General features: G+C 35.7%; 6 protein-coding genes across 9 annotated transcripts in view; 3 read left to right on the top strand and 3 right to left on the bottom strand.

The window, feature by feature from the left end:
- The window catches only part of LOC18773486, a 7579-nt gene extending 63 nt beyond the window's left edge, over nt 1-7516 (top strand). The window contains exons 1-8 of one of the 4 annotated variants that reach the window (XM_020565576.1): nt 174-330; nt 447-490; nt 603-750; nt 1525-2691; nt 2988-3062; nt 3869-4083; nt 5012-5235; nt 6384-7516. In XM_020565576.1, coding sequence (XP_020421165.1) covers nt 1581-2691; nt 2988-3062; nt 3869-4083; nt 5012-5235; nt 6384-7080 — 2322 coding nt within the window. In that variant the 5' untranslated portion in view covers nt 174-330; nt 447-490; nt 603-750; nt 1525-1580 and the 3' untranslated portion in view covers nt 7081-7516. The other 3 variants (XM_020565574.1, XM_007208007.2, XM_020565575.1) reach the window with 3 other exon arrangements.
- Nucleotides 20685-22988, bottom strand: LOC18774813 (NDR1/HIN1-like protein 13). The gene has a single exon (XM_020566715.1). The coding sequence runs from the start codon at nt 21698-21700 to the stop codon at nt 20900-20902; it is 801 nt and encodes a 266-aa protein (XP_020422304.1). The 5' UTR covers nt 21701-22988; the 3' UTR covers nt 20685-20899.
- Nucleotides 24808-27927, top strand: LOC18773356. Its single transcript, XM_007207862.2, has 7 exons — nt 24808-24987; nt 25110-25235; nt 25341-25558; nt 26066-26209; nt 26430-26647; nt 26811-27069; nt 27185-27927. Exons 1-7 carry the CDS (start codon nt 24912-24914, stop codon nt 27311-27313), a joined length of 1170 nt encoding a protein of 389 aa, XP_007207924.1. The 5' UTR covers nt 24808-24911; the 3' UTR covers nt 27314-27927.
- On the bottom strand, nt 32783-39622 carry LOC18774505 (probable inactive receptor kinase At5g10020). The gene is made up of 3 exons (XM_007206379.2): nt 37922-39622; nt 35597-37147; nt 32783-33665 (listed from the first exon to the last, which is right to left on the bottom strand). The coding sequence occupies exons 1-3, from the start codon at nt 38823-38825 to the stop codon at nt 33076-33078; spliced, it is 3045 nt and encodes a 1014-aa protein (XP_007206441.1). The 5' UTR covers nt 38826-39622; the 3' UTR covers nt 32783-33075.
- Nucleotides 47710-49915, top strand: LOC18773364 (probable polygalacturonase At3g15720). Its single transcript, XM_007207554.2, has 9 exons — nt 47710-47874; nt 47996-48085; nt 48181-48411; nt 48513-48683; nt 48792-48999; nt 49090-49171; nt 49263-49371; nt 49466-49591; nt 49694-49915. The coding sequence occupies exons 1-9, from the start codon at nt 47710-47712 to the stop codon at nt 49913-49915; spliced, it is 1404 nt and encodes a 467-aa protein (XP_007207616.2).
- LOC18772834 (L-ascorbate oxidase) lies at nt 61347-66721 on the bottom strand. Its single transcript, XM_007206387.2, has 5 exons — nt 66225-66721; nt 65958-66050; nt 65629-65841; nt 63925-64119; nt 61347-62499 (listed from the first exon to the last, which is right to left on the bottom strand). Exons 1-5 carry the CDS (start codon nt 66492-66494, stop codon nt 61537-61539), a joined length of 1734 nt encoding a protein of 577 aa, XP_007206449.1. The 5' UTR covers nt 66495-66721; the 3' UTR covers nt 61347-61536.

The raw sequence follows: 71356 nt of genomic DNA, 5'->3' as shown, positions 1-71356 counted from the left end.
TTAAGAATGGTAAGTGGGGTCCACAATCCACTCTGATCTCTTGTCTTTGTGTAGGGCCTTTTGCATGGAGGCGGCAGCAGATTCGTTTTTCTGGACTTCTCTTTCTCAAAAACACTTTTTATTATCTTTCTATCTTTTTCTTCTCTCTCTCTTTCACTCGCTCTCCCTCTTATTAATTACTAAAAGAAAGAAAAAAAAGGAATTTTCTGAATTTATTTTATTTTATTTATTTTCTCTGAAACTCATACACACTGCCGCTCTCATACGTCTCTGTTGTGCTCTGAAATCCAAGCTATCATTCGACGCCCTCTGCGTCACTTCAATTCTCTGGTACAGTAAAAATTCCCCTCTGCTCTTTTGTTTTTTTCTCTATGCTTGGTTTTGGTTTTCACTGCTCTTGTACAATTCTGCTTCTTCTTTCTCGTGGGTACTGAATTTGGATTCAGTTCTTCGTTTCTGATTTCTTTGATTGTTGGTTTGTGAGACTGAGGTGGGTTTTTTTTCTTTCTGTGTGTCTTATAGTTCTGAATCTTGCTTCGTTTGTTTGATTTTGGCTGTTTGGTTTTAATAGTCTAATTGTTTGTGAGTGTGTTCAACTGCAGAGGCTGTGATTGCGTTTTACAAACTCCAGGACCAAGGCCTTGAATTTGATCTACTTTGTTGCAAAAATTGAATCTCTCAATTGGGGTTTCTTCTAAGCTCTCTGTTCTGGTGGGTTTTCCTCTTGAATTCAGATAAAGAAAAATCAAGGTTAGTAGTGACTTAGAACTAATTGAGTTGATCTTTGGGATTGGTTTTATGATGTGAGAAGTTTTTACATGGGAATTTCAAACCTCCATATCTTTTATTGGACCAATTCACTTGCTTTGCTTGGCTTTTGTTAAGTGTTTTCTAATATTCAGAGATTCCGTCCCTTTTGGATACTCTGGTTAACGAGGGAAAGAGAAATTGTTTTAGAACTTCTGCCGTCTCCTCATCCATTGTCTCGATTAACTTGACCTTGAACCAATATTTACTTCTCTTGCTGTTGTTATAGCTGGTGTTGGTGATGTTGCCCATTTCTTTAGCTTATCTCTTACATGTGTTTCTATTCATTGAGGTTGGAATGTGGAATTTTCTTGTATACTTCATATACTTACAATCTATAATGTTACCAGAGTTTTTTTTTTTCGGATAAGGGTTGTAATTTTGACTATGTGATCGTTTCCTGAGTTGGATATGTAGAAGCTGATTTCTCTGATGTTGTACTCTGTCCCTCAGTTTTCTTTTGTTAGTTTTTCCTGGTGGCTAGGAATTCAGTAATAAATTTGCATTTCTTTCACAAAAAGAAGGCGGGGGTGGGCATACTTTTGTTTATCTATCTTTAAATTTCTTTTATTCTCTTTGATTTAAGGGGTGCTACTAAAATGAACATAATTTACATCTTGTGCTAGTACGTGTTTCAAATGATTTTGTTTTCTTGAAGAATTCTCAGCATTGCATGTATTTCCCATTTTTTGATACCTCTATTAAATTGAGTTTCAGGAGGAATCTTATGTCCTGTTGATGTAATTAGACGATTTTAGGCCAGATCTGCTGATATGGGGGCTGCAAACTCTAAAGTAGAGGAAGATAAGGCCCTGCAGCTATGTCGAGAAAGGAAGAAATATGTTAAGCAGGCACTTGATGGAAGGTGCTCACTAGCAGCAGCTCATCTTATGTATATTCAATCACTAAAGAATACGGGAACCGCTCTTAGGAAATTTGTCGATCTTGGCGCTCCCATTGAGTCTTCCTTGTACACTTCCACTAATGCAACGCCAGAGCCTCTTGTTCAAACTGAGAAGTCCCTTTCTCACTTCTCTTTTTCTTCTCCATCCATGTCACAACACATTGATGCAGCTGAAACTTTTTCTCCATCTCCATCTCCTCCAAATTCTACCCGATTTCACTTAAATCATATGAAATTCAGGGGTAGCTTTTCCAAAAAGGTAGAAGAAAAACCTCCTACGCCTGTTACTGCAACAGTAACCTCCTCGAGCACCCCACAGAATACCACGCCTCGCTCCGCTGAAAAACCTGAAGTATCACCATTTGAAGCTTCTTCTCACCCACCTCAAACTCCACCATGGGATTACTTCGATTTCTTTCACCCAATTGACCATCAGTTTTCTTTTCAAGAAGGGAAGGGAGTGAACCAGGTGTTTGAAAATAATGATGATATGAGAAGACTTAGGGAAGAGGAGGGAATTCCTGAGCTGGAAGATGAAGAAGAGAAGGTTTCTTTTCTAGGGAGGGAAGAATCTGAAGATTCTGAAGATGAGTTTGATGAGCCTGCTACAGATACTCTAGTTAGAAGTTTTGAAAACCTTAATAGAGTACATGATCATGTTGAAGCTAGCGCTTCACCCACAATGCCTTCTGCAGAAAGTGTAACTTCAGAAACTGAGTTACTGAATGGGGAGAAAAGTAACTCTCCTGATTTGTCGCCATTAAGAGCCACATCCTCAGTATTTGCAGTTGAAACTGACTCAAATAGAACACCAGTTAAAGAAGATTGTATTGAAAGTAAGGTTGCCCCAAAAGATTTTTTTTCAAGCATGAAAGATATTGAAGTTCTCTTTATAAAAGCTTTTGAGTCCGGTAAAGAAATTCCCAGAATGCTTGAAGCAAATAAGTTTCATTTCCGTCCGCTATTTCCGGCAAAAGAAAGTAAGATCTCTCTCTCTCTCTCTAGTATTTTAGTGGAACTATTTAAGCTTGTTTTAGTTATCCAAGGATCATTTATTCTGTGAATAAAGTACAATCAAGAGTGTTTGGAATGTTATGAACACTCCAGTAAACATCTCCTGCTTTAGTGGAGCTCATAGATTTAAATCACGGCACGTATAAGATTGAAAAAAGAGTGGATATTCTAAAATATTTTGAAATAATTTCCTATTACTATAGACCATTGGAAGTTTGTTTTCTTTTGGTGAAAGTTATGAACACTAGGATTTCTACTGTAGCAGGTGGATCAATTTCATCTACATTCCTGAAGGCTTGTTTCTCCTGTGGTGACGACCCAAGTCAAGTTCAGGAAGGTAGGTCTTGGTCTTTAAGCTTCTCATTTTATTTTTCATGTCACAGATGCATGACACAGACATTAGTTTTTAATGTCTCTTTTCATGGGTCTAGTGGGAGAATGGTTCTGTTATGTCTCTTTTCAAAAAAATAAAAATTTAAAAAAAAAACTATGGATGTTGCATAATTCTGTTATTTATATCCATAAGTCTATGCTACATGGTATTCTCGATAACTGTTTTGGCAAATTGTAATTTTCAGTGCAAAGATGTAATTATGTAGTTGAATAGATATAAAGAACAATGTGATTGATGTCTGTCCAGTTTTTTTTTTTTTTTTTTTTTTTTGGGTTAAATTATTGCAATTTGTAGAACCTCGTGCTATGTGTTTGGAAGGGTTTTTAACTAACTGTTTCACTTCTATTTGAGTGGTATGAAAATTCTATGTTAAGTAAGTACAAAACTAGTTTGTCCAGTTCATACTTGTTCATGTTTATCAAGTCTAGCAACTAGGCAGAGTGCCATGCACAAGTTGGCCATGCTTTTCAGGAAAACTAGTCTTGTACAACTAAAAACTGGCGTGTTTAGATTAGAGAAGAGTAAACCACCAAAAGTTTTATTTAAGAAGCAAATTGTGGCGAACTTAGAAGTTTCTCTTATTGAAATGTTTGAGCGCCTGCACGCGTGTGTATGAGAACATTTTTGGTAAAAGATGTATCTAGGAGAACAAAACTGTATTCATACTAATATCTTGTGAAATCATTTAAGGTAACTCTTGATATTGGTATCTTGATTTCGGTACTGATTCTTTCCTTAATTCCACTTAGAGCCTCCTCAAACTGCTGTGAAGTACTTAACTTGGCACAGGACGACATCATCTCGGTCCTCTTCATCGAGGAATCCTTTAGGGGCAAACTCAAGAGATGATATTGAGGATCTTACTGGTAACCTCTTTGATAACTTCTGCATGAATTCAGGCAGTCATGCCTCAACCTTGGATAGATTATATGCATGGGAGAGGAAGCTTTATGACGAGGTCAAGGTACTGTCGATTAATAACAGTAGTTATGGAATTTGTAATCATCATTATCGTCATCGTATTTACTGTTCTGTGGTTGATGGTATTGTTATGGTTTTTTTCACTAAAATTGTTATCTATTAAAATGATCACGAAATAGATGCATAACTGTGCTTTATAGCAATTTCATTATTGAGATTAGTTTAACCATCTTATTATTTAGAATTTCATGGAGTCTTCATTTCATTTATGTTCCTGCTTCTCTTCATGTTCAAACTCGTCATAGGGATCAAATTTAGTGGAACGAGGTAATCTATAACTGGATATGCTATTGAACCATGAAGTCATTCATTGTTACAAAAATGAAAGTTCAGCCCTTTATTTAGTGTACTTCCACATGCTGAGTGTGGAGATGTACTCACCCATTTTACAACTACACATTTCTGGCATTAGGCACTTCTAACTTACCCTGCAACTTGGGAGGGGGGGGGAGTGAATAAAGACAAAAAAGGAAATTTGATAGCTTAGAAGCAAAACATCGATGAGATATAGTCAATGGGAATGTTACTGAAAAATCATGTTATAACTAGAATTACTTGTAGAAACTAAGCTATTTGGGCTTCACCTTTGTGTTTGTTGTTTTGATGCCCTTATAGATTGATGTCTACTCATAATGCGCGTAGTGCCAAGATGTCAGTCTCTGCCTTCTGTACTTTTACTGCCAACTGTTGAAAAAAAAAATCAGAAATTTCAGATATGCAGAAGAATGTGGAACTTGTTTTTATGGTGTTGGCATTTCTGATCTGAAACTAAAAAACATATCCGCATCACTTTTTGTAAACCCTCAGATTTCTCACCTTAAAATCTTAGGTTGTAAGTTGATCTAGCATTATGTAAAGAGTATATGGGTACTTCTGTTAATTTATATGAACGTGTACAACTGTTTTTTCAGGCTAGTGAGATGGTTAGAAGGGATTACGACATAAAGTGTAAGATTTTAAGGGAACTAGAATCAAAAGGAGAAACTTCTCAAAAAATTGATAAAACTCGTGCTGTTGTCAAGGATCTGCATTCTAGGATCAGAGTTGCTATTCACAGAATTCACTCTATATCAAAGAGGATTGAGGACTTACGAGACAAAGAGCTCCAGCCACAACTTGAAGAGTTGATTGAGGGGTATGTATTTTGTATGTTCCTATTTGCTAGTGCTTTATTATACGTCCTAGAAACTCAATTTTGGAAGCCAATGAAACTTGGAATTGGGTATATTTATGTAAAACTAGAAGCAAAAAAGAAGATAATTTTTATGTCTTTTTTTTTTTCCTTTTCTCATGGCTGTTCTTAAGAACCCATACAAATTAAGTTGAACGTGACATAGGATGGGAAAACTATTTGGAATTGCTTTAGGTTTCTGTTTTCAGTTTTCATATAGGCACTATTGTTCTGTGTACATTTTCCCCTCATCCATCCCTTCCCTCCCCCTTCCTCCTTCCTTCTTTCTCATCCTTTTGTCCCATGCATTTCTTCTCTATCTTTTACTGAAAAATAAAAACTAAAAACAATAGTGTTACCAAGCTGGTCCTTTAACTATTTGATCCAGATTAGATGTTTGGTGAAATACTGTGGGAACATTAAACAACGGGATATTTCAACTGGAGTGCGAAAAAATGAGATTCACATGACTTTGGTGGGATAATCATGTCTGTGTGTAAGATTGAGACCCTTAGTGTGTTTCATTTTCCACATGCACATATTACGGCACATTTACGTTAGTCTAAATTGTTGATTCAATTTTACATAATATTATTATACAATCATAACTCATAAGAAAATCCGTAAGTACGTTTGTGGTGAAACTTTAGGAAGTGCTAAATCAATCCATAATGCAGCAATTAAATATGTATACATCGTAAAATAATGTATTTATGACGAACATATAACAGGTCAGGCAAAACACTTTGCATTGAGTTATAATTACTGCTTATAGTTAGTCTCTATAATAAAAGACGTTTTAGTTAAATGTAGACATATATCTTGAGTAATTGAACTAGTGAGTTGAGAATTTCGACCACAAAAAAAAAAACAAAACAAAAGAATTGGTGAGTTGAGAATTTCAACAACAAAAAAAGAATTGGTGAGTTGAGAAGAGTATATGTAATTGTAAGTGATTGATTGAAAAAGAATTAGTGATAATTATGTGTAGTACTCTGATGGAAGAATTTAATACTTTTTAAGTTAAATGTGGGACATATATCCTCGATGTGATTATTTTGAGTGCTTTACTTTTGGGCTTCAATTGCTCTGTTCTTTGTACAAAATTGTAGGTTAAGTCGGATGTGGGAGGTGATGCTTGAATGTCACAAGCTTCAGTTTCACATAATCTCGATAGCTTACAACAATGGCAACACCAAATTCTCTGTACAGTCAGAATCACGTCGTCAGATTACCATCCATCTTGAAGATGAACTCAGCTCTCTATCATCAAGTTTTATGAAGTGGTTTGGTGCTCAAAAGTCTTATCTGAAGTCTATAGATGGCTGGCTTTTAAAATGTGTCTCTTTTCCACAGAAGGCTTCCAAAAAGAAAAGGAGGCCACAAGAAATCCCCTTTCGGTACTATGGCCCTCCAATATATGTCACCTGTGGTATCTGGTTAGAGAAGCTTGAGAAGCTTGAGAAGCCGCCTGCCAAGGAACTGGTAGATTCTATAAAGAGTTTAGCAGCTGAAACTTCCAGGTTTTTACCACGACAAGAAAAGAAAGAAGGGAAGGATGCTAACCAATCAGATTTAACATCCTGGAAACATGATAATGGTAGTGATTCTGCAGTTAATATGTTGAGAGATGAAGTTTCTCAAGACGGGGATTCAGGTTTTGACAATTTCCAAATAAGCTTGGCAGGGTTTTGTTGTAAGTTGAACAACTTTGCAGAGTCATCTGTGAAGATGTATTTAGATCTTCAGGAGGCCATTCAACGTGCTAAGAGCAACTATGAGCAGTTTAAGGCTCAATCTTCAGTTTGAAGGATTGACGCTCAAGAAGAGCAAAGAATGCATCCCATATTAAGTTCCATGGAGGGGCGCTCGATAAATCTTGGAAAGAAAATAATAAAGCATTTGGATACGAGTTCAATTGGGCATGGGATTTGTATATGAAGAGAAAAATAAGAAAAATTTGGTCAGAAGTTAAATAAAGTTTTGAAGTTGTATCTATTATAATGGGGTCTCTTGTAGGTTAAAGCTGTAATTACAAGGCTGGTAGCGGTCAAGAGAGTTGTATATAGTGATTTTCTTGTAGGAACTTTGCCCTCCTTTCTACCAGGATTATTATTCAGTTCAAAATGTATTCAAGAGTGTGTTAACTTTGCCTCGCTATTTGTTATTATTATTATTATTATTTAAAATAAGAAATAAAATTACAAAGAGGATCCTCTTAAGGATCCTTAAATTCCTCTTATCATACATGAGTTTTAAAGGGAAAGTTTGTATTTTGTTTTTGTTTGGTAACATGACCAATTGTTGCTAGATCGTCAGCCACCATGTTAGCTTCCTGATGGATGTGTCTTACTTGGAGAATCTAAAAGCTTTGCATTAATCCCTTAATCTCTCTCATATGTGACAGAAGACCAAGGAGGAAGTTGAGAACCTTATAACACTTCGATTAAAATCTGGAATCTTCCTCAATTTGTACAACTTTAATTCCCGTTCGTTGTGCCCATAACAAACCCCCACTTCAAAGTAGTTGCTTCAACTTCTAGAACTGAAGTAAAACCTAATGGAATTGAACCAGCAACCTTAGCATACCCAGTGGAATCTCGAATAACAAAACCACCAGAAGCTTTGCCACAAGAAAGAATTGATCCATCAAAATTTAATTTCCAACTATTTAAACTTCGAGGATCTCATTTAATATTTTTAATATGCCTGATTGTCAAACAGAACGGATCAGAATCAGGGGATTCCAATTCCAATCCAACAAATTTCGTAATGAAATATCTCTTCCAATTCCATTCCAAAAAAATTCGGAATTTCAATATCCATTATAATTCGTAAAACTCAAAGTTTTCAGAATTTTTGGAATATTTCGGAACTTACTTTTTTCAATTTGTATAACTTTAATTCCCATTTTTGGAATTTTTGGAATATCCATTATACAATCTAAAGCTTAAAACTCCGATATATTTTGGAATTTGGAATTTTTGAAATCTTGAGATACATTCCAATTCCAATTTTTTAGAATTTTGGAATTTTGAAACTTTCGAATTTCAAAATTGATTTAAACTTGTCAAAAAAATTCGGATCGAAATCAGCCGAAATCACCCCTAATTTCTATTGTTGAGTTGCCTATTTTTCTTTTTCTTAAGTTGAACCAGATGAATATCCCAAAACTCAAACAATAGTTGTTTCACATTAGTTGCTAGCATGACTTGGAGGAACTTTTTCAGAAAAATTAATTTGTCTGTTGGTACCAAATTTGCCATGGGAAAGGAACTATGAAGTTTCTTTCTTGGAACGGTTGAGGTTGTTCTTAGCATGGATTTAAATCGGAACTGTTGCTTCTAGTAAAACTTTATGGTCATGATATTGTATGCAAAATGGAGACTAAACTTTCTTCTGATACTTTTGAAACTAAATTTCCAAACTTGGGTTTAATAGAATTGTCGAAATTCCACCAAATGGCTAATATTTTGGTAAAAGTTAAGTTTATCCACCTCTGGAAAAAAAGCCACATTAGAGCAACCACGTCATCACTTAACGCCTCCACTAATGGTCTGACTAACGGAGTAACTAATTTGTATGTTTTATGAAAGGTCGGGTATGCCCGTGAAAAATTTAAAAGGTTGGGTACTAATTTGAAACGACCCCTAAAAATTAGGTACTTTTATGTATTTAATCCAAAAATTAATGTTAAAAAGAGAAAATTTGATGCCACAACACTTGCTTCAACCTCCTCCCTCTTTGGGGTTGGGATTACCTGTGGATTGACATATGGAATTACAGTTTATGAATTGTTTTTTTCTTTCTTCTAGCTGGTGTCTTTGTTGGGCTGTTCGGAATGAGTTTTTCTTCTAATAGTCTTAGCACCTTGGGTAGCACTCTGCTCCCCTGTGGTTTCCTATGTATTATGTTTGGTTGTTAGTTTTTTTTTTTTTTTTTTCTTTCCCACAGGTGGCTTTTATAAAAGCTCCTTTTTCTAACCAAAAAAGACATTATCTTTTGCCAATTAAATGAGCTTAGAACTTCTTTAATTTGAATCACCATTCATGATTAAAAATGATGTTCTATAACTGGTAGCTATCCTTTTGGGACAATTTTAATTAAGATTTTTATGCTTGAAAACTTATAAATAGTATTCTTACATTGTGAACAGGAATTCAGAACATTAGAGATGAACAATGTCCAAGATGGGACCTGGCATGGTCATGCTGATACAATATACATAGGTAGCCTTAGAAGGAAAGTCATTCTTTGAGTTACAAATTGTTGTGAATATTCATGAGCTTAATAAACTGAGCATTTACCATTTCAGAAATTGGCTACAACTATGATTGGAAGTTGACTTGAAATTTGATTAATTTCCCCCAAGGAGGAGGGGTTATTAGAAATCATGGAAGACAAGAGCTTTCCCCTGATGAACATAATAGACTATCCTTGATGCAAGACAACAATAAAGATACACAAAAAGACATTTTATTTGTTTAATGAGCATAAATTTTGTAAAAGAAAAGAAAATTGATCACAACTTTAAAAAAAAAAACTCACCATTAACAATATTCTTGGTCATCACTCTCCATATCTTGACACAAGTCTTCTGACTCTTCATTGCCTGAATTTAGATTCATAATATATAAATAAATAAAACAAAGTGAACCAACTTACATAGATTCATTGATTCATTCTTTCTTCTTTTTAGATTTGATGGACAATTTCTTTTGTCATGTTGTGCTATCTTTTTGCATAATGCACAATTTCTTTTCTTCTTGTTTTGAGCCAACTCAATACCACTTTTTATCCTTTTTTAACTGATATTATTGTCCTTCTTTCTACCCTTAGTTTGTGAGATATTGGGGTCCAAAAGCAACAATTGAGAGGAATCATTATTAGTACTATATGGATCACCTGTTGTTGACGAAGGAATTGTTGCATGTTAAGTAGAATTTTCTGACAGTTTCTTGGACAATTCATTTATAGCTTCCATGGAAGTCGTGTATGGCTTATTTGAAGATGCTGCAATGTAAGCCAACTTTGTTTGCTTGATGACACATATGGCTAAGTCGCAAAGCCTCTAATTCTTCTTTACCATCATTTGTCACCAAGCTTTTCAAATCCATTATCCTAAATTTGTTTGCATCTTGTCTCCATCTTGGAAGAATAAAATGGTCAGGTAGTGTATCTACATCAAGACGGACAAATACTTTCAACAAATATTGACAAAGTATTCCAACAAACTCAAAATTTTGGCATTCACACATACCTTTGTATGTTTGCAAATTTAACTTCACCACAAACTCTTCATGCTCTCTAAGTTTTGTTTTCACTAGGTATGCATGATATTCGTTGTCACATGGCATTTCTTTAACTTTGTAGACATTAACTTTACTCCATTCATCCTTGAACTCGTTCAAAACATTTCTAGTATAGAACTTCGCTGCATGTTTCAAAAGGAATTCTCCTTCTTTCACAATGCGATACTTGTGTTCTGATTCAAAATATTCATCACTTTCTCTACCCATAATCCTCTTCAGTGCTTGCTCATATTTCACAACACTCTCTAAGATTTGCTGTCGATGTAACAAATCCATCAAAAAAAGAATTAATACCCTCACTATGTCCAGTAGTGTTCATTCCTGCAAAAAATGTGCCACGATTATAAACAGGAACCCAAGAAGAACATATTTCATATTCAACCAGTCATCATTATCCAACTCACATTCTTTCATAAATTCCTTCCATTTTTCTTCAAATTCCTCTATCTTCTATGTTGACTGAATACATTTCTTCATCTGAATTTTGAATTTGGACTTCTTGAAGTACACATGTGACAATTTTTCTGCAAACTTATTCTTAAATGCCAGAGGCATAACCAATGGCGAGTGTTAGGAAAAATCTTGGCAATTGCTCCTTTCATTGCCAAGTCTTGATCAGTAATAATGGAAATTGAATGACTTCCTCCTATTGCTTCAAGCCATGTCTCAAACAACCACAAAAATTTCAACTCTATCTCATCTTGTAAAAGTGCACACATCCAAATTGTATTGATTGCAAATGGTGGTTTACTCCTGTGAATGGTGCAAATGGCATATCATACTTGTTTGTCCTACAGGTTCTGTCAAATGTGACTACATCTCCAAAATAGTGGTACGCCATGTGTGATGGAGCATCCACCTAAAAGAAATTAGCTGCCCTTCCATTTTCATCACACTAAATGGCATTAAAAAAAAAAATTGAGGATTCTCAAGCTTGCTTCTTCCTAAAGTAAGGACTTACTGTGCATCACCTCCATCTAGTTGTCTATGCCGAACATTTCTCAAGCGGTTATAACAATCTCTATTGTTAAAACCAATATGCGGGCCACCATGGATTGAAGGAACTTTTGCAATTGGCAAATTTTCTTGATGAAATGTTTCAGTCAAAATTTTAGGTGCTTTTGGCATAACCTTATTTGACTTCATTTTCATTCTTCTTTCCAGTGTAACTGGCTTGTGATTGTGAGAATCTTGGAAACTTGAAACTTTCCATTTGTTTGACTATCTATCAAGCTTAATTCGCATACTTGCTTTGCATCCACATTTCACCGTAGAACAATTTTTACTCGTTCTCTTCATATTCTCAGTCTCACTTATGTCTCTCTCATCATTCTCTTATGAAGCCTTTTGTGATGTATTTTGATACAACCATTATTTCGAACATTTTTATTAACTTTCTCTTAGATTCTTGCTATGTTCTTGAGTGAGTTTAGTCCATTTTTACTTAATTTTGTATTTTACTAGGTTTGAAGAATAAAGATGGAAAAGCAAGCAAAAGAACAATTTTGGGATTGAAATATGATATGCAATCCTAGGAGTAGAATATGCTTCACAGATCAGACAACTAGATGTTGATCTTTATATTGTTGGAAAGACACGGATGTTAGCTTTTTGTAGAATTTTATGGTTCATGATTCAGACGTGTGTGGAGAGAGTTGTGGCCGTTTTAGTACAGACAGTTTGGGAAAAATCTATTCTGCGGGTTTTGCAAAATAATCCTTTTGAAGTTCAATCATTGGACTCCAATTTATATCTCTTGCATTTGTGAAGCGTCTACAAGGATGTAGGGCTATGTTCTAAAGTCTGATCGTATATTTAGTAGGTTTTTGGATGCCAACTCATCAAAGACCATTGAAGCCAAACTAGGAAAGCGGAGTTACTAAGTCAAAAGAGGATTTGTTCCTTATTTAAAGAAAACAAGAAAATAGGGTTCAGAGATGCTGGAGTTGAAGGAGAGTCAAAGAGCCACTGCCTTCGCCAAGTTCTCGAGCATCATCACAATCCATAAGTTTTATTTTATGTTTTCTAGTTTTTCAATTATGTTTTCTTTGAACATGAGTAACTAAATTATTATCGACGGCGAGGATGACGCCCAAGCATGGATAGTTATGATTTTTAATGTTATTTAATGGATTCTTAGTTTCTTTTAGATGAATGTTTAATCACTATTTTAATAGTTGCTATTTGTTTGAGTTCTTTGACTGATCACCTTAGGGCTTTGCATCTAGTAAATTGGAAGATGAATTTGAGGCAGAACTCGCAATATAATTCAATTAGCTTCTTCTGATTAAGTGTGGTGAATTACATTATTGCTTGACGAAGAATAGTGGTTTGCTTGGTGCTCTCGTTTTCTAGAACGTAATGAATCCAACTTGTTAAATTTATGCCTTAACCAGGATAGATTGCAGGATTTGGTATATGATCTTTGTCTGAACTAGAAAAAAATCTTACACTTAAGGAAAACTATGGTCTAAGTGCCTAAAAAGGACTTAGATACGGGAATTATCATCTAAAGAATCCAAGGAATCTGTTGAATGCATTGAAATCTAACTTGGATTGATTGTGGTTGATTCTGAAACCCTAGACCTTCATCATTGTTTTTCAACCTTAAAATTCAACCATTTTATTCTCAATTGCTTTGATTAATTTCTTGTTTGTTTCATAAACTTTCACAACAACAATCCCTACAAATTCACTTGCGTATCAATTAGATTTAATTTAGGTATTTGAATATTAGATTAATTTGGAATCCTCGTGGGAACAATATTTGGACTTGTCAAATGCAATACTACATCATTCTTGTGCACTTGCAAGGGCAGACCATATTTCCCTTCATGTGCACAAATAAATTGTCTACTCGTTACCTCATCTAAACCCTTCTTGTCTTGGAGGAAAATCGAGTTCTAATCATGAATCCCTCTTGCCGGCCATACTCTTCATAATAGTTTCTTGCTTCTTCCATTGTGTCAAATATCATCCCTGCACACAGTGCTTTTAATTGTGTCACTTTCTTTTTTGGGGTACTTGTTTCACCATTCTCCACTTGAATTATCTCCTCTACCTATTGAACGTATTAATCATTCTTAACGATGGAACTTGGAAAAACATTATACATATGTTCAGTAGCAGAGCCAAAATTGTCTGTATTGGGGGGGAGGGGGGGGGGTGTGTGGGTGGGAACAATAATACAAGTATAGAAAGAAAAAAAAAATTTAATCTTGCATCAATAATATATATAAGAAAAAATTTGTATTTTTTAGAACTTTGTACTCAATTTCATGTATCAAAACGGAAAATTCTATTGATAAAATCTCATTCCCCTTTAAACTATTTATTTTATACAGTCTCGATCTCTTGGACTATAGGGGTCCAAGAGATTTGTGGTCACTCACCGTTGGATGTAAATTCAACGGTTCACTCACTCTTGCACTCCTTTTAAGAAACTTTTTTGAACCGTTAGATGTTGTGACCACAATCTCTTGGACCCCTGTGGTCCAAGAGATCGGGGCTATTATTTTATATTCTTTTCTTTTTGTTAAACTATTTTCTATTACCTTGACTCACCGGTTTGATTATTATAGGATTAATACTTTCCTTTTTTATGTCAATTGTGTAATGGGCCAACAAACATTTTACATATAATTATAAATGAAGTTATTATGGATTGCAATTGGGGGCATTAGAATGGTTATATGGTTTGCATTGTTAAATGTATGAACTAAAGCCCAAGCTTTACTGTGTTGAGAACAAATTGTGAAGGGGCCAGGGCCACCTTAGGCCCTAGAGTACCTCCGTGCTGCATATCTTAATAAGATTTATATGAAAATGAAGAATATGATTCTCTATGTGTTTTAAGGCAAAAAAGAAATTATTTAGCATGTGAAACACCTATATCTTAATGCAAGATGAAATATAATGGAGTAGACTCTCATACTGATTTTAAAAAATAATTCTTATTTTAAAAGATTATTGATTGTTAAGTATATAACATTGTATTTATAAAAATAATAAATAAAAAATAAAAAATCAGCAATCCTAATTGTCTACAGGAGGAGCAACAACAAAGATTAAAAACAAAAAACAAAAAGATAAAAATCTCATATGAAGGTAACATACCAAAGATATGTATTGAGAGTTGAAGGAAATATCTGGTGTGTTCTTCAACATTTTGATGAGACAATATTGTATTAAGATAAGAGAAATTGCTTGGACATAAAAGAACTATATTGAAGATGAATTCATGGCTGCATATACATGTGTGTGAAGACTCTTTACGGTTAGGTAGGGGTGAGCATTATTACTGAAAACCCGATCGAACCGGACTGCTTAAAGTGGTTTGGTTCGATTTTTACATTGAAAAATTGAAGAACCGTTAAAAAAAGGGCCGAACCGGCCATGAATTGGGTTAGACCGGTTTTAATTGGCTACAAACCCCCAAAAACGGGACCGGACCGAGTATTTTAATTATATTATTAAAAAAAATAAGTAATACACGTGTCAAGTGATGATTCGTCGAGATTAAGCCATTTCCTACACTATGTTACATCGAATCGAGTGAAACCCTAAAACATTGCTTCAATTACCGCTCTCTCTCTCTCAGCCGATTTTTCTCACCCGATCTCTCAGTCACTCTCTCTCTCTCTCACCCGCTTTGACTCTCGTCTCCCTCAGCCAGTTTCGCTCTCTCTCTCAGCCATTCTCTGTCTTTGTCAGTGGCTCTATCTCAGTCTCTCTCACTCTCTCTCAGTTCGAGGTATTAATATGTGTGAACCCTAATTAAAAATGTTAGGGATTTGACAATTTTTGTTAATTCTATTTATCTAATCTGACATTGTTGTGATTTTTGGTGGACAGAATTGATTTTGGGATCAAAAGAAACGATTGCCTTGCTCTTGGTAATTTCTCTTATCTGACTCTGTTGTTGTTTGATTTATTTCTAGTGTTGTTGTGATTTCTGGTAATATCTAGGATCATAGAATTGATTTTGGGACAGAAGTGATTTTTTGTTGCTGTTTGATTTATTTGTGTTTTTCAGTTGTTGTTTTATTTGTTATTTTTGGTGGTAGTTTTTGTTTGGACCTAATTTGGCACGCCCAGCCCAAAAAGCCCACAAACAACAAAGACAAAACCACAGGGCCCAAGCAGTCTGGACTCTGCAAATAAACTTGGGCCTCGAAAAGAAAAGCAATCAGCCCATGGCTCCAGAAAAATCCAAAGGGCTTGGGCATGATTAAAAGAGATGAGGGAGCCAAAAAGAACAGACCCACGTGAATCTCTTTTTCTGATTTAGGAAAGTCAATAATTTCAACTGGGTTGATAAAGAGTTGACAGAGGCAGGCGAAAAGAAGGGACGTCTCTGAAATCTTTGCCACCTGAAGATCAAAAACCCTTTTTATATTCAGAGATATTGTTTCTACTCCAAAGAAGGCACCACCTTTCAAGGGATACGCAGACTGTATTTTCTAAAAAGATAAGCAGGAAGCAAGAAGTTGTTCAAACTGGAGAAGCAAACTGACCATCACGATTGAGCTCTCACAAGGGGCAGTTGGGAATTAAAGAAGGGTTAAGTTCTCTTTAAAAAAAAAAAAACAGGGAAGTGACTGCCGTAGGAATTGACTGTTGAGAACTTATCTGCCAGAATTGAGAAAACCCCTTCTTTTTTGTATTTAAAAAAATGAAAGATCTTTTGAGAATTTTTGCCGCCCATTATTAAAAGAAAGAAACCCTACTTCAAAGCATTTCTTATAAATATAGGAGAAAGGGAACAGAGCAAGAAACGCTCATGACTCAACAATCAATCAAACAAATCAGAAATCAACCAAAGGCAAAAAACTCAAAATGATCACTTGATCACTAAGAACCTTCAAATAAACTGGAGTAACCAGAAGCTCATTTGAACCACAAAAGAAGCTAGCTATAGATCAGAACTTCCAAAGTTCAGGCCAAAGTTCAGGCTTAGAGAAATAAGTCATTCAAAACGAGACTTCTCTCGTTACAAATTTAGTTTAGCAAAAGCCAAGACAAGCAGAGTTTGAGTTTTCACAAATATGAAAACCTCAACAAATTTTACAGTGCAGTTCTAGCTTGCTGAGTCTTGTCCAGCTACTTCTGCCTCTTTAGACTAAAGAAGCCGCAGTTCTACCCGCTCAAAATCCTCCCAAGGCTTAAAGTAGATTAAAGCTCTGCCAAAATTGAACTTTGGTATGGATTTACAGCTAAAGCTAAGCAATCGAAGTTGTTAACAGCTCAGTCCAGCCCGGATCAGAAGTTTCTACCCATGCAGAAATGCGATTCCAGTTATCTTTTTGTCTTTTTAGAGTTGATCTTTCCTTCTTAATTTTGTAAAAGGCAGTTCTGCCTAAAACAGTCCACTTTATTATCATCTATTCTGGCCAGAATTACCAATTTTATACTGTGATAAATTATGAAGTCCTCAACAGCCTGAGGCAGGAAAAGAACTTATTTGGGAGATATTCCTCACTCAAATTCATAATCGCTTGTTTGGAAATCAGTAACTTGGGGTGCAAGTTATCTGTTTCAAAGAAGTTTGCTAGGATTTTTTTTTTCATTACTAGCAGTGGCACGCTCGCACACTAAAGAAAGTTGGCTTGCTGACCAGTCAATGGTTTTCAAGGCAATGGGGAACTTTGCCCTTTCATCACAGGAGTAAAAACAAAACGGGTGAACAGTTTTATTTGTTATTTGTGATTTCATTTCGAATTTTGGAAAATTTCATCATTCAATAATAATGTGATTTGGCAGATATTGAGTAATAATTTAAGTTCTATGATTATTGTAATGTCACACTAAATTTGGCACCAATTCACATAGGCTAAAGGCATAAATAAGAGGTTAGAAAAGTGGAATTATTAAATAATGTGATATTTGTATTTTGGTTACTGCTTTGGCAGATATGCAATATTGATTACATGCTTATTGTTTTTGGTTATTGAAGCACCAAATATTTGTATTTTTGTAGGATATTATTAATTTAATGGAAGCAGAATCTGAAACCCCTATTTCAACTAACCCACCACCACCACCATTAGCCCTTCCACCATTAGCCCATTCACAGTCAGCCCCTCCACAATCAGACCCTCCATAATCAGCCCCTCCAAAATCAGCTCCTAGCATTTTAGGAAAAAGATAGCCTTGTACGAATGCTTCGGGGGGTTTGGGATCATTTCACAAAGATAAAGTGTGAGGATGAAACTAGTGAGCCCAGATGCATATGCAAGTACTGTAAAAAGGACTATGCATGTGATGGTAAAAGGAATGGTACATCCACTTTGTGGCACTATTTGAGAAGTCAATGTAAGAGTTCTCTATTAAGACATGAGAAAAGACAAAAAGTCCTTTCATTTGAGGGCCAAGCGAAATGGGCTAACCTAGTAGCACATGCATTTAGTCATGTGGAGGGTATTGGGTTTCGTGAATTTTTGAAGGAGGCACAACCTAGATTTGATTTGCCATCTCGTACAACAATTGCTAGAGATGTGTGGGATCTCTATCAAGAGGAGAAAGCTAAAATCAAAAGTGTCTTAACACATAATGCACAAAGAGTCTCTCTTACCACCGACACTTGGACGTCTATTCAAAATATCAATTACATGGTTCTCATGGCCCACTTCATTGATGATGATTGGGTCTTGCATAAGAGAATCCTTAATTTTTGTGTCATTCCTAATCATAAAGGGAATACAACTGGTAGGCTTGTGGAGGCATGTTTGAATGGATGGGGGATAGACAAAGTCTTCACCATATAGGTTGATAATGCTTCCTCTAATGATGGATGTATTAGCTACATGAAGAAGAGGTTAGAAAAGTGGAATTCACTCATAGGTGATGGTAGTTTGTTGCATGTGAGGTGTTGTGCACATATTACAAACTTGATTGTAACCGATGGAATGAAAGAAATTCATCAATCTATTGAGAGTATTCGCAATTGTTCTAAGTACGTTCGGGGGTCATCCCAATGGTTAGAGAAGTTTAGGGCTTGTTTGGAGATGGAGAAGGTTGATACGAGAACTATGGTTCCTTTACATGTGTGCACAAGATGGAATTCAACTTACATGATGTTTGAGAGTGCTTTGAAGCTCCAAAAAGGTTTTGAGAGGATGGAGGAGGATGGCTCAAACTTTTTAGAGTACTTTGAGGAGTATGAAGCTCATGGTAAGGAAAAGAAGAAAAGAGTTGGGCCTCCAACTTCGTTGAATTGGGATAATACAAAGGTATTTGTCAAATTTTTGAAGAAGTTTTATGATGCTACTCTGAGGTTTAGTGCATCAAACATCGTGTCTTCTAATTCCCCCACTCCATGAGATATGTTCTTTTTTGGAGGAGATAGACACAATGATGAATGTTGATGATGTTGTTATGTGCAAAAATAGCAACAATGATGAAGAGAAAGTTTGATAAATATTGGGAAAATGTGAATAACATCAACAAGTTATTCTTTGTGACGGTTATTCTAGATCCTCGATATAAGATGGAATATGTGGAATTTTGCTTGAGTGACTTGGTGTCCGATGAAAATGGGGTTAATGACATTTCATTGGAGATCAAGACACTTTTACACAATTTGTATGATTATTATAGAAAGCAAAATCCAGCTGTTGCCCAAGTATTTCATGTAATGTAGAGAGTGAAGGATCATTGCATGTGAACAATGATGTTACTAAATCATCAAGGTTACAAAAGTTCTTAGTCAAGGAGAGATAAGGATGTTGTTGAGATAAGAAATAAGATTGATAAATACCTATTGGAACCTCCCGTGAATCTTACCAATGATGAGTTCAAATTGCTTGATTGATGGAAGGAGAATGCTACAAAATTTCCAATACTTTCCAATGTTGCAAAATATGTATTTGATGTCCAAGCATCAACTGTGGTTTCAGAATGTTCTTTTAGCACGGGAAAGAGAGTTGTAGATCCCTTTAGGAGTTCATTAACTCCAAAAACCGTAGAGGCATTGATTTGTTGTAGTGGTTGGTTAAGGGTGGAGGAGTTTAGCTACTACAAAGAACCCGCATTGTAGGAGTTAGATTTCTATCAAGCTTTGGAAAAAGTGGAAAAATATTTTCTTTCTTTTCTACATTAATCATAATTTGTAGTTTCTTTGTGTTATTAATTCATATGTTTGCTAACTGTTTTTTCTTTTTTTGTGTAGAAGTGCAAATTTGATTTGAATATGAAACAACTCATGGAATTGTATGTGTATATGTAATGGAAATTTATTTGTTTTTATTTGAATTTTCTTTTGAACTCTACAAATATGCAAATTGTGATTGAGATTACTCTCACAATTTGCTATGGACTGTAATAATAATTTCTGTATTTGGACATGTGTGGTGGATGATGATTTGCTATGGTTTTAAGGTTTTTTGAAGTATTTGAATGATGAAAACTTTAGATATGTAGAGTTGGAGAAACTGGAAAAACTATACAGGAACTGTCAAAACTTGAATTGTTGAAATCTGAACAAAAAACAGAATGGCCTGGAAAACTTTTAAAAAATTTTGAAAAAAAAAACTTCAATTGTTGCTTTTGTTGGGCCTCGGCAAATACCTGAACCAAACCAACCCGGCCCGCCTCATTCGGGTTTTGACCAAACTCGAAAATGGGCCTAAAAAAGAGGTCCACAGTTTAGCATTTGGGCCTGCCGACAAGGCCCGGTTTGGAGTGCTGTTTGGGCCCATAACCGACCCGACCCGTGTGCAGCCCTACGGTTAGGGTATTTAGTTTTTGGTGAGATTCTTTATTTATTACGCCTGAATAAATATTTGATATTAAAGAGGCAACATAGATTACGTCTCCAAGAAAAAAGGTTGGAGAGAGAAAATTCTTTTGTTTTATTTTTATGAGAGAAAATAAAATTAATGATTGTCTATTTAAAAAATTAAAACTACTTATTATATTAAATTTAATCTCAACCACTGAAAGAGAAGTAATCTAATGGCCCAAAAATTATGTCAAAACTTGTGTGAAAAACGTAGTGTCATGAATCCGTGGAAGCAAGAAACAGGGGAAATCAGACCAAATTAAAAACAAATCCAAATATTGATCCTCGACTGAAAATCGTACCAAACGCTTTTTCTCAAATTTGGACTTCCAAACTCATTTTCTCATGAGAGAGTTTTGTAATCATTATCTCACAAAATAAAATGTTATCGTGTGTAAATAATTGTAAGTATCTCCAATAAATAATTGTATGAATCAAATCGTATCGTCTGAATTCACACCAAAAAGAAGAACAAATTGTCTAATTCTAAAACAAAAATTAAAGCGCATAACAAAACTAAGCATATTCCATTATTCTACCAAGGATCCACGCTGTAATCACAGTCCCTAGACACAATGTTGGCGTCTGCTGTCAGTTTATTGACCGTTAAGTGACAGGCAACCTTTACGGTAATCGTCCACGTCTTAATGGGCCCCACTTTAATTCTAACGGGCGCTCTCAGGTCCAACTCTAACGGCACCTTCCCTTGCTTCTGTGCATCCACTAAGCCCTTCTGCACTGCGCTTGTCAGCTCGATCCCGGACCCAGTTAACGCCGTTCGAAACTCTGTTACGTTCTTTGACGGCTGGTAAAACGCTGGCAGAACGCCGTCACACAGTTTGATGTCGGAGTAAAAGAGCTTGACGGAGCTCTCTCTCTCGTAGTAGATCCCGATCTTCTTGTTAGGGTTCTGGGCCCGGACGGTGACGTGGATCTCAGGCGAGATGGCGGACGGCGGGGACGACGTCGTTGTGAGGTTGAAGCCTTTAAATGCGATGCTCTCAACGGAGTAGTTGGGGGCCTCGGGGCGGACGACGAGGTAGAAGATGCCGGCGGCGGCCGCGGAGAGGAAAACGATGGCGGCGAGGAGGCCAAGGAACCAGCAGCAGCAGCAGTGGCAGGAGCTCCGGCGAGTCTTCCGATGAGTGTAGCTCTGGTAGCGGCTGGCATTCTCCGGCGGCGGGACCCGGTAGACCTGATCTTTGGGGATCTGGATGACGTAGGTGCCCGGCGGAGGGACGGGCTTCTCGGAGTCTGGCGGTGAGGGCCTTGATAAGGACAACGGCGTCGTTTCGGTGTGAAAGGGCGAGTCGCGCGGGTGGACTCGGTCGGCCATTTGGGGCTGCAGTGAAATTGAAACGAACTACAGAGAGTGAGAGGTGGGCGGAGATTTTTGTCTGACAAATGAAGAAAGCAGGCCAGAGAGAGAGAGGAGAGAGAGTAAGATGAGCTTTGATGTATTTTTGGTTTTTATTTATACATACTGAAACCGCGTTCGAAAAGGGTATAAATGGAATTTTAGAAAAATAATTCGCTGATTGAAAAAATTTCGCACACGGACTATACAATAGGTCGGTAATTATGAATTTTTTTTATTTTTAAAGGAGGATAATTAAAAATCTTTACCGTAAATGCATTTCTAATTCCAAAACGAAGGGAATTAAATTTGATTGAGGGACCAACAAATTGCATGATCTGAAAATGGAATTTAAAAACAAAAAGGAATAAAAATTTGGGGAGGAGATTCTTTTGAAATACTTATTTATTTATTTATTATTTTAAAAATGCATAGGTTGTGACAGGAAAGCACTAGTGTCGTCTACACGTATAATTGAAAAGTGTTTTAAGATTTATAGTGTGGCGCACGTTATAGACAAAACAATTCAATAATTTCCAGATTTTTCGGTAATTTCTCTTTTCCCAAGTTTAATTGATGACATCTTTTGACAAATATGGGAGAAAGCCAAAAATTAATTGACAAATGAGGTATGCTAGAGATTAGAAAGTTGGCTTAGAGGTGGATGTGTTCTTTATTCTGTATCCGAGTTTGAATCTTCTTTTTCATTAGGGATGGTAACAAACAGGGTAGAGCCCGGGTATGGCAATATCATTTCCGACCCTATTCCGGCCCCCATCCCCGTTTAAACAGTTTCTAGGAATCCCCGTCCCCTCTTCCCATCTCTAGCCTTGTACTCACCCCCATTCATGTTTAAGTGGTTTCAAGGAATCCCCTTCCTCGTATCAAGCAGGGGCTATCTCTCATTCTCGACCTGAATCTCCTATTTTTTAAAAGAATTTTTATGTTTTCAAGACAATCTCCATTTTCGTGGTTTAAATTAGTTTAAAGTGAAATATCGTTTGTATAAAAACATAAAATAAAATAAAAATTAGAAAGTGAAAATCATAACATAGCCTGAGCTTATTTGTGGTTGGCTATTTCCTTCTTAAAGTAAACGTATGATTGCATAAGTTTGATTCAAGTGTTAATGAAGAACAAAGAAGAAGAAAAAAGAAATTGAGGAGGGAAAAGAAGTTAAGATGAATGGATGACAAAGGAAATTAGATGAAGAACAAAATGAGCAAGAAATATAAACATACTAGTACAAGTATAAAGGAAGGAGATTTACCTGATGAAGAAAGTTGAAAGCCGATAGCTGAATGAGAGAGAGAGGCAGAGCAAACCAAACTCTATAAGCAATTAGCTATATATAAGGTAGCTCTCAAGTCTTAGATTAGGTAGCTGCAATTGCTGATGAAGATGCCTCAGTCTTTACGGAGTATGCCAACTGAACGAGTCTCTGCTTTCTATGTGTATATATATAGAATTTCGAGTCTCTGTATTTAACATTGTGCGTTTAAACGGATTAAAAACAAATTAAAGAAAATTTAATTTAATAGTCTGACTGAGTAAGAAGGGTTTGGTTGGGTTGAGTTGGGTACAGTTCATTCCTTCTTCTTCATGTCAATTTATTTTAATTATTTATTGTTTAAGTAAACAAAATCCCATCTTAATAATAATTAGCTTTATCTATGCAAGAAACTGGAGAGAGAGAGAGAGAGAGAGAGAGAGAGAGAGAGAGAATGTGTCAACTTTCAAGGAAGTGTTCAAATAAATGTCTTTAGTCCTCAACTGATTCAGAGTGCGTGTGCAGGCGGGGCACGCAGGCTTGCATTGCAGCTGTGAAAGATATTATGGTATCAAAACATTTGGCTAAATGGAACAGTTGGCACACGCTTCCTTACCAACACACTCTTTCTTTCTTTCTTCCTTTCTTTCTGCGTGTTTGCAACCAGTACCACACACGCTTGTCTTTTAAGATTGCTATCTTTCCTACGATATATCCTACTTTCACATCTCCAATATAAAAATAATTTCAATGCAAAGGCATTTATATTCCATTCACATTTTTGGATGTAAAATTTATAATAGAAGCGTTAGTTTAAATTGTTTTAAATTAATATATTGTACATGTAGAGGAATTTAATTTTGGTATTTAATTTTGGTAGAAGGGGGCGGGCGTACTATTCTTGTTGTCAATTGATTTAGCCACATATGCAATAATGTGATTTTTGCTACAATGGGAAAATGTTAATGTGAAGATGTAATTTTAAATTTTCACGAATTAATTTGTTTTTGTGTTAGCTTTGATTTTTCTTTTTCTCAATAAATAGATTAAATTTTTTAAAATTCCTATAAGAGGATTTTGTCCCACACCGAACATTGGATCATTAAGTACAAACAATTAATATGAAACACTGGTTTCCTATCATGTGTTTGCACAAAATGCGAGATCTCGACAAGTTAAGATTTTACCTCACATTAACTGTTGGATAAAATAAAGTAGATTCAATATCATCTTTAAATTCTGGAAAAAAAAATTATATATATCATCTCTAAATTGCACAAAATTCAAAATCTTCCTATGTATCATCTACAATGAGCCAATGAAACTTGTTTGACTCCAATTCCAAAGATGAAATGATGGTGGACGTGAACGCATTGAGAGATAGCCAAGAAAAATAATCCAGACAAGGCCAGACATGGTGGTTTGTCGTCAAGGAGGTATGTACCAAGAGGACATTTGTGCCTTATGAAATATTGTTTTTGTGCCACTCCTACGTGGTTGTCAAAATAAAAGTATAAGTTAGTCCAAAAAATAATATAAGATATCCAGTAAATTAGTAAAATCATTGGATCCACTCTTGTATGGGAAAATTCCTAAACTTCTGTTCTTTGGGTGGTAAATGCAGCCACCCCTAATAATCGAGGTGGTGTTTATGTAAAATTTCCTTTAAAAATTTGTATAATTTAGCATTCCTGTGCTATGAAAATAAACTCAATGACGTCTCGTTTACCCGGCTGAGCAACTCAGACCCAATTGAATTGAGGCCCATAGACAAAGCCCAGAAGAAAAAGAAACAACAAAACAAAAACAAAAATTGAAATTAGGGACAGATACGATTAGAAACAGTGCAGTTTTCTCTCTCTAACAATAGTTGATCCGATGCAGTATGCAGCAGAGTCAAAGTGAGCAATTGGTAAGGCGATGAGAGTGTGCAGCGGATGGCGTCGTTTCCTCATCTTTCTCCCTCTTATTTTCATTCTTCCTCACTTCTTCTCCGGTGAGCCTTCTGTTCTCTTTCTACTTTCTTTTATTTATTTATTTTAATTTTTAATATCCCTTATTTGAGGCTAAACTCTGAAGAAACAACATTCAAATTCACAATTGAAGTTTAAATTTCAGTCAAGCAATTGCATTATAACTCTAATGTGGAAGATTTGCCCAAGAAGAAACAAGGCAACAAATCCAATCACTTGGTTCTTGGACCTGCTGCTGGTCAAGGCTTGAGAAATCGCCTCCAATGCCAAGGTTATTCAATTTCTTTATCAAAATAAATCAAATCAGATTCTTTTGTTCATATAATTTGATTAAATCGGATTTGGGTTTGTGTGGTTGGTTTTCTCATCTGGGCAGGCATCAAAGCTCTCAACCAAACCCATTCTTCAGCCTCTTCCCATGTGTCCAGTGGGGTTGATGACATTGCCTTTGTCACTGTCTTCACCATATACAACTCCACTGTTAATGGGCGCGCCGACGATCAATTGTCACACTTGGTAACCGTTGGGAATGCTTCTTATACTAAAGTGGAGAGGTCAATGGCCATCTTGAATGTCTTCATTAACTTCATTCAGGTAATCGTTAAATAGAACATAATGGATTAGTTGCTCAATGTCCATTGTTTTTCTAACACTAAACAAGTACCATTGTGATTTATCATGTCTTTGCTAATTTCTAACATATCTTGGGGTACATGTTTGAGGTTTTGTGAGCTCAATATTGATATAGTGAAATTGCAACTGATGGAATGCGGATTGTCTAACGTGGTTTAAACAGAGTGTGTAGAAAATTGCATTAATCTCCCATGGCAATTCCACAATAAGGAGTGTGTTCTGTTCCCCGTTTAAACCAAGGAATGACTGTAATTGAATGGTTCTATATTAGGATGTGCAGACTTTTTAGAATGGTAGGAAAAATTTGGGGTTTTTATTATCAGCAGACTTTGTAGTTTGGATTTCGTATGATACAGATACTTGGTTAGAAGGAAGTCAATATGCTAATTTGTAAACATTTTAGTATATGCTGTTGAAATTTTATTTATCATTTTGAAATCCCAAATTCATGTCTGTACATACTTGCAGGTATCAATGCCCCGGAGCAATGTAGTCATTCTAACTGACCCAGAATCTGATCTTTCAATGCACAGAAATGGGGTCACTGTACATCCAATTCAAGGTGAATATTCACGTGACCAGTTGATGCTTCAAAGAATCAGGTCATACATTGTAAGAGCAAATTATGTTAATAACAAGTAGAAAAATCTGTTGTTTATCAGTAGCTATGCTTCTCAGAAATTTTACATAGTTTATTTCATTAGTTAAGACCTCTCCTTTTTAAGGTAGGAGGGTGCTTTAACATGAAATTGTTCCCATGTGTAATAGTGCATTTATCAGTCATTAGAAAAATGCTTTATTATGATGTTTGTTTCGGATTTCTGTGATTCAGACCTTCCTAGAAACAAAGCTGGAGGAGCTTTCTCAGAAGCAGGGGCATAATCATCATTATATATTCACTGACTCGGATATAGCTGTGGTTGATGATCTAGGATACATTTTTCGTGAGTACCCGAATTTTCATCTGGCACTCACATTCCGAAACAACAAAGCTCAACCTCTGAATTCAGGATTTATAGCAGTGAGGGGTACTTCAGATGGCATTTTAAGGTGCATTCATCACATTACCTGGTTTTCTTTTTCATGTTAGCTCGGTTGGTTTGCAACAGAAGGGATATTTAACTGAAAGTTAATGGTTACTGTTTACCAGAAAACATAAATGCGGTGTTTCTTCTGGACCATTTTCCACATCTCACATACTGTATCGATGCAGGGCGAAGATTTTTCTACAAGAAGTACTAAAAGTTTATGGATCAAGGTACATGGGAGCTTCTAGAATGCTTGGGGATCAGCTAGCTCTTGCCTGGGTGGTGAAGTCACACCCATCTTTTGATGCAAAGAAATTTACCAAAGCCCTAGCTTTCATAGAGGATATTGGCGATGCTTCAGTGTTGTTTTTACCCTGTGCTTTATACAATTGGACACCACCAGAGGGCGCAGGTCAATTTCATGGCATGCCCTTGGATGTTAAGGTATGCTGCAACCGTCCAAAACACACCACCTATTGAATAGAAACAAATATGATACTCAATTGTGGTTATTTTTAAAATTCTTCTCAGTCCCTTCTATGATATATCCTGGATATAGGTTGTTCATTTCAAAGGATCAAGGAAACGCCTGATGCTCGAGTCTTGGAACTTCTACAATTCCTATTCTGACATTTCAGATATGTTGTGCCTGATACTAAAGAGTGGGAGAACAAAGTACGATTTCTGACCAAAGTGATTTGGTTTAGTGCATATAAGTTACGTACTACAAAGTTGATCGGGACCTGCTGATTTCATTTGAGGAGAGAAGGATACTATTTGATGATTTTGAAACTGGAGATGTAGAGTAACTAGTCTTCTAGTCACCTTGGACACATGAATTACATATTAAGGATTTGATTGGGGACCTTCCGATTTCATTCAAAGAAGTTAGGAAACTGTTTAAAGATACTGAAAATTGGAAATATAAGGTAACTAGTTTTCTGGTCGCCTTGGTCTCTTTTGGTTGCTCAAATGGTGTTTCTGTTTCAGGGGTACATCAAAGTTTGTTTTTGTGCCGAGTAAATGAGCAAACTCTTCTAAGGTGTTCTTCCATACTAGACACAGATTGGGTATTGCTGGATGGATTTAGTAGAGAATAATGATTGACTAGCTTCTATTTGTATCTTGTAAAACTGTTTTCTTTGAATTTTTTTCATTTTTGGTAATGGGGAGTAGGTAAGTTAGTATTGTAGAACTTTTGGGTTTACTGTAACAAGTAATTGTTTGATGCCACCGTCAGGGATTTTGTTGCTAAAGTGGTTAAAAGCAGTTATCCTTTGCACCCGAGGTTTTGTGTTTAAATCCCTCTTTTCCCAATATCACTTGTGTGAAGAAAAAAAAATTATTTGATGCGACCTGAATATTGCTTGTGTGAAAAAATTATTTAATGCGATGAAAACAAACGTGACATATTATGAGCTTACTTATAAAAAGTGTACAATGACACTAATGTGAGCTAAACTTTTAAATTTTTTTTTTAAAAAAAAAAAAGAAGTTGAATTACATTGTCCTTCCAACTATAATTTGACCGGTTTAGGTCGGTTGTTGATAAAAAAGGGTTGAAACCTCTGAAAACCAAACTGTAGTTTGGTTGAACGGATTAAGCTCAATTTGGTTTACTGTTTCTGGCTAATTAATCCGATCCAAACCAAATCGGACTAGTTTCTAAGTTTAAAAAGCATGTCTAATGATGGATTTCTGTTGTAATACTCGATTTTGTTGTAGTACATTCTCTTATTTTGATTTTGTTGTGAACATGTGAATTTTATGCACCACAACACAACATCCAAAAATAAATCAAATGGACATGAGCCCAACAATCTAGTGGAGTGTTTTGACGCGTGGAGGTGTATCGTAAGGCCTTCTCTAAGGCCATTTCTAACCCATGAGGCCAAACCCAAAATATAGCCAAAACTTCTCCCAACCTAAGAAAATAAAGGGGTCAAAATTTGGGAAAACCCAAATTTCGGGCCAAATAGCAATCCAGCTATTGCCTGAACCCAAAAAATTTCGGTGGAGCCCACCTACAACTGAAGCAACCCATGTGCAAGGAATTTAACGTGGGCTTCACCTGCTGTTGCGCTGCTACTTTATGGCAACTGTGTTGCACCATATGGCAAGATCCTGTGAAGTTGTTGTTGGAATCCATCGGCAACAATTCAATTCAATCCGTTTTTTTTTTTTTTGGTATTCTAAATGTAACTTAAATCAACGATTTAGATTAAATTTAAGCTATTTTAACGATATAAAAAAAAATTTAAAAAGATCCAACAGCTAAAATTTAAATCCACAGGTCAAAATAATATTTTAAATTAATCAAAATCATATCCAACCCCAAAACTCACTCCAAACGCTATAAATACCCTCTCATTTCTCAAATAATCTACTAAAAATATTTTATCTATTTCTCAATTTATTTTTCCTTTGTCAATCTCATCAATCTCATTTCATTCTTATTGAAGATGTCCACAAAATCTCAAAGATGTGTGAATTGGAGGCCCGAAGAAGATGAGGCATTGTGCAAAGGGTGGGTTTCTGTCAATGAAAATGGGGCTACTAGCACCAATCAAGCAAGTAACACATTTTGGAATCGTGTATATCAAAAGTTTCTAGAAAATGATCCGGGCATTAGTGGGCCCGAGCGAGGAACATATCAAGCCATTGCTTCTCGATTCAAGACTATCAACCAACAGTGTTCTCTTTAGAAGACATGCTTAACTAAGGCCAATACGAACCCACAAAGTGGCTCAAATCTACATGATGTGGTAAGTAACCATTCTTATTAAAGCTTTAAATTTATATTTGTAATTTTATTAAACTCCAAACTTAAATTTATTTTTTCATGCATAGGACATGTATGCGAAAACGATCTTTCTTAATGATAATAAGCCTCCAAATAGGCCTTTCAAATTGTACCATGCTTGGGAAATCTTAAAAGATTCCACAAAGTAGAATCATATAAATGGGCATCCCACACAACGTTCTTCTAGAGCTAGTGGAAGTATGGTGAATTTGGATAACGACGCAGACGATATCACCATGCCTAGTCCAAGGCCTGAGGGGCGAGATAACAAAAGGCTGCAAACAAAAACAACAAAAAGGGGGGGCGGGAGGGATGGTGGGGAGATGGCTGACCCTTCTCAACAAACAAGGGATAAGTACTTGGAATCATTGCTTGAGCAAGGTATTGTTTTCCAGGAGGATAGGAGACGAAAGCTCAACATATTGGACAAGTTTGTCCAAGATCAAGCTGATGCTTGTGCGTATCAGAAGCAACAAGATAAGGAAGCCCAAGAACAAAAAATAATGTCTATAGACATCTCCAAATTTACTCCAAGAAAGAAGAAGTATTGGGGGGATAAACAAGATGAAATTATGCAAGAACATGCACAGGGTCAGCAGTCTATCGTTAATCTTGAAGACAACTCAGGAGACTATTATTCAAGCCCCCACGATGGTGGTTATTAGTTTATTCCTATTGGGTTTCATGTATGGTAAATTTCAAGTATTGTGTGTTTTCTTTTAGAATTATATTATGTGTTTTCTTTTGGAATAAAATTATATTTGTGAAATTTCAATTTTTTTAGGTCAAATTGTTCAAAAAATTAAATTATGAAGTCATTTAAAAAGATTGAATGACGAAAAGTTATCCATAAAAATTAAAAAAAAAATAGACTGAAACCATTCTTAAATAATTTAATAAAGTTGTGGACTTAAAATTTGAGTCTGGAGGGTTGGTAGAAAAAACAATTTGAGTCCGGGCAAAACCCAAATAGTTACTTTTTGAAGGGGAAAAATATGGGTTTAGCCCCAAATGGGTTGGAGAAGGCCTAACTAATTTGGTCATAAACTCAAATTTCTCCCCTCCAAAAAGTAACTATTTGGGTTTTACCCGGACTCAACCCGTTTTCTCCCCCAACCCTTCAAACTCAAATTTTAAGTATGCAACTTTATTAAATTGTTTAAGAATGGTTTCAGTCTAATTTTTTTTTTTCATGGATAACTTTTCTTCATTTAATCTTTTTTAAATAACTCATAATTTAATTTTTTTTGAACAATTTGACCTAAAAAAATTGAAATTCCATAAATATAATTTTATTTGAGAAATAGGTTGGTATTGATAGAGTTTGGAGTGAGTTTTGGGGTTGGATATGATTTAGATTAACTTAAAATATTATTTTAACCGTTGGATTTCAATTTCAGCCGTTGGATTCTTCTTTTATCGTTAAAATAGCTTGAATTTAATATGGATCGTTGACTGGGTTACTATTAGAATTATAATAAAAAATTATGCGACACCTAGGACGACACTTTCTGCAACACCAACAGCTCGGGTCCCATTATTTGCTCCTTGCACATGGGTTGTGCATCATGGCTTTGTGGGCTCCACCAAAAAAAATCCAATCAAGTCAATAATTGGACTGGTTTTTGGCCCCAAATTTGGATTTTTTCAAAATTTAACACATTACTTTTTAAGGTTGGGAGAGGAATTGGGCTAAAATTTAAGATTTTTTGGGTTTAGCCTTCTAAGTTGGAGATGGCCTAAGTGATGTAAGAAGCTACGCCATTTCAATAATGTCGCATTAAAAAGTAAGGTGTTATATATTAAAAAGAATGCCAAAAGTCACTTTTGGTCCCTATAGTTTGGCACTTCAACCACTTTTGACCCTGTAGTTTTAATTTCGTCGCTTTTGACCATGTAGTTTCATATTTGTAGCAATTCAAGGACATGATAAAATTTCCTTCAATTTCTTTAACAAAGTAACCACGTGCCCCTTACGTGGAGGGACAATTTTGTCACGTAAAGGGCAATTTTGTCAGTTAGCCCCACGTAAAAGCTCATCTCTACCTCTTCCCTAGGCGCGAGAAATTGGCCATTTTAAAGCAGATTAGGATTAGTGCTCCTAAAAATTTAATGAAATTCGTCTAGGCTTTCGATTGAGTGCAACAAGAGGGTGCGAAAAGACTTGTAGAACTTCAATCGGTTGTTATTTCCGTAAAGAAGCAACGACGATAGTGAAGAAGAGAGGTGAAATCGATGGAGGCTTCAATAATCTAGGTGAACTCAGACTCTTTAAAGGTTCAATTTTCTGTGCGAAATTGTATTATAACTTATATTTGAGTTTTCAATGCATATAAGTGGGTTCCAACGCTTTTGTTTATTCCATTCTTTTGTGGCCGGCTTGTTTGTTTGTTTGTTTTTTTTTGGGTTCAAATGACCTTGTTTTGTTCTGTAACTTTGGGTTTGGAAAGTTATTGCTTTGTTGCTATGGTGGTGGGTGTGATTTTACACTTTTGTACTTCATTTTCAAAGCAGCCACTATCTCCTACAATTGCTATAGTTGCTATAGTTGTTGAGTGGTGGTGGGTGTGAGGTGGAGAATGGTGGAGGAAGTTGAGAAAGGAGGAAGAGAAATTGGTTATTTGGAAGATTGGATATGTAGGGAGAGAGAAAGGGATGGAGGAGATAGAGATTGGTTAGGTGTTGGGAATTTGGAATAGTTAAGAGAGGATTTTGAGATTTTGGTTGCCCATTTTCACGCCCTAGGGAAGAGGTAGAGACCAGCTTTTAGCGTGGGATTTTGGTCTGACAAAATTGTCCCTCCATGTGGTTGCTCCGTTAAAGAAATTGACAAAATTTATCTTGTATTTGAATTGCTACAAATATGAAAATACAAAGTCAAAAATGATGAAATTAAAACTATAAGGTCAAAAGTGGTTGAAATGTCAAATTACAGGAACCAAAAATGACTTTTCACCTAAAAAGAATTAAAAAAAGAATATATTGAACCGGTTCAGTTTGGTTGAACTGCCAGTTTTAAAACCCAAAACAGAATCGGTTCAGCCAATCCAATTCGATTTTTGTTACCAAAATTTGACAATAAAAGTTAAACCCGCACCAAACCGAATGGCTCGGTCAGGTCGTGTTCAATCAGTTTGGCAGTTTAAAATGTCTCGCAAAATGTTGGACAAAGCTTCCGTGAGATGTAAAAGCCAACCTTGTCCAACATCTTTCTACTAATTGAGCTTATATTTTCTTAGATATCCAAAAAATAAAATAAAAATTGGAAATTTTGTGTCCATAAATTTGAAAACACATTATATCCACGTACAGTATTTCCATAAATTTGGGTGCAGAAATAAGCTTGGCAGTTTAAAAGTTTGCAGATTGAGAAATCTCAGTGATGAAGATCTAAAATTAATACCACACGAATGCCAGTGTGAAAATCATACCCCACATATGCCAGTAGGGTCAACAAAAATTATTCACCCCACATATAAACAATGAACTTATTTTCCTCTGAACTGTACCACTACCTGTTTGGCTTTGTCAATTACAGGATCAGTTGACAAACAATTAGTAAATTACACAAAAATGATAAAAGAATCGATGTATGGTGTTAGTACCAATGACTACAGTTAGAGCATTTGTTGTACCTGGGGTGCCCTTTAGTTCACTATACCTGAAATCTCTTCAAACACAGTTTTGATGTCGGGTCTTTCCGATGCTGGTTGGATACATCTTAGAGCTACCTGTAGCATACCATCAAGAACTCTAGGGGAGTGCTTAACGCTACGCTTTTCCAGAATCACTCTGTCAATGCATTCAAAAGAACGATTTTCTTCTGCCAATAGTCTCACCCAGTCTGTCAAATCAACCACACCGGGTATGCCAGACACAATCTCCCCGGAACTCTTTCCAGTCAAGAGCTCCAACAAGATCACCCCGAACGCATAGACATCACTCTTCAAGGATGGACAGGGTTTACTTGAGCTAGCAAATTCAGGGGGCCGATAGCCAAGAGCACCTGCATTCAGTACTTGCTCAGTAGTGCCAGCCGGAGTCAAAATTCGGTGGAGACTGTAATCTGTGAGGATTGCGTTCAGACTAGGAGTTTCTAATAAAATATTTGTGGATTTGAGGTTGCCATGGGGAATTGCCTTCTCATTATGTAGGAAGTTCAGACATCGGGCAACATCTACAGAAATTTTGAGCCGTTCCTCAAGAGACAGGGGTGAAAGTTTTCTTGGCTCAACTTCTGTAGACGACTCAGAAAGATTCAGAAAACTCATGTCAGGTGCAGGAATAAAACTAGAAAAAGATTTTTAAAACATATGCAAAATATTAGAAGGGTGTTGCCGATGTCACCCATAAATTGTCCAATTAAAGTGATGGATTTATTACAGGAAAGTTGGTAGGGGCCAAATGATAATACAAACTCCAATAAAATATGTTTCATGCATTTTAAGCTGTTAATGGCAGATGTTAACTCGCTAAAGCTTTAGGAATATATTTCTTATGGATGCCCAAAAAAAAAAAAATTTGCCTCCATAATAGTAAATTATTGAAAGGCAAAATAAGACGGGTCATGCATTTTAACAATAATTCAAGACCAAGACATTTGATAAATAAAAAATTTACAGAAACCACACAACGCATTTGGTGAAATACTACTATAAACAGTAACAAAAGGTGTCTCCTACTCTAAAAGCACAACAATTTCCCATTAATGAACACCTGATACACCTTAGCATAAACTGCCATCCTAACCTAACAGGTTGTAAATTTACAGTAGAATAGAACATAGTAAAAGACATCAATTTCAATAAAATAAATCTAGGTCATTTAAAATACATTGCCCTCTCTCTTTGGACAATTTTCAGCATTGGTTACAGGTTTTAGTACGCTAGGATGTCGGCCAGGTTCTGTCAGCCAGACTGAAGTTCTGGCACACAATTAATATTCTCTAATAAATAATACAAAGTAAATTTTGTTAAAGGATATTCAAGGGATGATTAAAAGGAAATTTTTCATTGCAACTCCATCCCAAAGTTATACCATAGCACAGAGTTTATGGAGAAAAATCAATTAAGACAAGTGCATATCTTAGTTTATTGTCATTAAAGGATGTTACTGATGTTGATTTACCACTCATCAGTTTTCAAAATCATGACTAGATTCCAAGATTGCATGTGTCATGATCATAGATTATTTATCATCTCGGCGAGCAATTATTGTACTAGAAACTTTTATAGTAAAAAACTAGGGACTAATGGTAACAAAGTAAAAACTGTGACTTTCTTTATAATGAAATGAATCCAGATCAATTCAGTTTAGTGCTGCACATTAAAAATAAAATGCTCAAAACTCAAACTTCCCTAGGGGTTTACTAAGGATACATAAACCTCCTTTACACCAAGCTCCCTTGTTTAACTATTCAAAGTTTTTCTGCACTGTCATCTTCGACCTAATACCCAAATCCTACTATTCGGAAAAGAACAAAAAAAATTCCCGTTGATCTATTTACCATTCCTTGGTCCTGAAAACCAGTCAAACTGGATTCCAAGTGTACTTTGTTATCTTATACAGTAGAATTCTTTTGTTACCTACAGACCACGGGTAAACAAGTAAAAATAGTGAATTGTAGAATGACCAAATGGATCCAGATCATTTTACATTGTCACAGAGTAAGACCAGCATAAAGCTCATTCAAACCTCCTTAGAGGTTTAGGAAAAATACATGGACATCACTCCTATTTTTAGAAATTTATACCAAGCCCTCTGGTTTAACTACTAATAGATTTTCTGCACTGTTATGATCTACCTAACTCATCATAAATGTCATCGAGTTCCAAAAGTTTCTCACATGCATCATTAGTACTCTCAAAATTAACATAAAATTGAAACCTATTGAAACCTCTATATCTAGTAAAGACACATTAAAATAAATATCATACAGATTTTATTTTTTGGAGGAGAGAAAGAATTGCTAGTAAAATTAAGGTGTACACAAGGAACTATATTACACTCCCAGCATTTTAGATATATGTGGGAGCTTTACCAAGACCAGAAAACAAAAATAATGGGCTCAGCTTGGCTTAGCAATTTCATTTTGCTGAGATTTTAATGGAAACAATATTCGGGAGATTCTTATTTCAAATCCTAAAATGAAAGATAACAGAGTCTTACCATGGAGATGGAATGCCAACGATTGTGCATTAATATAAGTTGATATAATCAGTTTCTCATGCTCCTTTGGGCCCCAGTAGTAACCGAGCAGAGAAACTAGATTCGGATGTCTGATGTTTCCTAGTTTCTTTACTTCTCTTGCGAATTCTTTCCTTCCTTTTGCTATACCCTCCCTTAGCCATTTCACAGCCAATACATGACCTGAGTCAAGCATAGCTTTGTACATTGTTCCATGACAACTCCTTCCAATAGCTTCTGCAGGAGCACATGAAAGTTCTTCTGCTGTGAACACCAAGGAGCCATCAAACAGATGTAAATCACCAGCCAATTTATCTGGAGAACAAGTTTTGAGCACATCAGGACTCTCAAGTGGTTGTTGATTTTTAGAAGGTGAAAGATTTGATGATGATAAGAGAGACATAGGAGCAGATGTCCCTTCCTCTTTTTTTGTTGACTCAGGAAGACCCAAATTCTTAGGTTTCTTTAGAACTGATGAAGTATCAGAGGCATCATGAGGAGACCTTGTTTGGGATGATGGTGAAAGATCTTGAGAAGATTTTGAGCAGTCTACACTTTTTTCAGGTACCGATCTATGAGAAAGGGCAGAATCTCCTTGTTCGACAGCTTTCTTCCCAGTATTTTCTTTCGAACTTGTACATTCCTGCCAATGAGCCCTGTAATAGATCATCATACATGAAAGCACTAAAACAGCAGCACCACCAACCAAACCTGCTATGAGGGAAATTCTAATAGCAGCTTTCTTAAGGGGCCTGTGCTCCCTAGAAGTATTATTGAGGACACCCTTCGGTGATGATAGGGAATGGGGAAATTTTAGCAAAGAGTTCCCTGGATAAAATGCGGAATCAGGAAACTGCCGTAAGTTTTCAGGTACAACACCAGAGAGATGATTGAAAGACACGTTAAATCCTTTTAGTTGATCTGGAAAGTCTTCAGGAATGATACCGTCAAAATTGTTCTTAGACAGGTTGAGATATACCAAGCTATGAAACTCACTGATCTCTGTGGGCAAATGACCACTCAATGAGTTATTAGACAGATCTATAAATACCAGGCTCAGATTTTGAGTGGAACTGTTTGAAGGATGACTTGAGATTTCCTGGACAGGTATTGACCCGGAGAAATTGTTGCCTGACAAGTTAAGATCAGTCAATTTAGTTGATGAGAAAAAGCTGGGAAGAAGGAATCCTTGTAGTCGGTTGAGGCTAAGATCAATCACTTTTAGCTCTGGGTATGTACCCAATACTGGTGGAAGAGCACCCTCTAATGAGTTGTTGGATATCTTAAATGAAGTTAGCCTAAAAAATTGAGATGTTTCATTAGGCAAGCTTCCTGTCAAGGAATTGGAACTTAGCTGGATAACTTCAATGTAATTTCCCCAACGTCGGATTGGGGACAAGTTACCTGTGAGCATATTATTACTCAGATCTATGATGGCACAGTGCCCAACCATGGCAGGTAAGGAGCCTGACAATTTGTTCGAAGAAATATTAAGCTTCTTCAGAGTTGCAGAGGTGATGCTTCGTACTGGACCTGTCATGAAGGTAAACAGTATAACTGTATAGAGGAAAGAGAGGAGGAAAACAGGAGTAAATGAATGAAATTGTAAATTTGAAGATGATATGATGACTTTTAAAAACTGCAGACCTCAAGCAATAACACACGAAATATCATGCAAAAGAGAAATTCCGCATACTGAAAAGATGGACGGGCCACTGCCCTCACTGTAGCATTTATACTAAAACTGATTCTTAAAATGATTATGATTGTCCACTCATGATTACATGTACATCAAAAAGACATAGCATTTGTTAAGCTTGTTCATGCTCACACCTTCCCCCAACTTAAATCCCTGTCCGACCAAGATGAAAATTTAGTCCCCACTACTGGCCATAGAAACTTAAATCTGCACGCACTGTTTCTGATGGTTCATGAAGAACTTCGGATCATGGTTTTACATGAAGATGCTAATGTAAGCATGTCAACATTGTCATCCAACATATTTTTATTTGATAATGTCATTAGAGATTAATTGCGTAAAGCAATAGCATTTCTATTACAGAGAGAAAAATAACTAAATAAAAGGGCATTCTTTGATGCGATCGTAAGTCAGTTATTTCCACTTCGTTTATTTTCAATTTCTAAGTCTGAAAAAAGAAATTCCCAAACAGGACTATCAATTTCCATACGCAATTTGAAATATAAAAGGAAAGAAAGTACTTTTACATATCCTCCACCAAAAAAAAAAAGAAGAAGAAAGAGTTGTGTGCCAAAGCTAAGTGTAGAAAACTGTTAGAATCAACATACCTTCAAGTTTGTTAAGACTAAGATCCAGTTCGGACAACAGCATTGAGCTCTCTTGAAATAGAGCTTCCGGTAGAGAACCAGAGAGCTGGTTGCTTCCAAGCCGAAGTGTGCGCAGAGAGAAAACAAAATTGAAGGAAGGTATAGGACCCACTAACTGATTATAACTAGCATCAAATGTCTCCAAACTATCAAAATATGGCATCCCATCGTGAGGAAAAAGCTCTCCAACCAAGGAATTGTGGCTAACATTCAAATATTGAATAGATGAAACAAGAGGGGAGTTACCACGTCCCAAATCCAATGAACCAGAAAACAGATTGCTGCTCAGATCAACATGGACCAAGCTACCCATTTTGGGTAGAAAATTCATAATGTCTCCAAAAAAGCCATTAGCTCGAGCATCTATATACCTTAACTGTTCAAGTTTGCCTAAACCAGTGGGAATAATGCCTTTAAATTGGTTTGAAGAAAGATTCAAAAGCACTAAACTCTTTAAGTTGACCAAAGCAGAGGGTATTAACCCATGAAACAAATTGCATGAGAGATCCAAGTATTCCAGGGACTCAAATAAACCAACCTTCGAGATGGTCCCCGTCAGCTGGTTGTTTGAAACCGACAAATTGCGAAGCATTTTAAGACCTGTAATGGCTGAAAAGCTGAACTCACCAACCAGTCCAGCATCATTTACAGTGATTGATGTCACACGGCCATTGCTACACGCTATCCCAACCCAATTCAGAGGGCAGCCATCAGAGTCCACGGACTTTGAATCCCATGAAACAAGAACTTTCCCAGTAGGGTCTTTCTGAATGCCTTTTCTGAGCTCTAAGAGTGCTACCAGATCTGACTGTCCTGATGCAATTACAACTAACAGCAGAAATAATATCAAACTGATTGTCTGCATTACTCCTTGAACAGCCCCAAGCACCCAAACTTGAGGGAAAAGAAAGAGAATGAGAACTTACCAAGTTACAACACAAAGATATTTACTCTTCTTAGAAGTATGAAAGGAAGGAAGAGTTCAAGAATTGGTGCAAATTTAAATTCAAGTGGCAACTATTTGGATACAAAGATATGGATTTTACAAGAAAGACAAGTAGCAATAAGTAATAGGAGAGAGAGAGAGAGAGAGAGAGAGAGAGAGAGCGCTCAATAAAATCAGTCAACAATGGAAACTGAGAATTGAAGAAGCCTACTTAATTTATTTCCCACAGCTCCACAATGGCTATGATAGTGAACCCACTCTCATAAATCCCAACAAAATCAAGCGAATCTCAAAATGTAGCAACAAAACCATACTCAACATTTACAGAAAATGCAATAATGCCTAGAAAACAGACAGCTCCAAGAATGAGCAGCTCTGCATAATTAAGAACACTACAAGTACAACAACAACAAGAGTTCAGAATGCTAAGAATCTAGGGTTGTTTGGCAAAGAATTTTGTAATTATTGGTATCTGGGCTACTTTTGGGCCTGGGTTTGATGAGCTTGCCTCGTATTATTTTGGGCCATATCTAATGGAAGTTTTCTTCTTCAGCCGGAAAGAAACGAGAAAAGTCCACGCAGGTAGAAAATTCAGAAGAAGAGGAGGGGAAGGAGGTAGGTGGTGGTGCGGTGTATTATCAATCATTATTTGTGAGGAAAGCCAGATAGAGAGACAGCTGCTTCACTTTTCCGAAGGCATTAGTGTTAGTTGGAAACAATATACAATTCATTGGGCTTAGTGCCTTCACTCTCTCACTCACTCAAAGTGAGTGTGATGGTTTGACCTCGGCTCTGGCCTTCACCCACTATTCTTTTTATAATTGTGATTTTTATTGTAGATTTATTGAGCAAAAACATTTACATAAGGGCATCTCCACGTCAAGGGGTCTAATTCAATTAAAAAAATATCTTAATTTGCATACCAGTAGTCTTAAGTTGAAACTTCCATAGTACTTTGGTAAGCCAATATAGTCTAGCTTAGTGGAAAAGAACACTGATTTGTATGTTGTACCATATTTAACCGGACTCTCATGCCATGACACATGGAAAGGATTTGACATCAAGCAGGGCCAAGTAGCCCATGCTGGCCAGCCCAGCCTTACAATCGGTAAGTGTCCTCGGCACCCACTACCGATTCCATGCTGGCCGGCCCAGTCACGCAGGCCCACAACCTCTTGCTGATTCAACCTCCCATAAGGTATCTTTCAGGAATCTCTCTGGTTCCTCACTGGTATATTCGTTAGGACACGTGGCAGCCTTACATCGAAACTTCACACTAAGAGGACTCATGAATTTTGTTGGATGTAAATAGGTTTATAAAGTGAAGTGCAAGGCCGATAGTTCCATGGAACTTCATTAGGCCTGCTTGGTTTTCGAGGAGGCTAATCAACAAGAAGGGGTAGACTATGATGAGAGCTACAATCCCGTTGTCAAACCAGCTACCATCCGAACCCTTCTTGCTTTGGCGATTTCCAAGGATTGGCCTCTTCAACAATTAGATGTCTGCAATGCCTTTTTAAATGGCATCCTATAGGAAGAAGCCTATATGAAACAATCCCCTAGCTTCACTTATCCTTCCTGACCTAAGTATGTGTGCAAACTTCATATGGCTTTATATGGCCTTAAGCAAGCTCCCTGAGTTTTTTTTTTTTTTTTTTTTTTACGTACTGAAGGATTCTTTCACAACTATTTAGATGCTTCTCTTTTTATTTGAGACGCCTAGGATCCCTCAGTTTTTGTCCTTATTTATGTTGATGATATTATTGATACAGGTCACTGAGCTCATTAAATATCAACTTGCATTGATCTTCTTTGCTCCACTTTTGATAATCGTTGGATGAGTGACATTAGTTATTTTATTGGCATGGAGATTCGTCATACTCTGAGTTCCATCTCATTATCTGAGGCTCGTTATGCCCAGGATCTTTTGAAGAAATTTCATATGTAGTCTTGTAAGCCCAGTCCCACGCCCTTGACTTCTAGTAGTCGTCTCTCCTTTCTTAATGGTTGGTGAGTTATAATATTTGACCTTGTCTCGTTTGGACATTTCCTATGTAGTCTGGTTCTATTGATGATCGCCGGTCTACTATCGGTGCTTGCATTTTTCTTAGCCCTAATTCTTGCTTGGACAATTTAGAAGCAATCCACTATTTCTCATTCTAGCACTAAAGCGGAGTGCCGTGCTTTAGGTACTACGCATGCTGAGATTCAATTATTCTATTACTAGTTTCGTGGGCTTGAAATTCCTCTTTGTGCATCATCTTACATCTTTGTTGATAATATGTTCGCACTTTATATTGCTGCTAATCCTATTTTTCATGTTCGGACACATCACATTGAAATTGATTATCACTTTGTTCGTGAGTTACTTGCTCAAGGAGTTCTTCACACTTGTTATATTTCGTCGACTCATCAATTGGTTGACATCTCACTAAAGGCCTAAGCCGTGATCCTTTTTATTTTCTTGTTCCCAAGCTTCAGCTCCACTACGTTTCGTCTTGCTTGGGTGAGGGAGTCAAGAGACTAATTTGACCCCTGCATCAATTTCTCCACAACCACTGATGTCTCACTCAAATCATGCATTGACATATCACCATTTAGAGAATTCTAATGGGCAATTTATTTTATATTAATAATAATAATAATAATGCTTTTTGTACCACATTTATTGACCACATTAAAGACCACCTCTCTAATACAAGTGGGCCACACCAGTGTATGTGGGACCGATTTGTATTAGAGAAGTGGTCAACAATATAATCAGTAAATGTGGTCCAAATAGCAACACCCTTATAATAATTGTAATATTATTTGTATTGATAGCCTAACAGATTTGTATTAATAGTCTAGGTTGTTATTTACCATAAGTAGGCTTGTGCAAAAGTCCACTCTAGCTAACGTGTTTGGTCCTCTTGAAAAGAGAGCAAGAGGAAAAACCCAAGGGTTAGGTTTTCTAGCCACCGTCCTCTTTGGGGGTTGGCGGCCTCCTTCTTCCCCCTTTCCTTTTCCTTCCCTCACCTCTTGTTTTCTCCCACTCTCCTTTTACTCACCCCTCTCCCTTTTTGCTTTTTTTTTTCTTTTTTTTTGGTTCTTTTGTTTTGCAAGTTGTAGTCTCCAGATTTGTTGTGGTGTTTCTTTCTGTCTTCAAACTCTTTGCATACTCAACAACTCTTATGATGTCCAAAGAACTATGGTTTTTCTCATAGGAGGTTTTCTTTAACAAGTTTTGGGATAAGTTAGTGTGCTTTTGTGGGGTCCTTCTTTGTTGCCTCCTTTGTGTTCTCTTCTTAGTGTCTTCTTGTATCTCTGACCCTTGGCATGCTGAACAACTCCTGCGATGTACAAAGGACTATGATTGTACTTATAGAAGGCATTCTTTGATAGTTTAGGATGCGTTGGTGTGCTCTTCTGCAGGGTCTCTTATGTTGGTTTTTTAGTAGTGTGGTAGTTGGTTCTGTTTATTGTAGTGGTCTTTGTTTGATTTTGTATTGGACTCTTTTGTTAGTCCGTAGCATGTGTGGTACTTTTTCCTACCCTGGAATTTTTTCCACTTGATTTTCTTAGGAATGTTTCAACGATGCCACTATTCCCATGCTGATCTTTGTATGAAACTATTGGATTATGAATGAAATCCTTTTTTCTTTAAAAATAAAAAAAATTGAAGAAAATTATCAAGCTTTTCCGCCATCAACCCTAATATGCCCAAAATTCTTCAGTTTGGGGCCTAATTGTATAACTAAATATTCTCTACTACTTTACTTATAAACCTTCAAAATAAATTATTTTTAAAAGAAAAACCCCCCAAAGACTTTTACAACAAACCGTCATATGAGATTTTTCTTAATTATTGTGGGAATTGGAAACTCTTCTAATAAAAATAGGCTTATTTACTGTTTCATCTCTTGGAATTCGAGCTCACTCTCAATTAACCACCCATAACTCAAATTTCCTCACTTTACCCTACAAATACCTATAAAAAATTGAAATTTTCTCACTTTACCACTTTCGTCTATTTCCGTCCATAAATCCGTTAAGTGTGCTGAGGTGGCATTGACATTCTATTAATTTTAGCCCCTATATCTTCTCTCTTCCCTCTGCCTATCTCTCTCTCACTCATTCCCATCGCCCCCCCCCCCCCCCCCCTTTTTCTCTCTGTTTCTTTCTTCTCTCACATCCCTTCCCCAGACCCAATCCCCCAGCCCACCTACATCGCAACCCACCCTGTAATGACCCAAACCTAAAATTCATTTATAAATAGTAATTTATTATGAGGAAAGACAATTTTGCCCTTGGCATAAATTATGAACGCAAAGTTGATTTTTTGACCGAAAAGGAATTTGACAATTCCACATACACCGTTGCGTAGAGCACGACGACACAAGTTCGTAAACACAAAGTGAACTCGAATCAGAGCTTTAACGAAGAAAATACGATTAAAATAGCATGAAGGGCAAAACGGTAAATTGGAAAAATCAGATTTTTATAAAACCTCATCTCTCTCTCTCTCTCTCTCTCTCTCTCTCTCTCTCTCTCCCTGCGAGCTCTCCCCCTCTCTGTTTTTTTTTTCCTCCAGCCGTCACCTTCTAAGTGACAGAACTCCCGCCACCGACCACCTCTGCCCCTACCGGATGTGCCAACAGGACCAGCTCGGTTCCGTCTTCAAGCCCCGACCACTCTCTGCTGCCAGCCGCCGCTGTAGTCGCAGGATTCCTTCCAAAAACGAGCCGGTTTTGCATAATTTTGCAACCGTTCGTTCTCCTTCAATTCTCCTCCAAATTTGTCGAGTAAGGTATGAATTTCTACCTATTTTCCATGCTCTAGCTGATGGTTGGGTAGGTTTGCATCGAATTGGACCGTAGCTAGCTCAGTTTTCAATTTGGAATTCGCCTAGTTTTCTGCCTCCGTGTTCGGCCACTTCCGGTCAGTTTTTGGGGTAGGTCCAAGAACAAAAGTGGGTCCAAATATGGTGTTATACCTAGGGTAGGAGTTTGGAGCCGTGATTTTGAGATTTTCCGGCGATTCGTTATCGCTTTGGACACCCATCGCTGCCGGCGCGTGCGGCGGCGCATGGGCGAGGGTGGTGCAGTGACACTGTGTTCTGATGCGATCCTTAGGTCGTCACGAGCGCGTAGGAATTCGCTGATCTCAATTTGGATACCGTTTGAGCCTAGAACAGATTTTCCATATTGTGCGATTATCGGGTTCAATACTGTTGAGCCGTTGGATCGTAATTAATTTTAGATATGTTATTCTAGATAATTTGAGAAACGTGTAGGATTTGACGGATTGTGAATCGGAGTCCCAGATACTCCGAAATCGCGAACCCTAGGGCTAGGGTTTAGAAATTATGCGATTACAGGATTGTGATCGATCCGACCGTCCGATTGACACCAATACCCTCGGGACATGTGTTCTAAATATATTGGACCTTCTAGATGCATCCAGATCATATTGTGAGGTCATGGACCCGTGGGGTTCCGGATTGACTTTTTGGACTTTAGCGCTTTTTGAGTCCCAAGATCCCGCTAAACTACCCCACGTGGAAGGAAAGTTGTTATGGGTATAGGGATCACTTTAAATTGATGCACGTACTTTTTGGAGCCGGAGGTAGGGTTTTTAATTTAATACTATATTGTATTAATAGAATATTATGGTCATTGAATCAGGCACCCGGGCACCAGTTGACCCGCAGAGAGGGACCTTCAAGAGGTCCAGCGAGCTCGGACTACCAGTGAGTGGACTCTTCGTTTTAATAAATGAATTTAAGCAGTTTAGTTTCAGTTATAAGCTATTTTATGATGTTAAATATTTTATGTTGCATGCTGCCGAGTGAAATCTCCTTTAAAGAATATAGGAACAGATATTCTCGTTAATTATCAGATAAATAGCAGCAGAATTTTAAATGTTACAGAAAGTTAATTATTCCTAAGGTTTTCTTCAGAAACTTTATATTTTCTTCAATCACCTTGTACCCAGATATTAATTGTTGCCTTCGGACTATATTTGTTGCCTTCGGTTTAGTCAGCATGCTTGACAGTTGCCCCACGAGTTCCTTGGTACTCGAACTCGTGTGGAGCGAGTAATGCGGATCATGTGAACTACGGTCCCTTGCATCCTGCTAGTTGCGGCTCGGACTGGCTTCGTGTCACTGAAACCTGCGAGTATGTGTCACCCATGATGATGCAAGGAATTGACGGATATAAGGAATTGACGGAAATAAGGGTACACCTAGGTGATAGTTTTAAACTGTTTTCAAATGTATATAATTATATACATGCATTGATTTCAGAAATAAAGAAAATAAGTGAGTTTGTATAACTGTTTTTACAGTGGGGTTAGTATGTTCATATACTATTTTCTAAACTTTGTTTTTGGGTCCACTCACCTTTATTGTTGTTTTGCGCCCCCAAGCAGTAGACGTGCACAGGAATCCACCACCGGGCCACTTCCCATCTTCCGCGCGCTTTCTTCTGATGTAGGATTTTGTTTGTAAACAGATTCACTCCTTTGTAAATTCTTAGTAGTCGCTCTGATGTTTTGCCCTAGACTGAGATTTGAACTGTTGGAATGTATATATACATATGCTAGCAGTTGGTTGTATATATGTATACTTGTTTGGCAGGTGAAAATGTTTTGGTATTGAGCCAGTTACAAGGGAAACTCTGTCGGTTTTTCGGTAGACGTTAACTTTATTATTTTATCATGTTTTATATAGAGGGCAAATAGGTCATTTGTGCCCGACATTTGCCAGGTGTCGGACACACACAGGGTCTGGCTCGGATTCCAAAGTGAAATTTGGACTGGGTCCTGTCACACCCCTCCTCTCCCTTTGCCTCTCTCTTCTCTCCCTTCCCCAAACCCCATCACACCCCACCATTCCCATCTTCTTTCTCCTCTATGTCTCTTTCTCTTACTCTCACTCTCTCTGCAAAGAGAGAAGATGAGGAGTGGCTATCAAAGAGTTTTTTTTTTAAAATTTATAGTGTTGAGTAATTCTATGGAGGGTTAGGTATGGGGTGGGGGTTGGGTCTGGGGATAGGAGAGAAAAGATAGGCAGAGAGAGTGAGAGTGAGAGAGAGAGAGAGAGATAGAGGGAAGGAAGGGGTGAGGTGCACTTGGCGTTGGGTTTGGGAAGGGGATGGGAGAGAAGAGAGAGAAGATAAAAGAGAGAATAGGGGATGGGGTAGGGTGTGATGGGGGTTGGGGAGGGGGAAGAGAGAGAGAGGCATAGAGAGAGAGAGAGAGAGAGAGAGAGAGAGAGAGAGAGAGAGAGAGAAAGAAGTCATTTAATGGGAAAATGAGATTGCTTTGAAGGGAGGGGGTAACATTTGAGATGGAGTGGGAGAATGAGGGGGTAAAGTGAGGAAATTTGAGTTTCGGGTGGTTAAGTGAGAGCGAACTCAAGTTCTAAGATGTGAAACAGTAAATAACCCATATAAATCACTATATTTTTTTGTTTACAAGTTATAGTCTAAGGTACTCTCAGATAATCTAATGTATGAGGAGGGAAATTTGAACTCGGGTGCAAAAGAGTAAACTTGCTGTCATGGCCAACTGGCCTAATAGACATATGCAAAATATCACTATACTTAGGAGTCATTCTATAGTAGGGCCTTATATATGGCCCTTAGGTGAGGTCATATATCTTAAATGTTGGATCAAGCTAACCAATTTAATTCAACAGCTAAACAATTTGATCCAACAGTTAAGATATTAGAGCCTAAGGGCCATATATAAGGCTCTCACTACAAAATTTTTGCTATACTTAGTTATCTAGTTGGGTCTAAAAAGAACTCATAAAACAAATGAATCAACCCAAATTAGAAGTTAGATCCATAACATTAGTCAAGCTGGTTGTTATTAAAATTTTAAAAAAAATGGAGCTGACTGGCTTATTAGCCCACAGACATTTTTGCAATTCATTTATTTATTTTGGTATGAGTAATGCTACTTTTACCACATTTATATACTATATTCCCACATCATCTTATGTGGCACATAAAGTGGGCATCCACATCAATTAAAAAATGTCAATAAATCATAAAATAAAAAAAATAATAAATTAATTTTAATTGATGTAGTTGTCCACCTCATCTGCCACATAAGAAAATATTCAAATAGCATTATTCTTTCGGCATATACCATTTTTTGCAATTTCCAACTATGGCTAATTCGCGGTCGTTTAAAAAAAAAACTACGGCTAATTTGGTTAATAAATGTGATTGAAGATTGGCCATTTTCTGGTCCACTTCCTTTTAATGCATTATGCAACGACAAATGGTTGACTAAAACAAAACATTACCAATAAATGTATTCCACTACAGAATCAATAAACCATGAATTCTGGTAATCATCAATCATCAATAAAAGCAATATTTTATTGAAAACTTAAGATACGGATTGGAAGTCAAATATTTATATCTTACAATTCTAATATTTATTTGGTTTACATGCAATTAATTAAAAATAAATCATTGCCATAATATTTGGAGCTCATTTAGTTTCACGTTTTATAAATCAACACGTCAACATGGAAAATTTGATTAATCAGAAGAAGTATTTCGGTTAAGGTTGACGAAAGAATTTGAATTCTCAATTGATTGGTTGATTGATTGAATTTTTTTTTTTCTTTCTACTTTTCGTTGTTTTGATCACATGCATGCATGCACTATACACATTATATATATAGCTCAACTCCCACTGACATTTCACTGTGATCTGAGTTATTTCTAGAGCTCCAAAGCCCTGTTCTTTTTTCTCTCTCGATCTAAATCCTAAACCCTAAACCCTAAACTCATTAGAAATGAAGGTCCCGCTTACCGCCACCGTTTTGGTCCTAACTATTTGGCTAATTGCTTCACCTAATAGTTCATGTAGTGCTAGAAGAGTCGTGCCAGATGATTTCGATTTGTTTGATTATGGTGCTGTTCATCACAACACCCCAACTGATGATGAGGGTTTTTCTCAAGTATATTTACACTATTTCTTCATCCTCTTTTATTTATTTATTTATTTATTTTTGCTTCTTTTTTTTCCCCATTGATCTAATTTGCGTTTTCTTTTTAATTTTATGTTTGTGCAACTAAAAGGAGGCCTTCCGAGAAGGATGGGAGACTGAATCAACAACAAGAGGCTCATTCAATCGTGGGAATGCCCAAAGTGAAGAATATGATCCACAAGTACACAGTTCTTCATTTTCTCTCTTCTTTTTTCCCCATTGAATTTTCTATTTTCTAATGAATTTTCTTCTTCTTGATTGTGCAACTGAAAGCAGGCCTTCCTGGAAGCATGGGAAGCAAAAACAAATACTTTCAATGTGGTAGATTACGGTGCTGTTGGGAATGGCCTGGTAGATGATACAAAGGCCTTCCTCAAGGCATGGGGAGCTATGTGTGCTTCATCAACTCAAGGCACCCTTACCCTGGTGGTACCAAAGGGCAAAAGATTCTTGTTAAATGCTGTGGCGTTTGAAGGGCCTTGCAGGGCTGGTAAAGTAAATTTTCAGGTAAACAAATGTCGATAATTCACATTAACTAAAAAAACTAAAATAATAATTGATGCCTATATTGCTATTACTTTTATTTACAAACTCTGTACTTTTTCCAGATACAAGGGAGTATTGTTGCACCGAATAACATTGGTGCGTGGACAAACAAGGAGATGTGGATTCATTTTTCGGATGTACAAGGTCTAACGGTCAATGGAGGAGGTCGAATTGACGGAAACGGCGCCGTTTGGTGGAAAGCTTGCGGTAGCAAGGGCTGTCAAAGACCAACTGTATGTTAATGATCTGAACCATAAATTATTATTATTTTTGTCATCTAAAATTGAAGCTTAAACTGTTAATTAGAATTAGTATTTATTAAATAATGCATGGTGGTGCAGGCTCTCCATTTCAACAAATGTCATGGCTTCCAATTGAGTCGTCTGGCAATTTTTAATAGCCCTAAAAATCATATAAGCATTTGTAGCTGCAATGGCCCCCGAGTTTATGGTCTCTTAATTTGGGCTCCTAAAGACAGTCCAAACACAGATGGAATTGATATTTCCCGATCAACCCGAGTCACCATTCAATCTTCTCATATAGCAACTGGTAATTATATATGGTAAACCTTTTCTTAATTAGTTTTAGTTTATGGTGGTATTGGTGTAAATTATTATTTGTTTTGCTATATATATACAGGTGATGATTGTATTGCCATCAATAGCGGTTCATCTTATATCAAGATTAGGGATATTAGATGCGGACCAGGCCATGGTATTAGGTAATCATTCGTTCATTTTAATTACATGAAAATGGTTTAGTTATTAATTAATAATCAATTAACTGATTTGTATGTGTATATATGTATGTAGTATTGGAAGTCTAGGTGAACATGGAGAATACAGTCAAGTGGAAGAGGTGCAAGTGAGCAATTGCAGCTTCAAGGGGACAACAAATGGAGTGAGAATCAAGACATGGGAAGTAAGTGAGAAATGCGTATCGAATTGAATTGAATGCGAAAGTAACTTAATTAATTTTGTGACTAATGTGATTTTTGTACTAATCGAAAATGAAGGGCGGATCGGGATATGCTAGGAAGATCACTTTCGAGGGGATCACATTTGAAGACACCAAAAATCCTATCATAATAGACCAGCACTATTTCGATAAACGACCTACTTCAGCAATGGACATAAGCAAGGTGAAATAAAATAACATAATAAATTGATTCTCTAAATAGAGCAATATGATATGATTTGTAACTAATTAGAGTGATTATAATTGTGTAATTTGGATTGTGCAGTCGGTACAAGTTAGCGACGTGACATACCGAAACATAAAAGGAACTTGCACTGATGAGAAAGCCATAACTTTGGCCTGCGCAGGGGGCGGATGCACAAACATTGTGATGAACAACGTGAGCATAAAATCGGATCTTCCAAACAAGAGGTCTTATGCTTACTGCGACAATGCCCATGGCACCTCTTCCTTCTCTTTGCCTTCTGTCCCATGCCTTTCGCATTGACATAGCTCCTAGCCCTAGCCTTAGCCCTAGCCCTAGCCCTAACCTAGTTGTTGGTGGCTTCTATGTTTATTCATGGTTTTTCTTTTTCCTTTTTAGTTTGCTGATGTAGCAATAAATTAATTACCATTAACTAATAAGAATGGAATCATTTATGTTTTGGTATCTCCTCCAATCAATATATATATAGTTCACAGATTTCTTCAGTGTCAAATTAATTCCCATTGATTTCTTTTAAAAATATATTTTGTTTACAGAGCTCAAAAGGGAAAAGAAAACAACATTTCAGCGCTCTTCCCTGAATTGCTATGAGTTTTCAATTAACATCCCAATTAACATGCGCTGAATATTTTCTCCTTCGTAAAGGAAGGAAGTATTAGATATGGAAACAAAATTCAAGGAAAACAAGGTAAATATTCAATTTTGGTTGGAAGAAGAAAGTAAATCATATTTCACCATGCAGTGGTGGATCGAGGAATTTTCGTTCGGAGGGTCAACAAAGAATCATCTTCATAAGGAGTTTCCCTTCCAGAGCATATTAAAAAAATGTGCATGTTAAGATTATTATGACTTTCAAATAGGCACAAAATTGTTTGTTCAGCAGAGCATTCTTCCAGTGAATTTCTATTTCCATTCTTGATTCTTCATACTTTTCCAAAAATGGCAGAACAAAATCACCCTACTTTGTTGATTGAAAAAAAGAACAGAAATTTTGTTCCTTGGGAACAATTAGCTGTAGAAATTAGTAGGCCCAAACAAGAACGAAGAAATGAATATGTGCAGAAAGATCACAAAAGAGAGCTAAGGGACTGACTTTAAACAGCACAGAGAAAACGATTATTATTAGAGGACATATTTTCTGCTGTTGCTGATGTCAAAGTTTCTTCAGTTAGTTTTACCAATTCGTTCGTCTGTATTCGTCTGATGTCAAACTTAAGTGGAACGAAGTAGGACGTGGAGGAAAGAAAAAATAAAAGAAGTTGCTGGGCTCTGCGAGTCCCTTTGGGGTATTTCATCAAACACATTGTAAGGGTCAATTTTTTTCCCTTATATGACAGATTTTGGGTTCTATGGGTCAATTGACCACCCTTGCTCCTCTGTGAATCCGCCCCTATCATCAGGTATATATAGGGGTGAGCTTCAGAACCAAAGAACCGAACCAAACCGAATCGGAAAAAAATCGTGTTGACAAAAAAGTCAAACCCAATTTAAAAAACCAAACTAAATCGGTTCTAACCGATTCTCGTTCCGGTTTTATACCCCCAATAAACCGAACCGAGGTAACCGGACCAGCAAAATTAAAAAATACATAATTTTAATATTTATTTATGTCCAATGCTATATTTTTAATCTCATAACTAATATTTACACAAGCTCAAATTCAAAACATCTATCTTTTCTAGCCCCAATATTTCCTTTTGTATGAAATTGGATAATTTGTTAATTTTCAGGCCAAAAAAATTAAATTTCAGTTGAAATTTGTATTAAAAAATAATAATAATAATCATGTTCAAAACCGAAAAGGACCAGAAGTGGTTCAATCCAAACTAGACAGTTTTATAAAAAAAAATTTATTAAAATCGGACCGAATGGAAGGGGGTAAATAGTACTAATCTCAATTCCAATTTGAGGAAAAAACCAACCTGAACCTGACTATGCTCACCCTTAGGTATAGGGCTCGTCAATGGGCCGAGCTGGGCTAGCCCAACCTAAATTTAATGGGCTTGGGGCAGGCCGGGCCGGGCTTTAAATAGGAGAGAGAAAATATATGGTTGGGCCTGGCCGGGTTTCTTTAGAAAATTCAAAGACCAAGCCTGGCCCATGGATTGGGCTTAAAAGGGCCTACTTCATTAAAAAAAAATTATAAACTTAATCATAAGAGCATTTTAGTCCAAATTTGAGATTAAACTCACTTAATTCTAATATTTTCACATCAAACCAAATTCATAAAACACCCAACAAAGTCATACAACTCAATAAGATTTTCCACAAAAATAATAAAACCAAGTATTATTATTGAAGTTATTACATAATTAGACTGTAATACGTTTTAAAAATAATAAGTATCAACAAAATATTTTTTTTAAAGGATGGTATGAATAAATATGCAAATATTTGGTGATGTATTCCAGTAAAGCATGACTATATTTGGTGGTACGATTATGTTTCATGATATGATTATATTTGGTGATGTGATATGTTGTTCATCTTATTTTTATATATATATATATAATTATTGAATTAATAATTGTCACAAATTAATGTGCTAATCATCCAATTATAAACTAGGAATGAGTAAAGAAAAGTAAATGAAATGAAACAAATTATATATGTAATTTAAGTGATATAATTCTAAACGTAAACTCTTATTTATACATAATTATATATGTATGCGGACCTAACAGGCCGGGCTTTAAACACTCAAGCCCAAGGCGGGCCGAGTCATTTCAAAGCCCATAACGAGCCGGTCCGGACTTTTTTCCATGTGCCCACGGGCCAAATGATGAGGCATACTTAGGTATATGTGACTATAAGAGGATTTTGGGGGGGTTGTTGTCACTGAGATTCCAAATGAAACCGAATTAGTGACTTTGAGACCCCTAGTGTTTTTTTATTTTTAATTATTGATATTTATTAATATAATATATATTTATCAGATAATATATATTTATTAGTAAATAAATTTTAACTTAATATTTTTAATTAAATTTCTTGTGGTAATTTTGTTTTAGTGTAACTTTCTTGTTTACTTAACATCTTAGATGAGTTCCGTGAGATTTAGAGGTTTCTCATGTTATTCTTTGTATCCCTTTTTTATTTTTCAATAGTGTTTTTTAAGAGTTTTATCAAGACTCTTCATATAGCCGGAAAGTTGACAACCGATGGCTCACTTTATAGCATGCAAGAAGACAATCGATGCTTTGAAAGTTGCCCAATTGTTCTTTTGTGAAGTGTATAAACTCCATGGACTTCCCAACACTACTACAGAAAAACATTTTGCACAACGAAATAAGTTTGTTGTGCAAAGTAACGAAATTTTGGTCGCAAATCCCGTGAAGATAGGGTTTGCGCTACGAAAAATAATCTTCGTCGCGTAGAGCTACTTTGCGAGACAAACCTTAACGTCGCGCAAATCTACCTTGTGCAATGAATATTACCGTCGCGCAAAGTTTTGCGCAACGAACAGTTGGTCACACAAAGTTTTGGCTTTTAAATTTTTTTAATTAAAATAAACTAATTTAATAGTTTGCGCGACGACATATTTTGTCGCGCAAGGTTTTTGGCTTTTTATTTTATTATTTCTCTTATATTAATTTTTTCAAAATTTTACTTTTTAAATTTAAATTAATTGTATGAAATTTTTTTAATTACTTTAATTTAAATTGACATATTCAAAATAAAATTACAAATGAAAAATAGTGATCAAATTATCCTATATATATAATATTCAAAATGCACACATAAATTAACAAAGTACAATAATAAAATCCTAATAGCATATTGTGGTGGTAGTGGCGGAGGATATGTTTCGATAGCGTCAATCCTCAACTTTAGCCGTCAAAGTCTCGAAGATTCCCTACCCAAAAAAAAAAAAACAAATATGGTCAAATAACAAAAAATTGGCGTAATCTCCCCTAAAATTGTTATACCACAAATCCAACCCAAACTCCAATCCTCACACTATACTCAACCCCAAACCCCACAAAAACTCAAAACTAACTCCAAAAACACATATTAATAAATAAAAAATTAAAATTTGGAGAGAATATATCTTTTGGCAAGATTGAGAGTGAGTGAGAATGAGAGGGAGAAGTGAGTGTGAGAGAATTAGAGAAGATAGTGAGAGAGAGAGAGATGAGAGAGTGAGTGAGAGTGAGAGACAGTGAAAAGAAAGATGAGAGAGTGAGTGAGAGTGACAGATAGTTAAGAGAGAGATGAGAGATTAAGTGAGAGGAGTGAGTGTGAGAGAAATAGCCGGATTTGGGGAGAGGGAAAGAGAGAGGAGAGGTAAGAGTAGAGAAAGACATTGAGAAAATGGTGGAGGAGTTATTTTGGTTTTAAAAACCGTATCACTTTACGCGACGAAAAATATTGGTCGGGCAAAGTCTTTAAAAAAAAAAAAATTAAAAAAATTCCCACATCCCATTCTTGGTGCCCGCCCGAATTTTTAGAGTTTTGAGCAACGAGTTGTTGGTCGCTCAAAGTTTTGAGCGACCAAAAAATTCCCGCGTCCCTTTTTAAGTACCAACCCAAATTTTTAGAGTTTTGCACGACAAACTGTTGGTTGGTTTGGCAAAGTTTTGTGCGACGAAAAATTGATTTGTAGCGCAATATTTATAAAAATAATTGTTATGAATAATTTTTTAAAAAAAAATTTATTTTGCGATTTAAAATATAAATAAGGTTAAGGCGACCAAATGTCTTTTTGTCGCTCAAAGAAAATAATAATAAAATAATTTAGTTTAACAATATAAAATATAAAAATAAGTAAATAAGGGTTATGAAAACAACTACATCTTAAATTTTATAATGTATAATTAAATAAAAAAATTGATGGTTGGTCCTACGCATGTTTACATTATGACGTCGTGCTATTGGTTTTTGCACAACGACCCCATTGTTATATATATATTTAAAATTTGTTATAAAACTAGAGGGAGAAAATGTAGAGAGAAGTGATATGCTAAAGATAAAGCTTCACCATGTTTATTCCTCCCTAAATCTTTGGTAGAACCACCTATTTATAGGCTTACAAGATAGGAGATTGAATACCATCATTTACAATATACCTATAGGTTACAAGCATTAATTACAAATACTTAGTGCATAGGTTACATAAAATCCAACGGTTGAATATTAAGAGGTATGGTGGTCATCCACCAACTCATGCATTTACAACACTCCCCCTTGGATATCCACCATACAATGACATTGTTTCCTCATTAAAAACCTTGCTTGGAAAACCCAGTGGGACAAAACCAAAGCGAAGGGAAAAAGAGTGAAACTTTCTTCTGAATCATTGATATGGTGTTAGATGAGCTTATATTGCCTCGTTAAAACCTTGCTAGGAAAAACCCAGTGGGACAAAAACCTAGTCGAAGGGAAAAAGAGTACAACGCGCATATGCCTTGAATGTAGTAGAATTGGGATGCTCCCCCTGATTAATATCTCTCCTTCTCTGATTTGAGCAATACAAGCAACATTGTCTTCATACATGATCATCTATCACACTATTCAACCTGCTTTTCACTTTTCAAATGATTGAAATCTTTAGGAGTATCAACAACTAATTTAGTAGTTAGAATATGTTACAACAATATCAAATTTGAATTCAAAATACTCAAACTCTTAGTGTTAACTCTTAATTAAGAATATTGTGGTACTTTATATCCTTCAAGAGGTTGTTCCATCTGATATATCTCAAATATTTCATAAGCTTTGAGGATTTCCATGTACCATATAGTCTTAATAAATATGCATTTAACACATGCTATAAGTTTTGCGTTAAAGTAACAACCGCACTTATAGAAATGTGGATGCATTTACGATGAGATTGGAGACTAAAACCACATGTCTCTCCCAGGAAATCTTATGTCATATTAGTGATCTTATTTCACTTCACAAACACCAATTCGTAACCTTCATACTGAACATTTGTAATTTGGTGTTTGAGTTATAGGTTTAATATCCAACTCTTCTTATTTAGTGATAAATGAAATTGCCTATTTTCATTTTTGGCCAATCACTTAACTTGTCGACATTCATGAAACATGATTTAATATAATCATAGCCCTTGATGATTGTAGTAGCTACTAATAAACTAAATGTATCATCAATTTGTGATCCCACAATTCTTATGTGCATGCACATGCATAATTTATAATCATCTCATTGCTTTGGGGTACCAATGCCTCTTCAGGGGCTTATGTTGTCACTTATGGGACAAACATCTCTTTTACAATGAATTATTTAGAATATGTGGATCATAACCTCCTATAGAGCGTTATTTTTTATAGGGCTTGAATTTTTCAAATAATCTCCATTTCTGAGGAGTTAAGTCTTTAGAACCTATATTCCTGACATGCTTCAGGCATGCATTATATATATAGTCACCATGTTAATGGATTGTGATACGAGAATATCAATCCATGTTAGCATATGTACAACTTATATATGCATTATCTTGATGAGACAAAAGCGGATTGATTCAACACTATTTCACGACGTTCTTTAGGAATTGTCATTTCTCCCCCTAACGGCGGGAAAATTGTCTCAAAATGTAGGAAAATAAACTCACAGTCGTTATCAAATATGTGACCATTTTAGTAGGCACATTCAGTAAAACTGGTGAAGTGATCCATAATTAGATGTTGTATAGGCTCACAAATATCCCCTTGAATTATTTCAGGAAAGATGGCTCAAAGTCAATTTTTGACTGAGATGATCTTATGACAGCTTTTATTTGTGAGCGTTCTTTGTAATGATATTGTTGGACAAGACAATAATTTGAGTCTTTAAACGATGTCCTTACAAATTTATAAAAATCTTATGCATCATTGTGGGACATGGATTGCCAAGATAGTCATGTCACAACATAAAAGTTATTCGGTCAATGAACTTCTAGTTCATGACATCATAATCTTCAACTATAATAGTTGTGTAATATTGGGGCCTCAAGAACTTTTGGTTCATAACATCATAAACTTCCTACCCACAAAAGAAAGTATGAAGTTTCTCCAATAGACGCCTCTAGCTATCAATATTGGGGCGGTAATACAAAACATTACCATTGTAAAATGAAATTAATTAATAACCTAACATAAATAAAATAAAATATAATAAAATAAGTAAAGTGGTATAAACAAGGAATAAAATAAATCAATTAAAGATTATGAAATTCCAAGATAATACAATATTAATGTGGATTCAATATGTAGATAAAACTACAAGTTTAAGAATTGGATTTCCAACCAATTCAGGTTCATATAGGCACAAATAAGTAATGAACTTCAAGTTCATATATAGTATTAAGATCCATGAAAAACTATGAACTTCAGGTTCATATCAATATATATTCGAAACTTCAGGTACGAATACGTAGATCTAAATAAATTGAATTAATAGTTGTGCTTTGAACTTCATACTCAAATCGATGTATATGCACTCGAAACTTCTAGTTCAAGTTCTTGACATATGTAGGCCTCATGGAATTCTGATTTTGATTAATACAAAATCGAGGAGTTTTATGTCCTTATGTGCTCTTTAAATTCGCGAAACTTCACGCCCTCAATTATTTGGAATCAAAGAACTTCAGGTTCTGATTCAATCAAAAGGACTCTATATCCCAATCTAGTTATATGATGAGGATCACGGAACTTCGGGCCCCTGATCTTTTGTATAATTCAAACTCATCATAATAATTAAGATCATACTTAAAATTAAATAAACAAACAAATAAAAATAAAAACATGGCATTATATTCATGTGTAATAAGAATAAGAATTTTTTTCTTAAACAAGCATGATGAAGTCTGATGGTGAGTACAAAGAAACTCTATACCATGTGATGACTCTAGCTCATATAAGAAGAAAGAAAATTCAGAGAAAGAAAACATACAAAGAGCAATGTCGTGCTGATAACGTGTTATAAAACTAGAGGGAGAAAATGTAGAGAGAAGTGATATGCTAAAGATAAAGCTTCACCATGTTTATTCCTCCCTAAATCTTTGGTATAACCACCTATTTATAGGCTTACAAGATAGGAGATTGAATACCATCATTTACAATATACCTATAGGTTACAAGCATTAATTACAAATACTTAGTGCATAGGTTACATAAAATCCAACGGTGGAATATTAAGAGGTATGGTGGTCATCCACCAACTCATGCATTTACAACAAAATTATTATTATAAAGTTTATTGAAAATGTGACTTTACTCCCTTCAAATTCAATTTTTTATTTTTATTTTTTTATATAAAATCCACAATAATATATTTTTCTAACAAAAACCCTATCCTAACTATAATAATACATTTTAAGCTACTAATAAATATATACACTATTCAATTTATTAAGTGTTATACGTGCAAAATAAATAAATCTAAAGCTACTCAATATATATATATACACACACACCCCATTCAACGATCCAACCGTCAAACTTGTTTGTATATACTTCAAGATCGTATGCCCCAAAAATCGCAAAAAATAAACATTCAGACATCTAGTAATGGGACAAAATTACTTTTCGACGGTTATAAATGAAAAATCACGATTTAACGGTTATTTTTACTCCAATTTTGATGATTTTTTACAACTACACTCCTTCACCCTATATGAATATAATGACTGAATTTGATCTTCAATTTAAAATATTTAAACTAGTGGATACCACAAAATCTTATGTTATATTTAACGAAAGTATAAATAAACTCTTAATTTTTAGTGAATATATTGTTTTGATGGCATACGCATTCTACGAAACTAGTTTCAACTATCCAACCATCAAACTTGTTTGTTTATACTTCGAGATCGTATACGCAAAAAATCGAAAAAAATAAACATTCAGAGATCAAGTACTGAGACAAAACTTTTCGACGGTTATAAACAAAAAATCACGATTTAACGGTTATTTTAACTCCGATTTTGATGATTTTTTTATAGCTACACTCCTTGACCCTATATGAATACAGTGACTGAATTTGATCTTCAATTTAAAATATTTACACTAGTGGATACCACAAAATCTTATGTTATATTTAACGAAAGTATAAATAAACTCTTAATTGTTAGTGAATATATTGTTTTGATGGCATATGTATTCTACGAAACTAGTTTCAACGATCCAACCGTCAAACTTGTTTGTTTATACTTCGATATCATATACACCAAAAATCGAAAAAAATAAACATATAGAGATCAAGTAATGAGATTTTGACGGTTATAAACAAAAAATCACGATTTAACGGTTATTTCAATTTCGATTTTGTTGATTTTTTACAGCAGCATTCCTTGACCCTATATGAACATAATGAACTAATTTGATCGTCAATTTAAAATATATATTTTCTAACAAAAACCCAATCTGAACTACAATAATATATTTTTCTAACAAAAATTCGATCCGAACTAAAATAATAAATTTAAAGCTACTTAATAAATATATATACTGTTTAATTTCTTTAAGTGTTATGCCTACAAAATAAAAAAATAAAAATAAATTGGTTTAGGCGATGAAATATTTGGATTACGTCATGCAAAGATTTTAAATTTTTTTATTTTATATTTTAGTAAAGACTTTGCGCGACGAAACACACTTTGTCTCGCAAGACTTTGTGCAACAAAACACACTTTGTCGCGCAAGACTTCGTGTAACGAAGTTTATTGTTTCATCGCACAAAAGTTTGTCACGCAAAGAGACTTTGTGCGGCGATCTGTGTTTCGTTGCGCAAAATTTAGTTGCATAAGACTTTGAGCGACAAAGTATTGAGTTTCGTCGCGCAAAGTGACTTTGAGCTACGAAGTGTTTTTCGTCACCCAAAATTTGGTCACGCAATGGTTTTTTTAACTAGTGCAGCCCCATTGACCGAGACAAATTTATTAGTCTTTTTTGGAGGAATTTGTGGAAGCTGGCTAACGCTCAACTGAACTTAAGTAGCTCATATCATCCTTAGACAGATGGGTAAACTGAAGTCGTTAATCGTTCTCTTGGCGATCTATTGCGTTGCTTGGTAGGGGACAATCTCAAAACATGGGATCTAAAGTTGTGTAAGGTTGAGTTTGCATTCAACCGTTCAGTTAACCAAAGCACTGGGATGCGTCCATTCCTTATTGTTTATGGCATGGTTCCTAGAGCCCCACTTGATTTACTTTCGGTTCTAAGCAAGACTAGAATTCGTGGAAAAGCTGAGGATTTTCTTGAGGATATGGAACAGGAGCACAAACTAACTCAAACGCAGCTAGAAGAGTATACCCTTAAATACAAGGCACATGCAGACACTAAACGACGTCATGTTGAGTTCAATGTGGGAGATTTGTTTGGGCTGTCCTGACCAAAGATCATTTTACAGGTGGTGACTACAACAAGCTGTCAGAAAGAAAGATTGGTCCGTATGAAATTGTTGCTAAAATCAATCCCAATGCCTACCGTCTGAAGTTACCTAACCACATTCGTACTTGGGATGTATTCAATGTCTAGCATTTGTTTCTTTTTCATGCAGGTGACTTTGATGACAATTCAAATTCGAGGGCCAATTTTCTCCAACCAGGAGAGGATGATGTAGACGTGTCGACTTTGGCATTCATGGATCAATGGGATAAACATAAGTAAATAAGCACTTCTGTAATGGTGTCGTAATCAAGGGTTTATCGTATCATTTCTAATAATTGTGGGTGCAATGAATTCATTTTCAGTTACATTTTCGTGGCTTTATTGCTGGGGGCTATATACAGCTTTGTAATATGAATATGCAATCACACTTTTTGAACACATAATTGAACCATTTCAAAGGAGTTTCATCTCTCTTTGTGTTAAGTGCCTTTCTCTTGAGAGATTGTTGCTTTTGTTCCTAGTTCTCAGGGTGGTACTAGAAACATAGCAATCTAGGGTTTTCAGGTCTCTCCTTGCACTTGGAGATAGTGGACCCTAATTTACCTGTCTTTTGTCGCCAACCCTTCATCAGTATGAGAATATGGTATACAAATGTAATAAGAGTAGCATTATTGTTGATAAACTTAACCATGGTTACATACACTATTGGGTAGGTCACAAGTTTTGACGAGATTAGTAAGCATATACCTTGATTTAAGGTGGTGAGGAAAACTGCACTCTACAAATTATATTATGTTGTAAAGTCTAGAGTGGAGTCCACACGTTTAGAAATAAAGGAAGAGTGAAGACTTGTTGTCCCAGTGGATAAAGTTAATGATGAAGATATTGTAGAAGTGGAGTCCATATATTGGACGAGATAATTGCACATCCACAAGAAGCCAAGAGGCTTTCCCTATAAATGGACCTCCTCCCTTCATTATCATAAGACACACTATCAGAGAAGAAAATGATAGTCTAGGCAGAGATGAAGGAAGATAGAAAGAAGAGAGAGGAGAGAAAGGAGAGTGAGAAGAGAGAAATTCTCCAAGAGGGAAAAATTAGTGAGCCAGAGTGATTGTAAACACCAAAGTTGTAGCCCTATTATTTTATATAGTGGAAAAGTTACTGTTGCTGCTCTCTGAAGACGTAAGCATGGCCGAACCTCGATAAATATTGTATCTCATTTACTTTATGTGCAGCTCAATATTCCCGTATATACCGTTTATTTTACAACACATTATAGTTGGATCCTCAGATGTTACCTTTATTCATATAATTTATTGAACATGCTTTGTATTAGTTAGACGTTGTCAAATTACAAAACGCCGATAAACCATTTATTTATCAAAAGCTGATTGCAAATACTTCATATGCAAACACAATATTTCCACAAATTAATCTAAAATAACTGACTCGACTTACATTACATATTAAAATTATTAAATTAATAGTACATAAACATTAAACAAGTAGCAGTAACAATAATGCTAGAATTGCACGGCTGCTTAACTATAATTACACTAGTTAATCTCAATTGTGGTTGTTTGTCGTCATGAGCATTTTCCCAGTCAAACCACAAGCCAGAGCCTCAACAGGTATTCTGTTGAGATGCTGGATGCCTTCGGCAAAGACCACTCCCATGCCCATATGCAAATGAGGCTCAATGTGACAATGGAAGGCCCATGCTCCTGGATTATCAGCCACAAACCTAAGAGCCGTCCACCCGTAAGGAAAGATCACTGCTGTGTTCCTCAATGGTGGGTTTTTCAGGTTGAGTTTCGTCTCGTCTTTCGTCGAAAACTTGCCTTCTCCATACCCTAAAACCCAAAAGTCATGCCCATGCAAGTGCCATGGGTGAATTTCACTCACATTGGCGCTTAGGGCATTGGCATTTTGAAGTATGACATCGACCGTTGTGTTCATGCCAAGCATGTAAACCCCATTTCCAGTTGTTGTGTTAGGGTTTACGGGCGGCTTCATCACATCATAATCATTAGAGAAGCTCTCTGGTGGGTTTTCCTGGTTAAATGCATTTCTCAACCCATGCTTAATGGACCCCAAGTAAGGGGTGGGTGGTAGGTTTAGGGACACATTGTTGATAGCCCACTTGGTGTAGCCGTTGAGCTGGTTCTGGGTGTTGAGGAGGGTGATCCGACGGTCATAGTTTCTCGGGGGCTTCGGGGACCCCATTGAGGCGAAGATCTTGTTGGTGAAGGACTTGCTGTGGTTGTAATCGTTCCACAGAGGAGTGACAGGAGGGGAAGAAGCTGGAAGCTTTGATGCTGAATTTGGGTGGTAGTTTAGGATTGTGAGGCCTTGTTGAGTTTTGGGTTCTCTTCCTCTCACTCCAACTGAGAGCCAGTAGTTGTTGGAAGGGTCTTGGTCGGTGGTTATGAGCACTGAGTAGCTCTCGCCTGAGTAGATGTCCAAGTCATCCACCGCAAATGGCTGCACATAGTTTCCATCGGCTTCCACCACCACCATTTTGTGATTCTACATGACACATAAAAGATAACAACATTGTTCATATTTGCTGATGTTACAAAATAAAAATCGATGATTATAAACAAAATGTAAATCGAACATTATTAATTAACAAAACATACACCTAATAAGAATTGATCCCAATAAAAATATTTTCTCTGTTAGATCTATCACATGTAGTTTGATATCGTAATTTAAGGACGCATCGAAACTTCCATCTAAAATATCCCTTTACGTGAAAGACATATGCTTATGATTTCACGAAATTTAAATGTATTTTTGAATTACGATGGATATCAAATTACCAAAATCAATCTCCAGAATCTAAAATTATGGACCAAAATGTAAATTTAGAGCATGTACAACTAGATATCACGTGCTAAAATTCATGATAAGCAACCAGCCACGCCATCAGAAACCAAAAAAAAGAATCACGTGCCCTGATCATGGGTCCAATATCACACCACAGAGCTACTCAGAAAACAGCTTTAATCAGACCAAAAAATAAAGAGCAAGCTTTATGGTACGACCCATGCGCCGTGCTACTTGTTTTCTTCCTACTTAAAATAAAAAAAATAACAATACCTGTACCAAAACTACTGCTTTATGATATGACCCATATGCCCCAGTTTATATGTCGTCTATTAATCTCATAACACAATTAGCGTGCGAAGAATATCGAATACGTCATTTTATTTTAGTATCATACAATAATTTTTTTATAAAAAAAAACAAAGACTCGAACATGAAGTTGTCGCTTTTATGAGTAATACGTGGAAGTCACTCACTGATTTATTGAGCTGTCATCAAATAACACTATTTTTCTTCTATCATTCCTCTTAGGTACATTTTGCTTCAAATACTATCATAAACTTGTCTCCACCATATGCCCACCCAATCAATTCCATTTTGCGTTCACTTTTTCCATGAACCATGCATAGTGCAGGGAAGCTTCTAGGGAAAAATAATGTAACAAGAGAATCATAATAATTTCTTCTATAGCTTTTTGGTCTTACCAATCTCTTTCTTTTCCTCAACTTGTCAACTTTACTGTCGTGTTGGTATCATGATAGATCCACCCAATATTGTGACCCATTGATAACATTTCAAATTTCATTTTTTTAAAATGAAGAAGAAAATTAGATATTTTGTAGAAACCCAATTGCGAGTAAGAATAGACATTCTTATGGTAACACTTGTACATGCCGGTGTTAGTTATTTTACTAAGTTCGACATGCTCGGTTGTAAGATCCGACGTGGATCTTCGTTGTAATTATAAACTTTTTTCTTTTTTGTTCCAAAAAAAATTTCGTGGATAATAATATATAGCATAGGAAAGGGAATCTAAGTATACATCTTCCAACTTTAGCCCAAGAACTGAAGAAAGTTAAAAATGATGTGTGCAAAAATAGTATAAGATTTTACTTTACTTACCCCAATGGCCAAGTTGAGTGAAGCAAGGGCAGTGGTGCTGGCGATTCTGAGCCGATAGATCTTGTTTGGAAGCACATGGAGAATAGGGGGTGCGCATTGTTCGCTTCCTCTTAGCATGCACTGGCTTGAACTGGAATTGCTATAGTGCGCTGCCAGAGAGCAGTTGTACTGTCCCCTCCCGTTGATCAGCAGTGTCTGTCAATGATGCAGTAAAACATGTCGCATTTGAAAGTGATGGACAAAACAAAAAAGAAAGAAAAATACTTTTGTTTTTTTTTATAATAATTATTTTGTTTTTTTATTATATATATATTTAATTTAAACTTTAGACAATGATCAGCCACCTAACCTAACACATGGCAAATTCTATAATTATATGAGTGATGGTGACTGTACAGATCATACCTCCATCATCACTTCTGCTAATTTATTATTTACATGTTTCTTTTTTAAGGACTATTATTTATTGGCTGTGTAATTTTCCTGTCAATAATAGGGAAAAAATGGAAAACGTACACTTATTCTTATGTTAGATGATTTGTCCACAATTGGTTATTAATCATATGAAATGAAGACAACTCATGTGCACAAGGACGGAGTTAGAATTATACATGTTTAGCGTTAAAACTTTTAATTTAGTCATGTCTAATTTGTTTTAGACAAAATTTTAATTTTAATTATAAGTTATTTATAAATTATATATGTTATATATAACATGATAGAGAAGAGATCAAAATCTGCGGGGTTCCAGGCCTAGAAGTGGCTCCGCCATTGCATGTGCACATTAAACCCAAAACAAATCTTGAAAGTAACTTCGAAGAAGGTTTACAAAACCCTAAAACAGAATATTTTAGTCACAAGTTTGAACATGAATGAATGAACTGATGTTTAAAAATGATATCTTATTTGATAAAAGATATAAACTTGGGACTAAAATATGGACAAATTGAAGGAAAATAAAAGTTTTTAGAGAATAGAAAAAAATAAAGGCACATGAGGTGGCACCACAACGGAAAAGTGGGCCAAACTCTTCTCTTCCACCTCAAGTGCACTTGGGTTCGATTCGCGTAAAAAACAATTTTGAGACAATCCAATCTATTCTAACAAATAAAAAAAAAATGAAAGAGAGAGAATAGAAAAAAATAAAACGCACTGGTTCTTTATTTAAAAGCCTGGCTGTATTTCTATTCTTTATTGGCATGCCATGGTTCGGGGATGATGGAATTGGCCCACAATTGTTTTGCCTTTTTGTGAAAAGCATAATTTTGAAATAAATAAAGTGAATAAAAAAAAAACAAAGAAATTGAGGAAAAAATTAAAGAAAGTGAAGAAGATTACAAAGATTATTTTGAAATTGGGTACATGAATATAGATGGGAAATTGGAAATGGAAACTGATGTAAAACCCATGCAGGACAAAATGGGTAGGAATTACTAATATTAGATAAATACAAGTCTATTGTAGCATTATTGTATGAAAAAGGGGGTGGGGGGCGGCCTGAATGGAACTAATTTTTTTAATTAAAAAATTAAGAAATAATATTATTGATGAATAATTGTTTAACTCCCCTGAAACTATGGTTTATGGTCTCTAAAGTCAAAGTGATTCACCGAACCCTCTTAACCGGTGTTTTGTGTCTTACTTTATCCCTACCGTAAAGTTCCTGAGAACATGAGATCAAGTAAGCCTAAAATATATTATTACCTGAGGTTCACCAATCCAGCGAAAAGGTTTGGAAGAGAGGCCAACTTCTTGGTGGTGAACACTTTGGTGCCACCAGTCGCTCAACAAAAGGTCCAGCTCACCGTCGTAGTGGAATGGCTCTTTCTTCCCATCTTCCACGTCCACTATCAGAGATCCGTACAATCCTGCTGATCTTTGCATTCCAAAGTGCCCATGGTAAAAGTATGTGCCCGCCTGCACCATATACTCGTAACTCATTATTTAAATTAATTAACATCTCAACGTTAATATATTAATCAATTATTTATTTAATTACTGTTCTCATAAATCACATAAACAAAAGTCTCTACCTTGTCAACTTTGAACCTGTAAATAAAGGTCTCTCCAGGGTTGATGGCACATTGTGAGATGGATGCAGTTCCATCTGCCCAAGGAGTTCCAAACTGAAAAAACCATTTAACCACATATAAATATTTTATATTTCGATTTTTTGACAAATCGATATTCTAAAATACTCTAATGTACGAGGAGCGGAATCTAACTCGAGTGCAAGAGACGAACACACTGCCTTAGCGAGTTGGTCTAAAAGTAAAAGAAAAAAGAGGAGGAGGTTGTACCTGTCTGATGCCATGCCAGTGAATAACAACTCCCTCAGTGTGGAGCTTGTTAGTGAGCTCAACAACCACCACATCTCCAGCCTTGGCTCGGATGGTTGGCCCCGGAAACTGCCCGTTGATCCCCATCACGACGTTTTCGACACAATCCGGGGACCAGAAGAGGTACTCCACATCCCATTTGTAGTGCCTAGCCTTAGAACCCTCCGATGCTTCAGCCAACAAGAAGCATACCAATACGCACAAAAGATTTAGTCTCCTACTAGTAGCCATTAATCACTTAATCCTCTGCTGCTAGCTTTAATGAGCTTATAAACAGCTGAACAGGATTAAGTGATTGAAGAGAGATATTTTATAGAAGAGAAAAGGCTGTGGTGATCCAGGGAATACCACACTGCTGCAGCTAAGCCTTGGTTCAACATGTACATATAGAGAGAGAGAGAGAGAGAGAGTCTAGAAGCTAGCGCTTTTGGACTTCATCAATCACTTTTTTTATTTACTTTTTATGTTCTTTTTTTACAGGTTACTTTTTATGTTACCTGCATGTTGTTTTTTATATTTTCACAAAATCAATGAGCCCCTCATGACATTTCAAATTACTTTCACAAAATTCACTATATTACCTTTTTATTAAAAACAACTCAAATTTATTTTTTATTTTCATAATGTCAATTTTAATACATTTTCAAAAAATAGCAAAAAATTCACCCAAATAGACTTAAATCCCTTCAAAACCCAAACCCACATAAACCTAAAAAGCAAAAAAAAATATCCATGAAAGTTAACTCAAAATATGAAGAAGATATTCCAAACTTTTTTTTTTTTTTGTAAATGAAATCATTTAAGGAAACCAAAGCTATAGGAAGGGGTGTACAAGTTCTATAATGAAATCATTTATATTTTACATTTACGTTTATTAATATGTTTAATTAGATTAAATCTAAGAATAAATGTTTAATTTTTCATTATTAAAATTGATAATCCAATCCAATTCAATTCGATATCAATCGGATCGGATCAGATTGGATTTAAACATCTAATATGATTGAATCGGATTGAAAAAAAATCACAATCCAATTTATATTAGATCATATACGAATTAACTAAATTGTATTTTCGAACTGATGTACACCCCTAGCTACAAGTAGTAAAACCAACACGGCTTAAGGTGTCTCTAATTCAAGCTTGACCATTCACTGGCATTCTAAGGATTTGATAATGTTATAAAAAAAAATTCTCCCAAATGAGAATGACAATTAACTTCAAATATTAGATTACACATACATCCCTAAGGAGCATTCATTTTCATTTTAAGATGGGATTTTTATAACATCAGCAATTTTCAAAGGAAAATTAAGATAAGGAGTTTTGTGAAAATACCAAAAAACTTTAAAGGTGTCAGTGTAATAACTTAGAATTATTGTATATGGTACCTACCTACTAACCCATTATAATATTGGAGTGCCCTTATTTTCATCCCCTTGTTTTATTTACTCACGCACCTTATCTTCCCACTCACCATATAAATTTGAAAAAATACAATACTATCTTTTCACCTACCATTATTTCTAAAATACCCTTTAATTATTAATTCAAGCAAATTCTCTTTGCTAATTATTCCTTTATGTGTTTTGGCCTTTTTGGAAATTATATATTTCTATGTCTTTGTTGCTTTCTCTTTCTATAGGTTTGGCCAACTTCATTGTACTCATTTGAGTTGCCCAAATTTGAACTTTTTTGGATCTGGGTTGTTTGATTTGAAGCAAAAAGATGGATTCTTGGCAACCATGTTGTAGATTTGAATCCTGGTAAGCATCCATATCTGAATTTATCAATGAAATATTTTTCTATTTCATTCTGTATTATTCTATTATGTTTGTTGAAGAAATGGTCCTTTGGTTTAAAGCTTATTTATTACATTGGATCTGTAATGCCTCAAAAACCATCCTTTATCATGGTTCTTACATTTTTTTTTCTTCGATTTTAGAACGTGAGTTCTCTCTGTATATAGAATATAGTGAATAATATGCTTCAATTTGGCTATATGGACTAGAGAAGCATAAATTTGTGGCAGTTTTGGTTGCCAATTTTTTTTTCCCTTAAGTTTTTCAGAAGTCATTTTATGAATGGGTGAATTTGTCTTTAAAATTTTAAATTTAAGATAAATAAAAAAAATAGGATATGTGAATAGAAATAACAACAGTCTTATATTGTGTATCGCCAGTATTATGAAAATTAATTAAAAAGTATTCCCCCTCAAAAAAAAAAATAATTAATTAATTTTTTTTTAAAAAAAAAATTCAATGTCTTGGCTTTGTTCCCTTTTTTAAATGTTATTCCTTTGCGCGTTTTCTTTTTCTCTACCTAACAGACCATGTGTTCTTTTTCCCTTGGCTGCTACTCCATAATCCATATTTATGTGTCGTGGTATGGCCTGATGATTACACTGGACGATTCTTTTAATAGAAAATTGAAATTAAGGTTCTTTCACAATCATTTCATTTTCACTTTCCACTTTTCATTTTTTTATGAAAATTGAAAACTGAAAATATGTTTACAAATTGATTTTGTTTTCACTTTTCACAAAAAGTGAAATTTAATTTTCAAAATCATTGTTTTTAAAAAGCAACTTGAAAGTGTTTTCAAAGACTCTTTAGGTTTTTTGTGTAGTTTTCACCTCTCTTTTTGTGAAAGTTTTTCACATCTCCTTTGTGAGAGCTTTCCACATCTCTTTTGTGTGAGTTTTATTTGTATTGTTATGACTTGATTTTTTTTTTTTCAAGCTTTATATATTTTTGGCTGTTCTGAGTTTGCACTCTTAGTTGAGATGCCTATGTCAGAGTTTCTTCGATCCTGCACGATCATTAGTGGAGGAACTCCACATTATCTAAATTTTGATATTAGATCACTCTGTTATTGTAATGGTCCTTTGTGGCTAGGTTGTATTGATCATTTGTAGCTAATAGCTTTTTTGGTTGAATTATGAATGCAATCTCATAATTTCTAAAAAATAAAAAACAATCAATAACAAAAATAACAAAAATAAAATTACACAAAACCCTAGTACTCGGTCAGCCCATTATAGTAACTTTTTTTTAAACATGGATATTAATTAACACTTAAAGATAGTTACCAGATTAGCATGTTGTCATTGTGTGTTGATTATAGAGCATAATGAAGTGTAAGTAATTCAACATTACAATTTATCACACATACATATTTCAACAAATAATAAAGAGTGTTGTTATTTCCACCCCTGTTTTATTTTCTCATCCATCTTATCTTCAAAATTTTAAATACAATTTTATCCCTTTATAAAATGACTTCTAAGAACTCAACCCTCAACCCATTTTCTACTCTCTCTCTCTCTCTCTCTCTCTCTCTCTCTCTCTCTCTCTCTCTCTCTCTCTCTCCAATTTATGCACCCATTTTCTTCCTCTTATCTCTAGCATCCATCCCTCTTTTTCAGTTCCATAAAAATTATTCAACTCTGTTACCCTCTCTCTCCAGTCACTCCTTCATCACCTATTGATTTCTCCTCTTTTTTCGCTAATATATTTAAACTAAAGAAGATGAAAGGATTACACTTAGTGATAATGAAAATGGCTCAATATGAAGAGAGATTTAGACCCTAAATCCAAATGGGTTGGCAACGGCTGGAGGTAGAATTAGATTCCAAAGTGTTAATCGATATTTTGCCGGGAGCTAGTTGCATGCATTGTGTTTGATATTCTTCAATTGACTCAACAAGTGCAATTCGTCTTGTTTTTGTATGCCTATCCATCTAGGCGCTGAACATGTCCAAATTTCTCAAAACTGGTGTCTTGGAACGATTGCCTCCTCCTTGGTTATTCCCAACATTAGCAACATGTGTTAATGTTCTCTTTTGTTGAATGAATATTCTATCGTTTGTTCGCAATATATATATATATATATGGAGAGATATTCCTCAAATCTTGAAGAGAGAGTGATTAGTAAAGATAATTTGTTTGAATTAATAATTAAAGGATATTTTAAAAATAATTATAAGTAAAAAGATGTGATTGTGTTTTTTCAAATTTACATAATAAATAGAAAGATAAAATGCAGAAATAGGACATATGTAAAAATAGCAACACTCATAATAAAAGTTGTTATTAGATGGAAGTGAATGATTACTTAGATTCTGGCCCCAAAATGAAGAAAACAAGAGTGACCATTTGGTTTTTTTATTTGGGAATCATTCAATCTTTCAAGATGATGTACTCAATAAAGTAAAACCCAGTGGGTTCAGCTTTTGTCAAAATGGTACCTCAAAGACCTGGCCAGCTGGTAAACTCATTTGAGCATTCAGCTTTAGGCATGGTGGATAATGCTTTTCTTCTTGTTCATAAGGAGAGATTTCTCCTTTCCTACTGATGTGGCGCAGCACAATCTGATATGTATTTTTTATATATAATTAAAGTAAAAAGGATAAGGAAAAATTACTCCTTATGAACAAGAAGGAAAGCATTATCCATATTATTTTACACACGTTTTTCTCGATCAAGTTAATTATTAATTCATTTTTGCTTTATCTTTCCCACTTTCTAGACTTCTAGTTCTCTCTTTGATACTTTTTCTTTCCAAGAACACGGCTATCACTTTTCCTTAGAGCACTTCCACCAGTTGACTCTTGCCATGGCAAGATTAGCCCTAGGGCAGGCACTATTCACGTGAATAGTGGCTGCCCTAGCCCCCTCCAGTAAAATGTGTTTCCAGCAGTTGGGGCTTGCCATGGCAATTACTATTCATTTTTTTATTTTTTTCACAATTTTGTTTACTTAAACAATTAATTTGGATAATATTTTCGGATAAGATTTTTGGGTTCCTACGTGTCAATACTATTCATATCGGATAAGATTTTCGGTTTCAAATTTCAGATAAATTTCAGATAAATTTCAAATTTCAGATACATTTCAAAATTCAAAATTCAGATAAATTCAAAATGTCAAATTTCAGATACATTTCGGAATTCAAATTTCAGATAAATTTGAAATTTGAAATTTCATTTGAATTTCAAATTTCAGATAAGATTTTCACCCTCTAAGATTGCGCCGCGTGTCATATCTATCTGTGTACATTTTTCTATAAAATCAGAGGTTCAGCTCATACCT

This window comes from Prunus persica, chromosome G6 (assembly GCF_000346465.2).
Source record: "Prunus persica cultivar Lovell chromosome G6, Prunus_persica_NCBIv2, whole genome shotgun sequence".
NCBI classification, from domain to species: domain Eukaryota; kingdom Viridiplantae; phylum Streptophyta; class Magnoliopsida; order Rosales; family Rosaceae; genus Prunus; species Prunus persica.
Note: the sequence above shows the minus strand (reverse complement) of the source record. Positions and strands in the feature narration are given on the sequence as shown.

Bases quoted from the DNA above. Each gene is read 5' to 3' on its own strand.
- LOC18774813 (XM_020566715.1), bottom strand. From the start codon at position 21,700: ATGGCCGACCGAGTCCACCCGCGCGACTCGCCCTTTCACACCGAAACG.
- LOC18773356 (XM_007207862.2), top strand. From the start codon at position 24,912: ATGAGAGTGTGCAGCGGATGGCGTCGTTTCCTCATCTTTCTCCCTCTT. The intron at 24,988-25,109 runs GTGAGCCTTCTG...TTTAAATTTCAG, and splicing joins TCTTCCTCACTTCTTCTCCG to TCAAGCAATTGCATTATAAC. The intron at 26,210-26,429 runs GTAAGAGCAAAT...TCTGTGATTCAG, and splicing joins AAAGAATCAGGTCATACATT to ACCTTCCTAGAAACAAAGCT.
- LOC18774505 (XM_007206379.2), bottom strand. From the start codon at position 38,825: ATGCAGACAATCAGTTTGATATTATTTCTGCTGTTAGTTGTAATTGCA. The intron at 37,148-37,921 runs GTATGTTGATTC...CCTTCATGACAG, and splicing joins TAGTCTTAACAAACTTGAAG to GTCCAGTACGAAGCATCACC. The intron at 33,666-35,596 runs GTAAGACTCTGT...AGTCGTCTACAG, and splicing joins GTTGGCATTCCATCTCCATG to AAGTTGAGCCAAGAAAACTT.
- LOC18773364 (XM_007207554.2), top strand. From the start codon at position 47,710: ATGAAGGTCCCGCTTACCGCCACCGTTTTGGTCCTAACTATTTGGCTA. The intron at 48,684-48,791 runs GTATGTTAATGA...ATGGTGGTGCAG, and splicing joins AGGGCTGTCAAAGACCAACT to GCTCTCCATTTCAACAAATG. The intron at 49,592-49,693 runs GTGAAATAAAAT...TGGATTGTGCAG, and splicing joins CAGCAATGGACATAAGCAAG to TCGGTACAAGTTAGCGACGT.
- LOC18772834 (XM_007206387.2), bottom strand. From the start codon at position 66,494: ATGGCTACTAGTAGGAGACTAAATCTTTTGTGCGTATTGGTATGCTTC. The intron at 66,051-66,224 runs GTACAACCTCCT...TGGTTTTTTCAG, and splicing joins ACTGGCATGGCATCAGACAG to TTTGGAACTCCTTGGGCAGA. The intron at 65,842-65,957 runs GTAGAGACTTTT...TATATGGTGCAG, and splicing joins ACAGGTTCAAAGTTGACAAG to GCGGGCACATACTTTTACCA.